At 43.4% G+C, this 72089-nt stretch overlaps 1 protein-coding gene across 1 annotated transcript; it reads right to left on the bottom strand.

The window, feature by feature from the left end:
• Nucleotides 1-24879: 24879 nt before the first annotated feature.
• LOC8024796 (probable cytochrome P450 6a19) lies at nt 24880-62071 on the bottom strand. The gene is made up of 5 exons (XM_029995807.4): nt 61999-62071; nt 47563-47654; nt 37113-37253; nt 25471-25633; nt 24880-24963 (listed from the first exon to the last, which is right to left on the bottom strand). Exons 1-5 carry the CDS (start codon nt 62056-62058, stop codon nt 24880-24882), a joined length of 540 nt encoding a protein of 179 aa, XP_029851667.4. The 5' UTR covers nt 62059-62071.
• Between the last annotated feature and the right edge of the window lie 10018 nt (nt 62072-72089).

Below are 72089 nucleotides of genomic sequence, written 5' to 3'. Positions count from 1 at the left end.
CCGCCATCACTGTGAACTCGGCTCAGCGCCTATTGGACTCGAACGCTGCATTAGCATTCGACGTGAACTGGGGCCGATTTGTGTGCTTTACGCCGAAAAAAAAAGGGTAATAGTTGTGTTGCTTGATGTGTTGCTATTGTGTCATACGTATAGAAAGTGTCCTGCTATATAACAATGCATCAACACATACGATTAAAGTATATGCTCAGAGGTGTGTTCAAGAGAAGTGGAATGAGTGTAGCCCAATGCAACAAGTCTGCAGTCTGGTATGTCCCACTAATTAATTTTGAAGGGTCAGAGATGGGGATTGTCCTCAAAAGGTCCAGCATGTGCAGTAAAAACACTTCTTGGAGTCTAGACTCTGAAGGCGTAGAGGCAAGAGTAAATACGTTTGTTTGGTTAGTGTATCAAATGTGTTTATTTCCACTGGATTACATAATTATTGATTCTTAGTTAATGGTTCCAGAACGAGTTCTTTCTGCGACAGCCTCCTGTCAGGCGTTCAGTCGTGATACCTGTGCTCCTTGTTTTTGGATGACGCTCCTGGCTCGTCGGTGTTCAGTTTGGTCGAATAGCAACTTTGACCGAGTGATGCCGTCTTGTAATCATACGCCATGAGCACCTACTGACATCTGATGCACTGAAGGTGCAGGGCTGGCTTCTAATTTTCTAGTTTTCTGCATCAATGCAGCAAGCTCGGGCATGTATTGGTTATGTGGCTGTGCCTTTTGCTGTACCGTTGACTTGATAGCTGGCAACAATGTTTGTTCGATATCCAAGCCATTTCACTTCCATTTCGTAATGGAGATTTATTCTGCATCCCACGACCACCGCAACTTGTGCAAGTCTTGTGTGGCAAAGTGAGGTCTCGTGATGCTTGCAGTCCACTTTTGAGAGCAACCAACCATTCTATTTCTTAAGGTCACTAAGCGGCATTCTCCCTCAAAGTTGGAAATTGTGTGCTTCGTGGCGTGGACACAGATAATTAGTGTCAGCAAATTATTAGGTATTGTCCTTGGACGACAACCGACACCAGATTAACTCTCCTTGCATTGCCGCTCACCTGCTTTGTCGTGCTTACCCGTCCAGATGAAGTAGATCACGAGCTTCGGGGTAATGTCGGCACCAGGGACAAAGACCGCCGAAGATAATCCTCAATCTTCCCCGGACGCTCGTCGAGACGTGGTCGAGGGTCGTTCGGCACGAACCCTTGCAGGCCAATTCATTGGTACGGACACCTCCAGTAGACATGGTCGGCCTCATGCAGTGGTAGCAGAGTGGTTTTCGGTCGGCCATTCGCAGTACCTCCTTTGTCCTCGGTGTACTTTGTTCAGCGCGGACCTACACTGGTTCTTCCCGATATCGGGAATGATTCAGCATTGGGGTATTTCGTTGAATTGACATTGAATAGTACCAGGTAGCCGGTGGTGGTCGTTGTGACTTTGTGGCATAAGTCGCCCTCGTTTCGTCAGATGCCGCATCGCTCGAAGAAGTCTCCAGTTGAAATGCCTGTCTAACTTCTTCTGAAACAATCTCGGCGATCAAAATAAAAGACGGACAACTGATGGCAGGAACTAGCTTCCCTATCTCCTCCCGGACACCGTTGTGAATGATGTCACGGATGCCTGGGGGGCTGGCGTCGAAGTTGCAGCTGGACGACTCGAGTGTCGCAACGCTGGGGAGTTGATGATAGTGACATGCTCGGGCCTGCAGTGTACATTCAATGTTGGAAGCTTCATTGATATGAACCCTTCGACTGTTGTCGTGGGGTTGCGGACAAGGCTGCTGAAGCTGTTGTCTCTCACATAGGGAACGTGCGATTCCTAGCTTCTTGTCTTCTGTAGCATCAGGGTTGGCGTGGGTGCTGGATCAGAAGCAAAACATCCTCCACGAAGGTGGTGACGCTTTTGTTGGGGCCGTGTCTTGGACAAAATCAGGAATTCCGCTCTCTCTCGTCAATGTTGACTGATAAACATGCACTTCAGCTCGATCTTGCAAACTTCCCACGACGTTAAGGAGGATTCGTGGTTCTCAAACCATTGCCTTGCAGTTTCTTCCACGAGAAGTATAGGTTCTGCAGGAGCTGGTTGCCCATCTACGCGCTGTGGCGGGCGACACGGTCATATTGTTCAATCCAGCCCTCGACGTCTTATGCACCCTGCGTGAAAGGGCATCAGTGTGCGAGGTGTGACGGGCATGCAAACGATGGTGGGAGCGGACGTGGTTGGCTGCTACAGGTTTGTCAGTGTTGGCTTAGTCAGCTTCGTTTTTTTCTGGCAAAAGACCTAATTCCGGTGGTTTTTGCTGGTAGCAGCGACTGGCTTGGATTTCAAGTTCTTCGTGGTGTATTTCCGAGTTTTGTCCTTGTGGTACTCGCTCGTCTTGCGGTTTTTCTGCCGGGCTCGGGATAGGACTTGGTTCACGGCTCGCCGGGGGTTTAAGACTCGGAGTAATGTGCCACCCGTGTCTTGTTATCGGGCAACTCGGCTGAGGAGCCACCAGGGTACACACAGAGTGAAGGGCTATGGGTAAAGTGCCCAGCACCTCCACCAGGACATACAATGACAGCTGAGCATGGCCTGGAACTTTCCAGAATAGTAAATATTGATAGAAAATAGGACTGGAGCAAGCATCGGTGACAATGTAATAAAACAGACAGAAAAGAATCTATCCTGACCACTAAAGAAGCTGCACTGCTTTAGTGGCATTCTGCCCAAATAAATCCTCTCCTTCGCGGTCTGGCAACTGCCGTGGACGAGCTGAACTGAAATCGATGTGAGCCCACTTTTCTGGTAATGAGCCGCTGCAGACTGCCGTCGCAAAGCGGCGTGAATTGGTGGACTGGGAAGGTAACACGCGCGATGAAATGTCCATACAGCTTGCAATTCGCGTTACGAGTGTTGATGAAACTTTGGTGTCGACGAAACGTGCGACAGACCAGCGGAATCAATACAAATTGCAACACCTGTGCTCCGTGAAGGTGCACGTCTACGCCAGAACAATTTAGTAGGCAGCACAGCATCACCTAAAGCACGGCACAGGAACTACCAGCTTGAAGGCAGCTCTTCGGCGCGCCGCACACCTGTGCTCCGTGAAAGTGCACGTCTACGCCGGAACAATTTGGGATGCAGCACAGTATCATTTAGCACGGCACTGGAACTACAAGCGGCAAGGCAACTCCCCGGTGCACCGCACAACCTAAGTGAGCCTTCGGGCATTTGAACGAAGCGGCACCACGATTGCACACTGCCAAGCACGACTCACGCAATTTCCGTCACTAAACTGTTTCCAAATATATTTCACACGCTTTACTGCAGATCTCGAAGGTTCCGATGGTCAACGAGAGCGCAAAAACGTCGCCTTTAAATTTATCCTAACGGTGTCCGAGTCAATCCGAGGTCCGAGCAACGTAGGGCCGATTGTCTCCTTCGTGGTAATATCCTCGTAGGTCACCAGCGAAATGCTCACCGTTCCTCCGTATTTTCACGTTATACCTACGTCAGACACCACGCTGAACTCTGAAGCCGCTTTCGACCATCCTAATACAACCCCATATGACGGCTTCCGCGTCTAAAATCAACTCACCGAGACGAACGACAACGAACAAAGCATCCGACAAGCTCCGGCCAATGCTCCGGCCCAGCTGGGGCCAGCCGCTGCATGGGCGCTGCCATCTTTCTTGTGACGTCACGTCTTTGGTTTGGTCATGTGACGAGTGGTCAAATTCGCGCACAATGGCAGCCGCCTTATGGGGGTCACTTTCGAGTGCAGACCGGAACCCCGGTTTATCGCTCTAAGCCCCTCTACCTCGTTGCTAGTGATGAAGTTTCTATAGACCTTTCCACACGGGCGCCGACATCTTGAATTGTCGTCACTTCCAGTATGGGCGAAAACATTGTCTTGCCGCCGCCACGCCAATGGAAGACATTTAGGATATAAGCGTAACCGTCACACATTCTCGTTTTGGCTCCCCTCTATTTTTTTACTGCTTACAGGTTGAAACGTTTTATTATTTTTTCGTTGCCCATACCGGATACGCTCATTTGGTGGCTGAGGACGAGAGTACACGAAAAAGGTCTATACTTAACCTACCGGAGGCCAGCGCGGGGCACACGATTGGACGCGAGTGCTTTGTAAGCCTTCGGCAGGCGCTCGTGTATTCACCGACTGACCGCGAGAAGGTCCCCTCACGCGCCCCAGCGTGTCTGTTCCCCGGCCCCTTTTGCCTCCTTCTCCTCCTTTCCTGTTTTTCATGCGCGGCGCCGCTATTCGCCGAATGGAGTCACGTGACCGACCGCAATTGATGGAGCACGGCTCCTGCACGCGCGAGGAGCTGCTTTCCCACATAGCTTAGGATTTCAAGATGGCTAAACGCTCAAATCTGACTTCACCTGGGATAGAGCTCCTGTACAGGAACTCTATCCCAGATAACCCAGCGCTGTGAATGCATCACGTCGCTTCTTCCTTTCCGAAGATCACGTGAAGCTCTGTCGTCCTGTGTTCAGGACGACAGAGCTTCACGTGATCGAGTTGTTTTCTTCATCCTCCGATGAACTGGATAAAAAGACAAACAATAGTGGCAAAACATGCGAATAAACACGGAATGAAGATGCATACTCCATATACCTTTTCCTTTAACTCCCGTCCCCAACTACCTGGTAGACATATTTGATATGGGCGACGAAAAAAAAACAAAAGAACATTTCAACCTGCAAATAGCAAACAAAAATATAGAGGGGAGACAAAACGAGAACGGGTGGTGCTTATGCTTATATCCTATGTGTATTCAGTGCGTTGCGCAAATTCGTCTGCCTCTTTTGTAGGGATTGTGGAGACGTCAGAACGCCGAGCTCTGATTTAAGGTATAGTGGGTTTACCTCAAAGCAGCTTGCTTTCAAGGTATATTTCAACAAAGTTTCAGATATACCCATCGTGTTCAGAAATAGGCTGAATAGGATCCACATTGTACGTGACAATCGCACGTTTGTGTTTTGAGCCTGATGGCTGTATTATTGTTATAAACGGCCCACTTTGGCAAGCGCTCGGAGAGCTGCCAGCGAAGAGCACGTCACATCCGACGGAATCGTTACATAGTTTGTCTCGCGATGAGCGAAGGTGCGGCGAGGCTGACGTCGTCAGGATTCCCTAGCCGTTCCAGCTACCGAAGCGATCGAAGCACGCCAGCGATGGGGCCATCGCAACTAACCGCAAATCTGCTTTTGTGTAAATTTTGAGTGACGGGTTAATTTTCTATAATCTTGTAGAGGGAGAATAGTGACGCCTGGGACACACAAAAGAGAGCCCTGCTGAGTGGGACGTTCCTCTTCTTTTGTGCTGGTCGTAGAGCTGTCGGGATGACGTCAGGTTCAAAGCATGTGTAGTTCTAGGCAACGTTACTGATTTACCTCGGTTGTGAAACTCCCGTAGAAGGGGGTACCCCCCTCACTCACTTCAGTCCGCCTCTCGTCGTTCGAAGCGCCACCTATAGACGTTCGTTCATGAAATATATGTTCTTTAGAGTACGGTGGAACACTATTTAGATGATGTGCTTCGAAAGGTGCGTATTCCAGAGAATACACTGCAGTTACCATTTGTTTTTTGTTTTTCGTTTTTTGCACATTCGATACGGTACGACGGGCCCACCGGTTCGTACTGCGCATGTTCGAGTCTTGCGGGGTTCGTACTGGAGGGCTCATCATACCGTATCATATGTGCAAAAGACGGTTCCCTAAAACTCTCGAATCACGCTTCGAAGGCTCCGGTTGTGCGGCACGCGGAACGCGGTAACGGTTTGCTAAACGTCCCGATTGAGCCTAACCGCAGCGTGCTCACCGTCACCAGGGTTGTAAAGTACCTAAGTACAAGTAACTGGAAATCGGTATCTAGGTACCTTTGTTGTACCTGAGGTACAAACCTAGGCACTTTCATTTCTCGGTATCTGTATCTGTGTCTTAGGTACATTTTCCAGTATCTTTGTGAAGTTACTTTTACAGCAACTTTTTTATTCACTTCATCAAAATGATAGAAACTATAAATCTTGAAGTATTAACACACTACCATGTGCCGTGATAAACGTTGAGTTGGGTACGACGTGTGAGACACTGACTTGATCGAACGACGTTGTAGCGAACAAAGCCCCGTCCATGATTTTTCATCGAACGACGCTTTAGCGAATGGCGGTGTCCATTTGAGCGAACGGTGGTTTAGCGATGCCATTCAAGCGACACCAATTTATCGAATCGCTTCGGAACTACGTTTAGGGAAAATAGCGACCTGCTTCCTTCATCTCAAACCAAAATCGACTTCATTGCATGTTTGAAGCTCCGCTGACAGCTATACAAGAGAAGAGATAACTTGAAAGATGTGCACAGTTTCTGTTGCCTGTATCTTGTCCTGATGGTGGCTCTCTTCTGTCACATATACAATATAAAATATAATCGAAAATGAAATGTTATAACAACCATAAAAAAATGTAACATCGCGGATATAATACAGTTTCTACTCAATAAATCAGACTCAAATTTGGCGGTTATCAAAACTGAAAAAGTTCCGAAAAAAAAAGAAGCTTATTTTTCTTCAAGCTAGCGAAAAAAGAAAAAAATAAACAAAAAACGAGGAAGCTTGAAGACTTTCGCATGATGTCGCAAAGGTAAGGTGCATGTGCTGTCGACTCATGCGTTTTTTCATGCGGCCGACGTATTCTGGGCCCTTCGACGTCAGCACCGGCTCATGTGCATACGGTTTTCCTTATTTCTCGCACTGACACCAATAAATCACACTTTTATCGAACTCGTTTCGTGTGTATTCTCAGTATAAAAAGCTTTACTTCGAATATAATTTGACAAATTTGTGGAAAATAAATGAAGTAAGTATCTTTAAAGTAACTGTAACTGTGCCTAGGTACTTTTGTAAGCTAGTACCTAAGTACGTACATGTACCTAGGTATATTTCATATGAGTAGCTGTAACTATCTTAGGTACATTTTTGAACTAACTTTTACAACCCTGGTCGTCACTGTGCATTTGCTAGCACTGGCTGTAGCAATCACGGACAGAAAAATTGCAGGATCATAAAACAATCACTGTGCTGATTGATTGATTGATTTCGGGCATGACATACGCAGAAATACAACGAGCGCCGTGACGATGCACTTGTGGTGCTTTTTGATTGGCTCCCTCGAATCGGGCCGTGGGCATGCAGTCGTCCTTAGGGTAAAACCGACTTATGTGGAGAGAAAGTCGTCTGGGCGGCTCCTTGCTCAGGAGTTACGGTGGCGTCAGAACGACGCCGAGCTCCGATTCGCTCTGACTGAAAGGATAGTGGGTAGACATCAACGCTAGATGCCTTGAGGGCTACCCCCTATATATATATATTTTTTTTTCAATAAGCAAATAAGAGCTCGTCATTCTGACATCTTCGATACCTCTGTGCAAGAAGCAGACGAACTTTCACTCCGCATAACTACGTCCCTACGAAATCATCCCACAGATTTACGCGGTTATTATGACATGGTACAAGCTTTTGGTCAGTCCCTTGCCAAAGAACGGCCATTGTTTCACGGGTTCAACGAGACTGTCAGTCGCCAGGGACGTTCTTTTCGTCAAAGACGTCTGTTGGTTCTGCGCGAAGCTACGTGCATTTTCCTCCACGCACGTTACATGTCAGTGGTGAGCGACGGGCTTGCTGACGCACAATGGGCTGGCTGAGAACCCCGGGGGCGACCCCCTTTGGGGAGGGAATCCAACAGCCGGGGCCACGTGGTAATTAGTACCTCAAAGAGCAACTCCGGTAAATATTTTTAAATTTGGGATTACGACTGTTGTCAGCCAAGTCCCTGAATTACCAAAGATAATTTCTTTTTCGATGTTGTGTATAGTTTTATAAATATCATGGGCTCAAAGTTCGGCTTCCGAAGTCTACGGCAAAAACGAAACTATCTCCTAGAGGGAGTGCAACACTGATCATCAGCCGCACGGCTGCGACGTGACGTCACACTGGTGCTGCGGTACGCGGTACAACCAATGAACCGCAGCTCCACCGCGAAGTTGCGTCACGAGGGTGCTGCGCCAGTGTTCTTTGACCAAAAGCTAACCCGCTTGCCGCCCTCTAAAGAGCAGCTGGTCGCGTCTTTAAAATCGTTTTTTGCGGAGTACACGGCTTCTCGTTGACGTAATATTTCGCCTGTGATCATATTTCGTGACACTAAAGCGATACCAGTCATTTAGTTTGGTCTCGTTTTCGACCGGTGTTGCACTTTAACGTCCGCAGGGAATGTTCGCTGAAGTAGCTAGTGAATATATCTGTATCCAATGCATCGTGACGACTTTTCATTACTCTTGCTTTAACACGAGAGCGTTGAGTAGCTCGTGTCGCAGAAAAGGCGGCGTCGGTAGCGTGACGAGAAAATCCTGATTGGTCATAGGATCATGAGGTCACAGCCACATGACCTCACGACGCTCACGTCAAACGTGCCGTCACGCGTGTAATAATAATAATAATAATAATAATAATAATAATATTTTATTTCAATCACACTCGATGGTGGCGTCAAGCTGCAAACACAGCTTGACGAGCCCTTGACCGCCTACAGTGCACGGCGACGGAACACAACAGGAAAAAAACAAAACAAAAAAAGAAACATATTTACACACAGAGGTTGCAACACGCAAAAATTCACCATGGCAGATAAAGCAATATAATCAAATACGAGAACAGTGATTTAACTAGTTATCATGACTACCCATAATATATAATGAACGCATTTCCCCTATTGACATTTTATTCCAGTCCAAGTTTTTCGATTCGTAAAGATTTAATAAATTAGGAATATTGTGCCTCAGCATTTGAGTGCCATAATTTGTTCTTGGCGTGACCACCCCCCAACATTCAGCGCCACGAGTAGGATAAGTAATAATATTTTTTGAGAGGCGGCCAAGGGTTACTAGAAAGTTTCTGTTCCTAATTAGCTCTATCTGAAGGCTTGTACTGAGCCTGTAGGCATACAAAGTGTGCACATTGATAATGCGGAACTTTTTGAATAGGTCGGATGTATGCGATTGAAATGGCACATCGGCTGTGGCTCTTATTGCTTTTTTTGTAACAAATGTATCCTTTCAAGATTCGTTGAAATGGTGGTACCCCAAACTAAATTACAATAATTTAAGTGCGAGTAGAACAAGGAATTATAAACTAGTAACTTGACGTGTATCGGTAAGGTATAACGATGGCGGTTTAACATGCCGACAGTTCTAGACAGTTTTGTAATAAGGTAGTTAACATGTTCATCCCACGACATATTATCCGAAAAAAATTACGCCTAGAATTTTGAAGGAATTTACAATCTCAATCTTGGTTGAGCCTGAACTAAGATCTCCCGTAGTGTTGATTATTTTATTTTTAGGGCGAAAGAGCACTGCTTTTGATTTTTCTGTGTTTATTTGAAGTGAATTTTATGTACTTCACAAATTTAACCCGGAGAGCATTCGGTTCGCCTTATCAAATAATAAGTCGGTATTTTCTGCAAAGAAAAATATACTTGTGTCGTCAGCATAATTTACAAATTTCGCTTCTGAATCTATATTGATTCTGTCATTTATGTATATATTAAAGAGAAAGGGACCCAGTATACTACCTTGTGGTACACCAGAGTGAATAAAATAGGCTTGGTAACACAGGAGATTCCATTGATAGAAACGTATTGCGATCGATGCTCCAGATATGACTTTATTAGCTGCAAGGCATGCCCTCCGAAACCGTGTCTAATTTCGCTAGAAGTATTTTATGATTAAGGCAGTCAAACGCCTTTGAGAAGTCGACAAACACACCGAGAACCAGTTTCCGTTCTTCGAAGTTTTGGAGAATAAATTCTTTTATAGATAATAAGGCAGCCTCGGTAGACCTATTTTTCATAAATCCAAACTGTGAGGTATTTATTAAGTTATGTTTGTTTGAAAACGTCATTTAACGAGTATAAATAATTTTTTCGAGAGCTTTAGAGAAAACTGGGAGTATAGAAACAGGCCGATAATTCCCCATTTCGTTTACGCTTCCTTTTTTATTAACACCTTAGCTATCTGCATTTTCTTCGGATATACGCTCGTGGATAAAGAGAGGTTAAAAACATGCGATAACGCCGGCGCTATCAAGTGAACAAAGTACTTGACGGGTCTTATCTGAATGCCATCCGCGTCACAGCTTCCACTATTGTTTAGTTGTAAAATTGTGGAAATTACTTCTGGTTCGACCACCGGCTCTAAAAATATGGAGTCATTGTTTCTTTTGTCGCTAAAAGCAGAAGAATGTATAGTGTCATAATTACTTGCAACATTGATAAAATGCTCGTTAAAGGCATTTGCTAAAGAACATTCGGTAAGTTCAGTACCGTTGAAAAAAATGTTGTCGATAGAGTTTGAGGGTCGTTTACGATTGAGAAGAGAATTTAACTCTTTCCACATGGCGTCCGTATGTCCTTGTGCTGCTTTAAACACATCCAAATAATAACGCTCTCTGGCGCGCCTTAATTCCTTGGCTAAATCATTGCGGTACTTCTTAAATTGCTTCAGATCATTCTGGTCTCTAGATTTGGCGAACCGACCATACAGAACATTTTTTGTACGAATCTTACCTAGCAAGTCTCGTGTTATCCAAGGCTTCCTTATCTGTTTTGATATTGTTAGGGACTTAAAAGGAAAATACGCGTTATACAGTTCATGAAATAACTCCATAAATACATTGTAAGCCCCGTCGGCAGTATTTTCTTGTAATACCCTATCCCAGTTTGCGCTCGAAACGGCGACTCGAAAACGGTCAAGTTCATCGGGAGTTATTTTTTGAATCATTGTTCGTTGCGATTTACTGGCTTTTCTTGGAACACTTTTTAGAGCGATAAATACTGGGAGGTGGTCACTCAAGGCACATCCAATGACACCAGCTTTTATACAGTCGGTCGAGTAATTCTAAATAAACAAATCTATGAGTGTCTCAGATCGGCATGTAACACGTGTAGGTCTAGTGATACCGTTTGTACAACCATTTGTGTTGATTAACAAGTCTAGCGTTCTTTTCGTATTTGTATCTATTGACATATCAATGTTAAAATCTCCGCCGCAAACAACTGTGCACTTTTCCTTATTAACAAACGACAAAAACAATTAAAAAAACTTAAAAAAACACTTCAAGGTCACCCTTAGGTGGTCGGTACATGACAGCATAAATATTTTGATTGCTACGTAGACATAGCGCTTCGTAATCAGGAGTGATACAGCTAAGATCGCTAACAAGTTCACACGCAGGGTCTTTTGTCAGGATAGACAAACCACCACCACGTTTAGTTGTACGATTAATGTAAAAGGATGAAGAGGATGTCTTAAGACATCCTCTTCATCCGTATACCAAGTCCCAGATAGCATTATAACCTCGAATGAAAAAATCAAATTGATTAAAAAGTAACTCAAGGTCGACAGCTTTATTTTTGGCTGACTGTACATTTAGGTGAAAGCATGTCATACTTGAGATATATTCTCTACCAAGGTGACCTCTCAGGTTTTGCGGGAGTACAAAAGCGTCATTAGCCATTGCAAAAAAAAAAAAAAAAAAAAATCAACGAACAGCTACAGATCTAATCTTATTTGATTTTGACAAGGTCAACGTCATGCTCGATTCGGATACTTGGGTCGCCTTCTTTCTTTCTTACGTATGAGAATCCCTCCTTGTTTCAAGCGAAATTGTAACCAAGATTTTTGGCCTTCGTCCTGGCATCATAGAACAACTTCCTGTTTGATGCGGTCATGTTCTCTTGCAAGTAAACGTTTTCTGCTCCTGCACCAGTTCTCAGCTTCTGCTTGTTTTCAAGCCACACGTTACGTTCGTTTCGGTTGATAAAGCGGACAATTACCACGGGCATCTTGTTTGATTTGGTAGGAAGACGGTGGACCGCCTCTACACTATCTCCAGTCAGTTTTGGCACTTCTATTCGATCAGCGATTTCATTGAGCTTGTCCAGCAGGTTTTCATTCAAGGTTTAAACGAGTCCGTGCACCTCAAGATTATTTGCTCGCCCGTATTGCTCCAGCTTATTAAGCTCTCTCTTAAAGACCGACGACCAGTTCGCGCTTTCCACTTTTCGCCCGCTTCCTCCTCTCCCTCGTACCCTTTCCACCCACGCCCGCCCCTCTTGGTCCCTTCTTTCCATCCTTCGCTTCCCTCACCCGAAGGCGCGGAGAGGAGGGTCTTCTGCCTTGCAGAATCTCGAGTCTGGTCGTCGGCCTTTAAGTTGGGCAGTTTCGTCATTTTTTTGCTCGTTTTCCAGTTCATTTACCCTCTTCTTTAGAATCTTGATTTCACTGTCGTGTTCTTTCATTTTTTTTAACACTTCGTCGTATTGGTCAGACATGTTTTGAACTGACTTTTCAATCTGCATCACCGCGTCTTTCATGGTTACCAGCTCATCAACCTGGACTTTCAGTGGTGCAAGCACCGTCAACATGCTCATTATATGAGCCAGTTGGCTTTACACGTCCTGTGATTCTTTACTCTGCTTATCTTCTTTAGACAGCTTATCGCCCGCGTTGCTCCGAATTTTCGGCTTTGCCCTCCGACATGTTTGGCACTTCCATGTTTCTACAAAGCCTGGCTTTTTCCCCCGAAGAGCGATCTCAGTCACACCAGCACAGGTTCCGAGGTGGTAACTAAGATGGCATTCATTACATTTCAGAGTATCGTCGTCCTCGGCGATAGTTGTTTTGCAGTGAAAGCACAGATCGCCGTCATTTATCGCTTTGGTCATCTCAATAAGCGCTAGGCAGCAGTCGGCGACATGGGACTCCGGTCTTCAAAGAAGGTTATGGTATTTTCCTACCTGCAAAGTGATGTGGTAGGCGTCCGACCTGCAGATAGCCCCGTCGCCGACTGCGCCTGTCGATGCCGCGCCTGGTTCTTTTGTAGCGTGTGGCGTGCTGGTGGCGTCTCAGTCGCTGCCGAGGCCGATACTGCTGACACTTGCTGATCGTGTTCTTGGCTTGCCCTCGATTGGTCGCCCAAGTTCAGCGCTGCCGGCCTTGATTACGCAGCTTCCGATGATGGGTGTCAGAATCTGCAAAGTGATGTGGTAAGCGTCCGACCTGCAGATAGCCCCGTCGCCGACTGCGCCTGTCGATGCCGCGCCTGGTTCTTTTGTAGCGTGTGGTGTGCTGGTGGCGTCTCAGTCGCTGCCGAGGCCGATACTGCTGACACCTGCTGATCGTGTTCTTGGCTTGCCCTTGATTGGTCGCCCAAGTTCAGCGCTGCCGGGCTTGATTACGCAGCTTCCGATGATTTGTGTCAGAATCTGCGAAGTGATGTGGTAAGCGTCCGACCTGCAGATAGCCCCGTCGCCGACTGCCTCAAATGAATGAAGGATATTAAAACATGTCTGGCAATGAGAATTCAATGTCGCCGCATGTCTCAAATGATTTCACTTTATGAAATGTTTTGTTTGCCTTAAAGAAAGATTTGAAGAGTTTTAGGTGAGATTCGAACTCGCGACCATTCGGCTGCGGGCCGGACACGCTACTGACTAGGTCACGAAAGGTGCGCTTGCACGACACATGAGAAGGCGATGTGAACGGGGCCCGAGAACGCTATCGCGTTTCACTCTTAAAGGCGAAGCTTAAGATTCCTCCGAGTTTTCTGCGACTTTTATACAAGCATGCACTAAGAATTCTGACTTTCAAACCACCGCCTGCTTCTGTCTTACGGCGATCGCTGTTATGGGCACTTCCCATACTCTAAATGATGATGCAGTGAGTCCATCGTCGATATCTTCACGTGACAGCGTGAGGTTATATCACGGCTCCTCAATACGTCACGATGTTGCGCAACGTCGTGTTACGTGACGTCCCACTGTCAAGCGATAACATGGTGTCGCATCACGTCATAATGTCTCCTGATTTCAAAATATAAGGCGAACACGCTTGTAGTCACGTGATATCTGTTTATATTGTTTTATACTTATCAATGAGCAGCGTGTCAATCTCCAAACAGACAATGTCGATGGTTCCTCCACCATCAGGTGCAAGACACATAAGTTCATGATACATAAGAATACATATGGTTCCGATAACTTGTTCCCGCTATCACTGCGATTGTTCTGGGGTTTCACAGGGGACTGATCTTTTTAGCAAATTGATAGGAAGTTAGAAAAAAAATTAAACTTGCATTGATCATTCTGATGAACTCGGGAAGCACAGAATAGATCGTGCGTGTATCACACGTTTGTTATGGTTTCCCATGCTTGGTTTCAGGAAGCTTTGGGTGGTTTCGTATGCGCTAATCACATGACATTCTTGTGAACTCCGGGTTCAACAGAGTGATCGCGACAATTTTAAATTCCTTCTTGTGTGTGTGTCACCAGCATGTTTTAATGGTAAGTTTCTTATGGGTGCTGCTTCCGCCCCTTGTCGTAGCTGAAGAAACCGTAAAGGGAGTTTTATCTCAACAAGGTGTGTAGTGGGGCTAGTTTGTTTGATCATGATGAAAAGGAATTGAAACAGCGCAAAAAAAAGCGACGATGGAGAAGTGGAAGGAGAACACAGACACATCGCTGAGATACAACTGAAAAATCTTCTTTTGTACGGTACAGGTAAACATAAGAAGAACCGGATAGACACGAGAACAATCAAACCGAAAACACACTCCTATCCCATCATGCCGACCCACACCTACACGTACCTGCCCGAGTTCGTAAAAACCAACTTCGTCACTCGCTAGGGCCATAGACGGAGCGCTCACACACTAAGCTCCTGTCATAGCTAGCAATAATGAAGGCCTCATCAATTGCACTGGCAGACTTTCTTCTGTGTCGCACTACAATCCCAACTTCACCAAATAGCGGTCAATTGCGAAGGTGTACACGTGCTTCGCTATTTGATGACATTATGATTTTAGAGTGACACAGAAGCAGGTCTGCCAGGGAAATTGACGAGGCCTTTGATATTGCTAGCAACGACACGTGCATATGTGTAAGCAATCCGTCCATAGCCCGAGCGAGTGACGAGATTGGTTCTATTAGGAAGTCAGGCAAGTACGTGTAGGTGTGTGACGACACGATGGGGGAGGGGTGCGTTATCGGGTTGACTGCTTTTTGTTTACCCGTTTTTTTAAATATTTACCTGCCGTACCTTGCACAAGTACATCTTCCAGTTCTAAATCTTACAGTCGTAAGTCAGCGCTGTGTGTGTGTTCTCCTTCCAGTGGTCCGTCGTCTTTTTTTTTTTGCTCTGTGGTAGTACCTTTTTGACATGAGGTTTATCACTCGCTTTACATTATCAATGTACTTGTGTCCGAAGTTTTGACGTCATACGCGCGCTGCGCTATCCCCTTGTACGTAATGGTTCACCCAGAGATGTCGCGAGCCCACGTGGGGAGCTGCGCTTCGGCTGCAACCAGCTGCGATGGTCGACGATCGCCTGGGGACTAAGTAAGCTGCAGACTATGTATCACTGGCTGCCGGCAGCCGCGTACGGTATACACTGCATTTCACTTTAAAAAGGCGATTCACACACTTGCTTTGGGTTCGGCCGAGTGCAACTGCAACCGGTTTTTAAGTCTCTTAGGACCGATTGTTCAGAATGGATGCTTGGGCATGTTGGTATGGCATGGTTATTAAAACGTACAGCGAAAAACACGGGACGGAATAAAGGAGACAAACAATCACTGAACTAACAACTAAAGTTTTAATCGTCAAGGCGCAGCCTATATACACGAGAAAAGAAAAGGAAGCAGACACAGACAATAACTCCCCTGTGAAACCCCCACTATCATCGGGCATGCTGTCGTCGTGAAAGGAAATCTAATTGTTTAGTTGATAGAAGAACCAACGGGGCGCTGACAAACTCTTTCCCCAAGCGCGCTATCGTCTCTGCCTCCATAATCTGTCTGGTCAGAGCATTGGCACTTCTTCCAATGGCAGTACATTTTTTTTTAAAATCCCGCATCACACCCACAGTTACGACAATAAATGCCCAAGTGCATGTCCTGATACTGCCCGGTTTATATTGTAACAATGCTCTCTTAACCTATCAATTAGTGTACCGAGAGGCCTCTGGGTGTACAAAAAAGCATCGTACTCAGTTTGTTGATTGTATAGAAAGAGTTATTTATTCCATTCACCTATCCTGTATTGAACAACGAGTAGGCCAGACGGGCAGATTTCTCAGTGATAGGTTAAAAGGACATTGATAGAATGTAAACATTGCAGTTATCAGCACACTTGGGCATTCATTGCCCTAAATGTGAATGTGATGCAGAATTAAGAAAAAAAAATCACAGTTATTGGAAGAAGTGCCAATGCCCTGATAAGAAAGATTATGGAGGCAGAGATAATAACGCGCTTGGGGGAACAGTGTGTTAGCGCCCCGTCGGTTCTTTTAGCGGCCGAAAAAATCGATTTTCTTTCATGAAGACAGCATGCGCGAGGACGGTACGAGTTTCAGTGGGGAGTCATCGGCTGTGAGTGCTTCCTTTTGTTCGGTCGTGTATATAGGCTGGGCCTCGACGATTAAAACTTTAGCTGTAAGTTCAGCGATTGTTTGTCCCCTTTCTTCCGTCCCGTATGTTTCGCTGTACGTTCTAAATAATCTTACGACCGCTCCGCGCAGCAGCAGTTACGGTTGTAAGCGGCTTAAAACTATGTTGCCATAGCAATATGTAAAAGCATTAACATTTGCAGTGGCATTCGGTCGAACTCAAAGCAAGTGTGTGAACTTGCCTAAAGGGCGATTCACACGCTTGAGTCAAGTCCGATCGAGTGCAACTGTACTGAAGCCGGTTTTTAAGCCTCTTTCAAATGTTGCGCGCCTCAGGAATGACGGTTGTAAGCGGGTTAAAACACATTTGCCATAGAAATCCGTAGCTCTAGCAATCTGACCTGCCGCTGGCGGCCTCTTGAGAACTGAGTATGACGAACTAACTATGACTCGCACCCAAGGTTCGCCATCGGTCTTAGTATGCTGGACTAAATTTGATTTAGCCCCTACCTTTCCCTACCAACTAATTCTCTTAGACTAAGTATGAGTCTCCTCTGACGGTTGCCTGCGAAAGTGCCCTGGATAAAGCTAAGATTGACAACCAACAGTTGCTTGTGGACTAAACATGCTAAACTAAGTGTGATTTCGTCGCCGACGATCTCCTGTACTCTGGGCTAAGTACTCTGGACTAATTATGAAACGCCACCGACGATTTCCTGCGGACTAATCATGCTGTTGTAAGTACGAGGTGGTGTATGAAAGTTCTCGGACTGCGCGTATAGAACGCTGTATTGTTACCATACATCGGTTTAGGCTTAAGGCCCATTCACACACTTGCAACCGAGTACGACCGAGAGACACAAGACCTGTTAAAACCTCTTAAAATGTTTGAGGACGAGAGAACACAGTGGCACGCTGGCGCCGTCTATAATACGACCATGGAATTGCATTTCACGAGAGCGAATGTTTTGTCGAATTTCCGAGGTAAAATGTGCGTAATAGTTATGAGAAAGGCTTGTTTATAACGTTGACAAAAGTATTTCGAGCCAAGAAAGAAAGGATAATGCGCGAGAAAAATACAGAATATGCCGGACCGGCCATTTTACACTGCTACCCAATAGGTGGCGCCAGTGTGTCCTCTCGTTGTACGAGATATTAAGGGGTTACAAGGCGGTCAGTTCTAAGAGGTCGCAAGTGTGTGAACGGGACTTTAGTGTCCTTTGAAGTAGTCTCCGCGGGACTGAATGCATTTGTCCCAGCGCGTTTGTTAGTGTTGGAACACGTTCTCGAAGTCATTTTTCGTGAAGCTATCCAGGGCCTTCTGCGCTCCTTGTTGAATGATGTGCACGTTGTCAAATCAAACAGTGCAGTGTGGGCTGTGTTCCAGGTAAACAAAATAAAACTAGTTCAAGATTTCCGCCGGTGTAGCTAGTGGTTCTCAGATAAAAGCGGGGCTCCAGTTCGGGGTTTTCTTGATTCCCCCCGATTTGTTTTTATAAAATCGGATCGGAGGTTAATTTTTGTGGTTTATGGGTATATACTGAAACCAGAAAAGAATAGCTATGAAGTAAAACGGAACACAGCCATATTCAGAGACGGAGGACCGTCTTCTGGAGAGGTTAATGCGTGAGTTTTACAAGTCGCTCCACTGTCGAAAAAAGGTTCCTTGGCAAGTTTCCTATACTTTGTTTCAGCTTCGGTCCGAGCGCGGCCGATGTTATGAGCCGAAGGGCCAATCAAACAGAGCAAAAAGCGCAGCGTCATGGCGTGCTCTGCGCTTGATAGGACAAGCCGGCGGAGGAGCAGACTGCGAATACCAGCTGGTCCTATCAACTGCACAGAGCACGCAATGACGTTGCGCCTCTTTCATTGTTTGATTGGCCATTCGGCTCATAACATCGGGCGCGCTCGGACCGAAGCTGAAACGAAGTATAGTAGTGGCCGCAACAGCCTGATTAGGAATACACTAAAAAGTCCTCGCTGTGATCACGGTAATTTTTTTTGCAGATTAATTTAGGGCGTGCTTGTGTACAATCAGCGAGCAGCATTCGACTGTAATGGTTTGACGTCACTTTGAGATGAATAGGCTTAAGTAACGTAACTAAAATCCAACAAGGCGTACTCGTTACGGGCGGTCCGAATCAGAGTGCATGTAAGATGGCGACCGCCTGAAGCCGGAAGTTTTTTTTTTCGTTTGGTATGACGTCACCAGTGATGTTTTACGGCTTCTGCTAACCGCATTCGGAGTTGAGTGCATTTGAGCTTTTGGGGACCAAGAACGTCCGGGCGTAAGCGGGTGAGAGAGGGCGCTCATCGCTTCTTTCTGATAGAACAACTAATGTGCAGTCCTGTGGCAATCTACGCTGAATATACAGGGAGGCACATGTGGATCTGTATACGAGAGAAAAAAATCGGCACCTGCACATAGCAGACGCAAACTTTCCCCGAAATTGTATTGAGCAGGTCAGTCTTGCCGCATGAAATTTGAAATTTCAAAGCATAGTGCTCTTTCTGTAATATATCTATATATCTATATCTATATATATATAGATAGATCAGATTCAGATGATTACTATTTTATGCATTCACTTATGAATCGATTTAAGGCAAATCATCCCAGTTTGTGTCTGGTTTGTGTTTAGTTTGTGTTTAATTTGTGTTTTATTTGTGTTTAATTTATGTCAAGACAGTCTCTTGTGAAAATATTTTCAGCTTGAATCTATATGTATGTCTTCTACACTGCTGCTGCGACTGGTGTAGCGCCGAAAAGGGGAATGGAGCCTCTTGAGGGTAGCTTCGGCAACCTTTTGCTCCTCCCTCCCTGACATTTCATATGCCAAATAAACTTCAATTCAATTCAATTCAATATATATATATATATATGGAGCCTCTTGAGAGTAGCTTCGGCAACCTTTTGCTCCTCCCTCCCCATTTCATATGCCAAATAAACTTCAATTCAATTCAATTCAATATATATATATATATATATCAAGAGAAACTTGTCAAAGTCAACGTTAGGGGCGTCAGCGGACGACCGAGTTATCGACGCTATTTATTTATGGCGCCATCTTCCGATAGACGCAGCCAGCAGACGACGCACTTTGTTCTCTGCTCGCTGCCTGTATCAGAAGAAAGAGAGAGAGAGAGAAAGGCAGAAAGAAGCAGAAATAATTTTTTTTGTTACGCGTGTATCGGGGGATGGCGTCACAAGTATATAGCGTCGCTAACTTGGTCGTCTGCTAGCGCGCCTAACGTTGACATTGGCAAGTTTCTTCCTTGGATGGAACAGCGCGGATATACAGTCACACTCACAGGCACACAAGAAAGAAACAGATTCGCAGCGCTAACAACTCAGTCCTATATTTCTTCTTCCTAGAATGGGCATCTTCTCCTTCGCCGTTTAAGAGAACATTTAAAATTTTTAAACACCAGAAACCAAATAGCCAATAAACTTTGATAAATAATAAAAAAATAAATAAATAAATAAATGGGAACAAAAACTAAATGCAAAATATGTAAAAAAATAAAAGAGAAACTGAAAAAATAAGAAAAATTAAAATAAAAATAAAAAATAAAAATTAAAAATATAATAAATAAAAAATTAACGAAACCTTCCCCATCGCTATTGGTGATTTGATGATATCTCTAGATAACCCTATTCTTTCCTTGATAAAGCTAAGGATGGAACACTGACGCATTGCTTGCCCAGCCTGGTCTTTTTTTCAGCTTCGATAATTTCTCGTGTCAGCTGATTACCACTTCTGTTAATAACAGCGCAGTTGCTCAAGTCCGCTGAGCACCCGCAGTCCCGGCATTGGATGCTTAGGTTACCTGAGATTACTTTGTTTATGTTATAGTAGTGTGGATCCACTAGGACCCGCAGTACTTTCAGCATTCACAACATCTGTAAACCATCTCCTCTGTCACGAATACAATCTGTTTATCAGTAGTGGAAATGCTGAACTTGATATATACAGTGTCACTAAGGTGTCCAGACACCAAGTGAAAGTGCTTGTTGCCGAACTTTAAATATTGCATGTTTTTGTCTTTGCGTTTGAAACCTGCAATTGTGTATTTTTTCAGTTCATATATATATATATATATATATATATATATATATATATATATGTTCCCCAAAGAGGAGATCTGCATGGTTGTTATTAGGCACGTAAAATGAAATGAATAAAAAATAAAATAAATAGTGATATTCTCGTAACTGGTCATTTAGACACCTCCCGGTTTGCCCGACATTCTGTGCAAGGCATGAGAGGGAATTGCATAAACCACCCTTTCAGAGCAAGGAACAAAACGGGCGTGATGCTTTTTTATACAATCTAATGTTCTATCGGAGGATGAATTGACTTTTTTACAGAAACTGGAGAGCTTGTATAGGGCAGAGAATATAATACTCTGTTTACGTTTACGCGGTTGCCTATCTTTTCAAGACCATGAGAAATATGGTGAATATGAGGCAGAACCGCTGGCCTTTGGTTTAGGACCCTTTTCTTACATTGGGTGAATTCGGAATTTTTAATTTTCTGATGGAGTTTTTCTGCGAAAGATATTAATAAGTTAACAGGGTACTTCACTGATCGTAGCCTAGCTATCTGCTTGTCTAAGCTAGTTTTACAGTATGCGGGCATGACTTTCTTTAGAATATAAAATAACTTAACATTTTAGAAGTTTAATTTTTTAAACCTAATTTTTTGTTGTTATTTATTTATGAATTATTTTTTATGAATGTATATTGGCCATTTGGTTTCTGGTGTTTAAAAACTTTAAATGTTCCCTTTAACGGCGAAGGAGAAGAAGATGACGATTTGACGAAGAAGAAATACATCACTGAGTTGTTAGTCAGAGCTGCGAGTCTCTTTCCTTCTTGCGTGCCTGTGAGTGTGACTGTATATCCGCGCTGTTCCCTACAACCATAAATTACCAACTAGCCCAAGCGTTCACAGTATCAAGTCTCTTCTTCTTATTTTTCAGAGGAAGATGGCTAGACCTTAAAATTTCAAACGGTAAGAGTTACATACTCAGTGCACATTCGGCGATTTTTCCGGCTCGATTTACAGCGGAAGATGTTTTCATGGCAACCCCTCTATAGAGTTACTCAACCCGGAAACCTTAAAAAAAGGAAGCCTTAAGGAGCAATTTGTTTTGTCTTTTTCGCCCTCCCCCCCCCCCCGCCCCCGCCCCCCTCTCCCCAAGGATTAGCCTGTCACTCAAAATGCCTATAAGAGGAGTATTCCCCTTTCCCACCCATGGTATCCATAGCGCTGCTCCAACTGGCTATTGTCAGCGCAAAGAATGACTCCTTTGAAAACATACATCATGATTGATAGATTTAAAGTATGGTCATATTGTGTACCGAATGTAGACAGTTAATACCGAACAGACTCACTGTAACAAAACTATGCTATATTAAGGTGAGTTAATACTAAATAATGAAATACTCAGGAATATTAAAAATATCAGTTTGTTTCATGCGTCCAGCATGAAACAAAAAGGTAGGATAGAAAGCCATTGTAAAAAAGAGGTAAGGACAATTTTCTTAGGCGACATATGGCACATTTACCTCATGATCGTCCTTCAAGGATCTTGCGAAAAATGTTTCAACTCAGCGTCTCGGCCTGCCTCAAGCGTTTCGAGACACACAGTGAAAGAGGGTGGCGATGTTAAGCCGGATGCTGAGCAAAAAGAATTCTAAATTTCGCCTTTATGAGCGAAAGGCGAAAAATTGTTTTTTTTTCTCTAATTGCGCAGTAGAGTAATATGCAAACCTGCGTTTCGGACAATTAAGAAATGTGTCGCAAATTGTCTGCAATTGTGTTGCTACGTGAAACATTATTGGTTTAGCGTTTGGGGTGCTAAACCTCCAGCGCTAAACCAAGTGTTCAGGATAGTTAGTGGTGAGTTAGAGTTAGATAGAGTTAACTAAAGATAGAGTTAGAGTCAGACTTACAATTATTTAGAGATATAGTTGGTTAGAGTTAGAGTTATTTAGAGTTAGAGTTAAAGTTGGAGTTAGAGTCAGAGTTGGAAATAGTTAAAGTTGGAGGTAGAGTTAGAGTTGGATTAGAGTTAGCTAGGATTAGAGCTGGTTTGTGTAAGTGTTAGTGGAGTTATTGAAACTCATTTAAATTTTCACGTATCAACTTTCCTGCTAAATTTAGCGGGCCAACTGTATTTATATCTAGATCACGTGACGTAAATTTTCTCGCTAAATCGAGAGAAGACTGAATTGGCGTACAGGTCACGTGACATTATGTCAAGGGACGGAAATTTTTTCGCTAAATTTAGCGGGGAAACTATATATTTGTATAGGTCACGTGACATGATCACGTGGAGTCATTTTCCCCGCAAACGTTGGCGGGGAAACTCGCGGTTACGGTTTTGAGAGAAGAGCAAGCCTATAAACGTTTCACGTTAAAAAAATAAAAAAAGAGAAAAAGAAAAGCGGTGGGCCTTTGGAGCACAAGTCTTACCAAGGTACTTGACGCGTATTTATTTTGCTCGCTTCATTTCCTCCTGCTGATGGTACAGCTGGTCTTCCAGTCAATCGAAGAGGCACTGAGAGTTCATCTTGGGGCCCTAATCTGGCCAGTTGGCGAAAAAGTCGGTGAGAAATCCTGCGGCTATGATTGGCCGGCGCCAAGGTCAAGTGCGGTGTTGGCCAATCACGGCCGCAGGATTTCTCGCCGTCTTTTTCGCCAAGTGTGCAGATTAGGGCCCCTGGAATTGTTGGCGGGTTTGCTGACGCAGACGAAGAACAGGAGGTGGTGAGCTTGTAATTCGTTTCACCCAAGGTCAGAGAGCAACCGACACCAGGAACCGATGGGGCGAATCAAAAAGTGGCAAAAGTGCAACGTCACGGGATAGGGGAATATCACCATCATCATCATCATCATCATCATTTATTAAACCTTGAAGGCCTTCATGGGCATTACACAAGGTGGGGGTATCCTGTTGAAGAAACATTATATAAAGGAACAAATAAAAAGTGGGTTACTTGCTGGAGAACATTGTCATATAAAGCAGCGAAAACGGGGAAAAAAAAAACACTCAAAATATTTTCACGGAAAAACAGCTGATTAAACAGAAAAATACACAAATAAAACATTTCTATAAACACGAATTCACTTTAATATTTGCGCAAATGCAGATGAATGGATATCTTATGTCTGCTATATTCATTTAAACTAAACAGCGCAGTGACCGCACCGTGACCTATCGTTTTGTAGTGCGTGTGTCTGTGTTTGTATTTTTTGGTATTCTAATGCGCTCCAACCGATGATGATACAAAGCAACGTTATCATCTTCCTTGGGGTCGCAAAGTCAATCAATCAATCAGCGTTTATTTCAGCTTGAAATACAAACTGAGGGTGGCAAGAAAAAAGCAGTGTCGTCCACTGCTTGACGGGCCTCGCCACCCTTACAAGTCAGCAGTGTAAACGCGGTAAAAAATAATATATATATACAAAATGAACAATACAGACAAAAATGAGAAGTACAGACAAATTATAGAAAAGCGTTCCTAAGGACAGAAGAAGACATACCATTCAAGTGATCACATAGAGGAGTATTCAAAAACTTAGGCAAGATATATCGCAACATTGTAAAGCCATAGTTCGTTCTACATCTAGGTAAAACAAAGCTGTCTTTTTCCCTGGTTGCATAAGGCGTATTGTGGGGCACAGTAGAAACAATACGTGAAAGAAAATTATCGTTTTTAGCTATACTATTTTTGTAAAAACACGCGAATCTATATTCAAATAAATTATATACAGGCACAATTTTAAACTGCGAGTAAGCCTGCCCGGTTGGGGAATTATATGGAGCTTTTGTAATAGCACGTAGCATTTTCTTTTGCAAGATCAGAAGCTTCTGAATATTGGATGTTGTGGTATTACCCCAGACAAGAAAACAATAGCTTAAATATGAATAAAAGAAAGCGTAATACAAAGTAAGTTTAGTTTTTTCAGGTAGAACGTACTTATTACGCGAGGTTATTCCTACAAGTCGGAGGTAAATCTAGAAGCGACGGGTATGGAAGCCGCGACCCAAATGGCTTTTGTGCCCAGTCGTATGCTGCACTGGTACCTTTTAGACATGACAAGAATTGTGATGTCACACATAAATTTGGGTGTCGGGGTCCAATCACCCAGTAAGCGTCCATATGTGTTAACATCGATTCCGCCAAAGGTCCCTGAGATGTATTTCGTTGCAGTTTCCGAGGCACACCAGCACATCTGGTGTATAGTGCGCTTGACACACATGCCAGGTGTAGAGCGCTATTCTTGTGTTGGCCATACACTCCAACGTTGTCGTTCACAGACGTCTGGAGCGGTGCGGTGCCAATGTTTTTCCGGGACGACTTCTATGCTTCGAGCTTCTGGAGTTTGATCCAAACTCCGTTCTTAGGTGCGGCAAGCATTGCGTACGTAACGTACTCCATATCAGGCTGAAATGGAAGAAAAAATATGATTAGAACATATCTGCGTTTTTTATTTAGGGATACCTGTTCTTGCCAGCCAAACAATAGATACGTTGGCGTCTTACATCCTCAGATAAATGTGCATTCTGAATCGCAAATTGATATATGGGGTTGTTAAATGGGGATGCATCTTTATATGATATAAAGATGCATCCCCATTTAACAACCCCAGGGCTTCAAGGTAGCACACACTGTTTCGTTATTTTTTGCATGTAAGCCCCAAAGGACTAGAAGTGCTTCACCACACCCCGGGTCATGCTGTGAGTGTGTCAGAATTCAGGTAAGTGGGTAGCCACAGGTTAGTATTTCTAAGTGATTTAGCCTCAAATGCATATATTTTCTTCCTTCCCACACAGAAGTAAGTTGCAAGAACTACGCAAACCACTTGTATTCACATTGTTATACTCCACTTGAGTTCGGTAAAGGTGAACTTCGTTGTAGGCTGCGTGAATTCGTTATAAGAGAACTGCTTACCTTCTGGCTTGGTCCCAGAGTGATACGGAATCGCCTGAGTAGCATAGCGGTGATGAAGGCGAGCTCAAGCTGTGCCAGTCTCTGTCCCAGGCAGTGTTTGGGTCCCACACCGAAAGGGAGAAATGCGTTGGCCGGAATGCTTGCCTTGTTCTCTGGGCTGAACCTGATATGGGGGCGACCAGAGGCACTTGTGAGAAATGGTGACACACACAAGCAGCATATATAGTAGTTATGCAATCCCAAACGCTACTCAGCGAGGAGTAAGTTTCATTGTATTTTCGGCGAGCCGTGGCGTCAGACATAAAAAGAAATCAACACACTGAGTATAAACGAGCACTAAGTAGTCTATTCCATTAACCTCTTGTGAAATCCCAAATTTGTGCCCGCGAAGTCATGTAAAGTTCTCCTTGCCCCTGTGACATGACACATAACATAGCGAGAGAAAGAGACGGATAATAGAGAGGAAAAGAAGGAAAAAAGAAACGTCAGACAGTGAGAGAGAGAGGTGACGCAGGAAACGAAGGGAAAGTTTCCGATCAAGATAGTTGACGTTTTAGGAGCAGTGCTTGTTGAATATTCTTACAGTAAGATTAGGGAATGTTACGAAGATTTGGTTTCAACAACTCCGATAACGATACCTTATATCTGATGACGACAAGGTGAATGCTGCGGAAAGGCGCCGGCGGTGTATCGGGTATTGTTATCTGAGTTAACGAGGGCTATCTACTATACTTCGTTTCACCTTCAGTCCGAGCGCAGTGGACGCCACGAGCCATCCCAGCCGATCCAGCGCCGGGAGAAAGTCGCGTGACCTGCCGGTGGGGCGGGGCGACGCAGGGAGCTCAAGGTCGCATGACACTCCCTCAACGCCGCATTGGCTGGGATGGCTCCTAGCGTCCGCTGTGCTCGGACGGAAGGTGAAACGGAGTATAGTATACCCTACCTGGTAGTTATAGTAGGGACAGCGGTCTACGAAAATTCAATACTAGAGAGTTTTCGTAGATCGCTCTTCTATCTCTACTACGCTGTCCGCAACCAAGACGTGGACATTGAGCAGGCGCGCCGCTAGACTTCCCTGCGGAGATCCAAACTTTGTTGCAGGTTTTGGAGAGCGTTGTGGGCAGGGTGTCGAACCGGAACCAAACCGAGCCGAAAACCGGAACGGAACCGTTATTTTTAGCCGAACCAGAACTGAACCGAACCGAAATCTTCGGCGCCATCTTGGAACTGAACCGGAAGTGAAGCGGAAAAAATATAACGGTGACCGGTTCAAAACGGTTCACGATTTGTTTTTGTTAGTATTACAAAATAAATATTTGAGAATAAAAAATTGGCAGCTGTGTTCCCATATATTGATCAAATCGACCTATGCAGAATTGCAATGTATGAAAAATTGTGGGTTCTCGTAGCGCTTTTGTTTTGGCAATATGATTAATCATGTGTCACGTGGACATTTTACGTGCATGGTGTCATGTATAATGAGTGGAACGCGTCTCCGACTGGTGTGTTTATCGCGTCCAAAGAAGTAGTCCCTCAATTTCTGCTTGATGACATCATAGGAGTGTCGTGCTGTCGATGGTCGCGATCCTGATGGTGCCCTAGCAGCGGTGGTTGATGTGGCAGACGCCTGTTCTGCGGCAGGTCGCTCTCCATTGCGGCAGTTCACGGTAGCTTCGACAGGCAGAAGTTGGAACGCCATGACGACCGCGACACTCGCGTTCCCTAGTACTTTCCGCCAGCGTTTTTACGACCAACCACCAGGATCTCGTCATCCGACAGCAGAATACTCCAGCTTTTTTGACGTCATTTCGTGACACTTTCGGAGTACTGTTGATGTTTGGGAGAGATGGGACACTAAACAAACCAGTCGGAAACGCGCTCCAGGCACCCTAGTGTCAAGACATATTGTCAAGTAATGTCACGTCACTTGGCCCAGTGACGTCATGTGACACACTACGTCAAATCGATTTAAATTTAGAACGTCACTAGATTTATTGGCGTTGTTGACACCGTGACGTCACATGACATCACGACTTCGCACCGCAAGTCATGTTGCACCCTAACATAGTCGCTTGTCATGAGCCGGAGTCGAGTGCTCGGGTTCATGGCAATCAGCATCGCCAAACATTCGCGTAATGGGTCGTGTTCCATTATTTTATTTATTTATTTATTTACAGATACTACTGCCTTCTCAAGGAGGGCGTTGTAGGACGGGCTTCTAAACAATACTGAAACGTACAATATGGAACAAGGCCAGTGCAACGAACATATTAAAGAGCAGAAACCGTGAAACCCGCAACCGAAATACTGCACAACAATGAAACGAAACAGTGAGCATCATTACACTTTGCCATGTACATTTTACCGTTTACGCTAGAAAGCGAACAAGACATTGAACGATGTTATATACACAAACGACCAACACAACTTAGTTCGAGATATATAGCTGCCAAACTATTTCAGGAGCAGTGCATTGAAAGATTGGCTAACAGACAGCAGTCACAACAAAATCAAAACAATAAGCAATAAGTAGCCTCGAGGTTATTTAAATAATGAAAAGAGCGAGGCTTTAAATGATTGGATGGAAGTCGTGTTTTCGATCTCAAAAGGCAGCTCATTCCATTCAGTAATGGTTTTAGGAAAAAAAGAAAATTTGAAGCAGTCGGTATGGCATTGATAGTCTGTAAGTGATAAGGCACGGTAGCTACGTGTGCTTCTCGCAGATTTTAGAGTGACATAGCGTGACCTGTCTATTCTAAAGCCATCGTTTATCAGTGTGTATAGGAAAGTGAGTCTGTTAATTTTCCTACGCGTTTGGAGGGGCTGGATACCGGCTATGCTGTATAGGGCACTCACAGAATCTAATCTTTTGTATTTGTTGTAAATGAATCTTGGTGCCCTCTTTTGTATTCTTTCGAGTTTATTTATGTTCAATAATGTGTGTGGATCCCAAATAATGTCAGCATATTCTAAAAGTGGCCTGATGAGAGATTTATAGGCTATTAATTTTGTTGCAGATGTAGAGTGTCTTAAGTTACGTTTCAGATGCCACAGTTTGAACATCGCCTTCTGACACAGCGAGTCAATGTGGGCATTCCATCTGAGATCATAAGATATAGTGACTCCAAGATATTTGAACGAAGAAACTTGTTGCAGAGCAGAGTTATTTAAACTGTATGAAAAGACCAACGGAGACTTTTTACGCGTTATTGTCATCGAAACACATTTTTCAAGGTTTAACTGCATTTGCCATGTCTGGCACCAGTCACTGATTTTTTTCAGGCTCAAATTGAGATTAGCTTGATCTGCGCCATTTTTAATTTCAGAAAATATAACCAGATCGTCGGCAAATAGGCGAAAATTTATGTTTATGTTATCTTTTACTACGTCGTTTATATAAACGAGGAAAAGGAGAGGGCCTAACACGGATCCCTGGGGAACACCTGAATGCACCGGCAGTAATGATGATCGTTCCTTCTTTACCTCAACGAGCTGTTTCCTATTGCATAGGTAGTCTTTAATCCACCGAAGCACTTTGCCATTTGGCAATAATTTAGATAGTTTTACAAGAAGTTTGGGGTGTGACACACGGTCGAAGGCCTTCGAAAAATCTAAAAATATTACATCCGTTTGCCCCCTTTTGTTAATAATTTCCGAAAAATAATGAACCGTTTCCGTAAGTTGCGTAGTCGTAGAGAGCTTACGCCTGAATTCATGTTGTTCAGAACAAATAACGTTGGTTGTTTCGAGAAAAGAAGAAATATGATTATGTACTATATGCTCAAGCAGTTTGTTGACCGTGCAGAGCAGAGAAATTGGTCTATAATTAGTAGTGTCATCGGTGCTCCCCGATTTGTGGATGGGAACGACTCTTGCGCATTTCCAATCATCTGGCACTGAACCTTCTCGTAGCGATTTTTCGAATAAACAGTATAAATATTTAGAACACCATTCCGCGTATCTCATTAAAAATTCATTCGGTATATCGTCGGGACCAGAACGTTTTTTAGTATCTAGACTGAGCAGAGAAGCGAACACTCCTTCCTCAGAGACGGCAATATCAGGCAGTGACTGTGCAAACTGGAAATCTGGCGAGCTCGGTTCGACACCGTTGTCTTGCGAAAACACACTGGAAAAGTACGGGTTAAAGGCGGTGGACATTTCTTTGCCCGCAGTTACGTCTACTCCGTCAACAATTATTTTATCTAGCTGTTTCTTCTTGGGAGAAATGTATCGCCAGAATTTCCTTGGGTCTGTTATTAAAAAGCGAGGCAGTGAGACGTTAAAAAAGTTATACTTGGATTTGCGTATAGAATTGTTTAACACCTGCTTTTGCTCCCTCATCTTGTCAGCATATTCTCCTAGCAGAAGATTGTGTTTATTTTTGCGCAGTCTATGAATTCTCCGTTTTAAGTGAATAATATTACGCGTTAACCATGGATTGTTATGATTTTTGGAGCGGAGAGTTCTTTTAGGCACATAAAGATTCAAACACCCATGAACTAGGTTTTTGAAATACAACCACATTTCGTTAACATTATTTTCTGGCGAAGAGTACAGACTAAGAAAAACGTCATGTTTAATTTCAAATTGGTCAATAACACTTTCGTCGAGCGCGTTCTTAATATCGTACACTCTGCGTGTGCTCCTACGAGCAGGACTAGCACAACCTACACTAGAGGGATTATATTCAAAAACAACAATGCGATGATCTGAGATGCCTTCCGAGACCTCACATGAAAAGGTGCGCTTCGCGACATCACTTGAAACAAACACGAGATCAAGAGTATTTGACGATGAACCTTGAACACGTGTGGCTGCAGTGACGGTTTGATACAGGTTTAGATTGAACGACATTTCAGTTAACAAAACAGAATCAGTACAGTTGTGGTTCAAAGGAGAAAGATTTTCCCAGCTAATATTGGGAAGGTTAAAGTCACCTGCAATAATAACGTGCTTATTTTTTTTTTACAATGGGCGTGAGGTGTGAGTATAAATTTTCTAAAAACGACAAGTCGGCATTAGGGGGACGATAAACACCACCAACAATAATGGGAGGAGAAAATGAGTTTATTCTAGCCCAACAAGACTCGGTTCCATCAACATCATTCATAACCGTAAAGTTCAGCGTATCTTTTAACATTATTGCGACCCCTCCACCTCGAGAGCACCGGTCTTTTCGAATGATTTTAAATCCGCTGGGAACAATTTCAGAGTCACTGATAGAGCTATGAAGCCATGTTTCAGTGATGACCAGTACATCGGGGTCATGCTCAGCTAACAAAATGTCAAGATCGTCAAGCTTGTTCAAAAGGCTACGAGCATTTACGTTAATCAGCTTAAAACTACTTGGCCCTGTAAGTTGACGTCAAGGTTGGGAAAATGAAGAAGCTGCATGCAGCCTTTCACGCTGAGCAGTATCACAGTTCCAAACATAGGCGTCACCGTTCATAAGGATCTTATCATAGACGAGTTTAACCTTTTGTTTGTTAGCTCTCTCGGCTTGGGAGCTCTCCCATAAGTTACGACGCAATGACTGTACACGAACAGAGTAATCTTCGCCAATAGCGATATTAGTACCTTTTAGCTTCGTAACATTTTTCAAGAGGGCCATCTTATCATTGTAGTCAAAAAACCGCACTATAACTGGTCGCACTTTGTTTCTTTGATTTTTCCCTAGCCTATGCATGCGTTCGATGGAAGTTACCGTGACGCCTAGCATGCTTTCGAAGATGTTCACACTTACATACTCTTTTAAACCGTAAAAGGTCTCTTGAGCTACCTCAGGAATACCATAAATTATTAGGTTGTTGCGTCGTGATCTGTTTTCAAGATCGTCCAGTTTTAGTTCAATATGCGATACGGAAGATGTTAGACCTGTTATTTTCTCCTCGCAATCTTGTATTTTCTTTACTTCCATGCTCAGGTTTTCAATCGTCCGTTCGATAGAATCTAAGCGATTATCAAGTTTTGCAAGCGCTTGATCGAATGACGATTTCCACGTTTTGATGTCCGCTACGCTAAAGATGAGAATAGTCGAACTCTAACAATGTCTGAAGATCAGCCTATACTTTATGCTTTGCCAACCCCAGTGCATGACTATAAGGAACACTGACGTGTATATATTAGCGTCAGCGTTCTAATTGTGAGTTGAGGGGGGGGGGGGAACTGTTTCTTTCCTTTATTTTTTCTGCGTCTAATGGGCATTGATATTTTTTCAAGTTATCGAAGGCAGGTATTAGCTCTTTACGGTATTTACAGAAAGTACAAATATTGTTGCACGAGCTATTTTACACGTAAACATAATTGAGGCACCCAAACATGTTTTCGTTGTTCCTGAACTGCCTCAGATAGTTGTCCCCGTGAAGCATCTAAGAAAGTAAGAAATTACAAATTAATGAATTCTACGTTACACAGAATTACAGCTCTGTACGGGAGGAATATCTTAAAAGAAAGATCCTAGTGGCCTAGGAGGGACAGTTTTCCTCGAGCTTCGACGACCTTCGAATTTTGTTTATTTCTGGGTGCAAAATAAGAGCAATAGAGAATTATCCTAATCAAGTGACACACATATAATTGTCGAATCAACACCTACAAACGGAGTAGGGAGTCCCTCAGGAAGAAAAAGTATTCTCTAAAGGAGGAACGAAAAAAGTAAGAAAAAAGAGGAGGGGGGAGGGGGGTACTTTTGAAAGCGTACTGCGTTCTAAAGGTTCCACTGCTCCGCATCTTCGGCAGACAAGAAAGCGTGGCCCCGGAAAGAACTATCTTTGCAAAAGATGCTCTAACCAGAAAGCGCGTTTTCGTGGCGCCAGACGCTCGCGCCGTTCCTCACGACGCTGCACCAAGCAAGGATAATTTACGTACCTCCAATACATGGCTTGCACTCAAAGTGAACCTTCTGTAGCGTGCAATTTGCATTACCTGTTTTTATTTACTGACTAAGAGCAAATCGGAATAGAGCCGTAAAATCCCTGGAGACCTCGCGGCAGTGGGAATTTTGGGGCTGCTCTGATATACGCTCGTGCCGGGTCGAACGCTTCGTTTATTTTAGAAGCGACGCGGTTCATTCTCTCTTATGATTAGGAACTCAGAACACCCAAAAAATGAAGCGAACACAAAAGGAGGGGATTACATATTCTGCTTTGTTTTCCTTATCCGATCTCTGTGCTCTAAAACCACGGAACATTAAACTGACGTCAACTTCGTCCTCACCTGCTGATTAATCTCACGTGCCGTACATCGGAACGTCACAATGCGTCAAACATACGATGGGGCGCCACATATTTCAGGAAAGGTCTATTACCACCAGCATAGTGCGATGACGTCACGTGCAAATCATGTTAAACAATTCAGTTTCCTCATGAAATGCGATGTCCGCAACACTAGCAAAAGTAGATTTCCGAATTGTGAATTTGTGCAGTATAGATAGCAGTCTAGTGATGATATTGTCAGGAAGAAAGAAGAAGCGGGGCTGAGACGGCAGTGCGCGTGCTGAGCTCTCTCGGATCTGCATCGAACGGTCACCGTGGACGCACCATCTTAATCAAGCTTCATTCATTGTATTAAACCCATCCATCCATCCAGAGCCTTACAGGTTGGTGGAGGTCAGCGGTTTCCTACCCCTCGCCACACCTCGCCACCCCCGAACCTGGAGCTACGCAGTGGACAGACCACCCAACGCCCGCCCATGGCTAACCAAGAAGTTAACGCAACCGGAACCCGCTCTACACCCGCTGTGACTATAAAACATCGACAGCGAGACCCTCAGATATTCACGGGCTCTCCTGACTTAGACGTGGATGACTGGCTGAAGAACTACGAGCGCGTCAGTCAACACAACGGATGGGACGACTCCTTCAAGCTCGCCAATGTGGTCTTCTTTCTCAAAGACACATCGCTCCGATGGTTTGACAACCACGAAGAAACCATCGATTCTTGGGACGGCTCAAAACCGCGTTTGCGGACACTTTTGGTCAACCCAAACACCGCAAAGAGAAGGCTCGAGACCAACTACAACACAGGTACCAGTCCACAGCAGAATCGTCAACTGCCTACATCGAAGATGTCCTCCGACTGTGTCGCCGAGTCGACCCCGAGATGAGCGAAGATGACAAGATCCGCCACCTATTCAAAGGGCTCTCACAGGAACTATTTTCCATCGTAGCCCCCAAGTCTCCGCCGACCGTAGCTCAACTGGTGTCTGAATGTCGGAAGTACGAAGAGCTCGACAACGCGCGAATACTCAAGAGGCCGTTCGAACGCCTTCCTGAGGTGTCTCTTGCTTCGCACACCGACACAAACCTCTCGAACCTAATACGTACAATCATCCGCGAAGAACTAAGATATTTTCTTGGGCAGCAGCGCACACCTTTGCCTGCATCCCAGCCATCCAATGAGCGCCACGACATCAATTCAGCTATCCGAGATGAACTTCGCTCTGCTTTAGAGCCCCTGACGCACAGCACTCCCCCCTACGCCCCCGCCGCACACCCGCCAACACCCCTGTGCGCATACCCATAACATCTGCGGCCGGTGGACCGGCCTTTTCCCCGAGGGACGTATACTGTCAGGAAGAAAGAAGAAGCGGGGCTGAGACGGCAGTGCGCGTGCTGAGCTCTCTCGGATCTGCATCGAACGGTCACCGTGGAGGCACCATCTTAATCAAACTTCATTCATTGTATTAAACCGATCCATCCATCCAGAGCCTTACAATATATAGCAGGCAAACAAAATGTTAGAGCGCATGACTGAAAGCACAAAGTCGTAAAGCGAGTGCCAAAAACAAGTGCACGTCAAAACCGAATGTAACATTAACCTCCCGAGGCGGTATTTTCTCAAGTTTAGATTTCATGCAAACTGATGGCCAAATGTGATTTAAGTTAGTGTTATTATGAGAATCTTCGTCTGTCCTTCAGGCTATCTCTGTGTTATTAGGAATTTCATTACATATCGAGAATTTTTATTTTGCGATAAAGCGGCGTGCATCAGATTATTTTTGAAGATTACCATTCATTATCGTTCTCTTTCTGCCCGTTTCGTGTATTTGACTTTAGATCTATCATACGAGCACAAAGTCCTTTTAGGCATATCCCGCGACCCGGTCTTTCACACTGCCAAACGGCGAAATAAAAAACAAATGTTTTCAGAGCCTTCGACAGCTGGTGTCTTCAAGTATTGTCCTTCCGTATCGGTCTCAAGCAGTTATGTGGCATGGTAAAAGAGTACCCCATAAAAGACGGGACAGAGAAAAAGTAAAACGCAGGACGAGCGCTAACTTGCAACTAAAAGGTTTATCACGTACTCTATGCGCTACTTTTTGATTATGTCTGTCAACAACTAACTAACCCGTCGATTCATTATTTTCAGTGATGTGAACTTAATACAGTCACAGTTATTGATGATAATAAAGCTATATTTAATCACTGACTGAAGGCTTCACAACATAAATGAAGGGTCGATCACCTTGAAGATATACATCATTAGTAAACCCACCCGCAAACTATCTGAAAGATGCTCTCCAAATCGTTTTCGGCATTTTTATCCTCGACAGGCCCAAAGTGTTTTGTAAGAGCGTTACTGTGTTCCTCACACATATATAACTTGTCGAACATATAGAAATCTGTTATGGCCTCCTTTATGTCGTAAACAGCAATTTTATGTGTCTTTAAATCCAAAGGGAAGCGTGACGGAACTATGACGATTACGCACGTAGACTGTCAGAGCTGTCATGTCGAGTAAAGCATGAAATACTATTTTGTTCTAAGAACCACTATGAGTTTTCTCTTCAGGTTATATTTGCTCAAACTAACATTTTCAAGTTGCCATTTTTTCCACTCACTATATCTAATTTGAACACACTGCCATATAAAGTTTTTGTCTCCCTGACTTTAATAAAGCACTAAATGATAACCCCATTATAGTTCCTGTCCCATTTTTGTATTCGAGCGTTGATTGTATTATCTACAGTCATTGCTATTCTCCTTACAGTTAGTTATGTAAAACGATAGTTGGAATATAAAAATGTGTCTTGTTTTTTTTTAATATATGTTTGCGTCTTTTGGATCGGTACGTTGATTGTTTATTCCGACAGTCATTGCTATTCTTCTTACTGTTAGTTATGTAAAACGATAGCTGAAATGTTGAAATTAAATGTTGAAATGTGTCCTTTTTCATTAATTGCACCCTTTGGGTATGTACCCCACACCTGCAAGGGTCTAATCAAGGCATGCAATATGTAATAAATAAATAAAATAAAATAGCAACTAGCAAGTGCGATGCTTATTTTCAAATGGAAATGACCGGCATCTTCGCAAGAACAAGCATCACATCCCCGGCTATCGTAGTTCATTTTGTATAAGAAAGTTTGTCATAAATATTTCAACTACTTTTAGCTCAGTTGCGTCGTCATCATATACAGGGTGCGGCTGTATGGACTAAAACATTTGGCACGCCTTGCGAAATTCGGAATAAAAACGTACATCCCCGAAATTGGGCATGCAAACGTAATTCCGTGAGAAGTTTTGAATTTTATTTTTTAGAGCTAAAGTCATATTTAGTAAAATATTAAAATATAGCAAGAACGTCGATCGTACATTTTCTATGCCCTAAACCGGATGTTGACCGTCATCACACTGATTTGTGGGCTTGCTCCCAGATGGGCATTGCTCATATATTTCGGTAAAAGTATTAATTATCGCGATTATCTTGCTCATTGCCAGCCTCTGCTAAAGAGTTTCCGCGTTTTCCCGTTCAGCAAGCTACCCGGGAGTGAGCTCAGAAACCAGCGTGCCGACGACAAACAGGCTGGTATAGGACACAGGAAATGCACGGTCTCCGATTCTGCTTTATTTTTAATACTTCACGAGCTGAAAATTGAGCAATAAAGAAACAAATTGGACACGAAACTTCTTGGGAAACTACGTGCGTGCGCCCAATTTCAGATATGTACGTTTGGAATTCGAATTTTGCTGGGCGTGAAAAATATTTTAGTCCTTACGGCCGCGCCCTGTATATTGAAAAACGAACTTGCAAAGTAAATTTCATGATATATACGGCGATGAGATACGCATTTCATGATTTTATGCACTGCAATTAATTCCCTAGTTCAAGAGCACAACTCCGATTCAGCTTTTAAAACTGCGATGCAAAGTTGTACCAATCACGGGTATTTTAGGTGACCTACCGGATTTGGTGACTACCTTTCGATTCTGGTAAAATACATATGACTGAGGTAAACAAATATGTGCTCAGACGTATGAACACATGGTTTTTTATGTAATCTAGGATTTATTTTACTGTTGCGTCAAAATAACGCAATTCCTTTTTTTTGTACCTGAAAATAAAATTGGATTGTACGAACGATAAACAACTCTACAGTCACTCGTTTCACGGCGGAAATAGTGTCCATTGCCGAAGAACTGCGGAAAATAAATTCTTAATTTAGTAGTTCAGACCGGTTTGAACCGTTATTTTTTTCTTTCCGGAGCTGAACCGGAACTGAACCGAAAGCCATGAACCTGAACCCGAACCGAACCGATAAATATTTCGGTTTGGCACTCTGGTTGTGGGACGATGGAAATGATCTACGCCAACTCTTCATTAAGCTGTCAAAGTCAAGAATACAAGGTGCGAGCACAAACCTCTCGGGGTCGAACTTGTCTGGTTCGGGCCACAGCGTCGGGTCGTGGTGGATCTGGTAGGTGGACGCTAGGACGGACGTGCCCTTCCGAATCACCAGGTCTCCGTACGCGTAGTCCTCAAGGGCTCGTCTGGTCGTGAAACTGCAATATAAGCACAACCCTCGAATCTAAGTGGTATGGCAACATACAGTGTGTTTTCTAAAACAATTTACAATGTTTACTTCTCCGCAAAAATTAACTAGCATCGCCCGATGCTCAGGTTCAGAGCGGAATGCAGCGCTGGATGTCCGGACCAGAAGCAAGAGTTTCAAATCATGACGTTTTTGTGATTCACATGTTATAAGCGATTTTTGAAACTTCATATTAAAAAAGATGGTAGCCGACACCGCCACTAATTCATACGAATAAAAGATCGCCTGCTAAAAAAAAAAAACGCTCTGCAATTTGTCATTAAAAAAAAAATCACGACGCTTTAATAAAAAAAAAGAGGAGAATTTAGAAACTTTAGCATGGGGTTTCAACCAAACAGCTAACACTACATTTGTAGGAAGACTGTGCCGCTAATGTTTTGAGTGGACCAGGTATTGAAAATAAACGAACGCCTTTTTTTTAGTAGAAACGCTTCAGATTTCTCAGTCAGATAAGTCTAAGTTTGCCGTGTTTCCAATTCTCTATTACTATTATGGTGTGGTCTCTATACTTTTGACGGCGCTTATTTTATTTATTTGATGTGGAAGCCAAGTAATGCTAATATTGCTTTTGCAAGCGGTTTATGCCCAAGTGAAAGGAGTCAAGGATTTGAGGCACATGAGCTGCTACAATTATTCAACCCATGAGCTCGTCTTTCTTTGGCAACATTTTATGTCGCCACAGAAGTTTCTCGTGTCTTAAAGGGCTACTCCACCGATTTTTTCATTGTCTCCGATTTGCTTGAAATTTTGCTAAACTAACCAACAAACATCGCGAAAATAGTATCCCAAATATTAGGTCAAAATATTGTTTTTTCGCGAAGTTATTGAATTTACAGTTTTGGTCCTCACCGTGTTTTTCAAGCTCGAAGTCTCTACTGGCAACAATGGAAAAGTGACGTCAGTGGAAGGCAGGGGTTCACTCTTTGGGCTGTAGATTTCGTTTTAAACTGATTCGAAGCAGTTTAATGGTGTCAAATGAATGCTTGGGAAGCTCGCTGCAGTACCCGCGCTCCAGCACGGAACAAATGATTGGCATATTCTATTTTTTGGCTGCTTGCTCGACTGGCAAGCCTGCCTGCCACTGACGTCACGGCCCTGAAAAGCGCGCGTATATTTGAATGTTGGTTTTTGCATCATTTTCTTTTGCCGATTTCGCAATAACTATTATGAATTTCGCGATTCTAAATAGCATACCGGAGAGAGTAAAGGCCGGGGAGTCAGAAAATATAGTTAGTTGAGGTAGCTAAAAAAATCGGTGGAGTACCCCTTTAAACGTAGGATACCTCAACTTCTATCTGCTGAAACCAAACTCGTGATAGGCGTTGTTTTAAGACTTCATGAATGATTCGTCTGAACAAGTCAGTACATCACGACATGACGTACAATACAAAATGGGAGACAGTAAGCTAAGCTAAAAAGGCGCATGTAGAGCACTTCTCGTTGTGAATACTGTATTGTTTGACAGGGAACAACACGAAATAAAAAAATACGTTGGTAATATTAAGGTTGCCGATTGGGTCAGTTAGTAAGGGTTGTAGTACATGATGGCGATAAACGGCTCAGTAAACAGATACGAAGAGAATACGCAACCAGAACCGAACACTGCTGCACACGTAACTCAAAATAAATAAAAAAACACAAAGAAAACGAGCCACGTAAGTGAAGGGATTAAAAACACAGACTCAGGCTCGCCAACCAACACCATGCCGTCATCCAGATAAGACCCCTACGCTACGAAATTTATTCCTAATCACAAGTACACAATCTTCATTTTGATGGAGTCAAATACGGTTCGCTGAATTACCCTTTCCCCAGGCTTGTACTAAAAAAAAGAATAAAACACCTCACTAACTTCCCTTGTTCTTCTTTTTATGCACGTCCAGAGTATAGTGACCCTGCAAAAATGAGGACTACATTCTGTTCTATTTGAGTATGGATTGAATTATAAAATGCGCGAGGCGGCGTGCTAAGAGATGAGCGCGGGCCTGCGATGTGCAAGACGATACGTGAACACGAGAGAATTAAAAAAAAAAAAAAAATCGGTTATGGGAGTTACGTGGGCTGCACCTCGTCTCGTCTTTTCGCCGTAACCCACTACACATTCCTTGCATATTCTTGCCGTGCGATGAAAGAAACCGGACAATCGTGGCCTGCAGTGAATAGGAGTGTTCCCTTCATCTGACATTCCTACACATCCCTGTCTGGCATAACGCCGGTAATATTTTTATTCGGTAAGTTACGCGTAGACGTTAAGATGTACCAACTGTAGCTGCGGAAGGAAGCCATATTTCGGGATACGACATAATTTCGTAATCTCATCGCATCAATTTGACACATACATTAAAAAAAAACAAAAAACAGTGTAGCTTCGAAATTAATTTGCTGCTTAGTCAGGGTCACAGGGAACATTCATCCGACACCAGCGCCAACCATCAATCGCATTCATTTTTAAAAGTTCTGTGAACATTCAAATATGCTCCGAATGTCTCTAATAGTTGTTGACAGGTTGAGAACTTAATCGGTGCTCCGCCTCAAGCACGCGCTCATTGCCTACCGCCGGGCTTTGGCTGCGCCAGCGACAAAGTGTTAACAAAGAATGCTCGCGCTCTAGTCAGCGCATAATTTGTCCTAGTCACCGGCTACAGGAATTCCGTATAACTTTATCCAATCTAAGAAACTAAAATACAGAGCTATGGTAATGCCGAAAAAAATATTTGACCCAGTTAGCGTATATGCAAACATAAACAGCGAACGCCCTTATTGAAGAGCTTTAAGGATATTCACCTTTATTTATTCAGCCATAGCAAAAGCTGTGGTTTCTAAGCTCTGCTGCCCTGCTGCCATAAGTTTTTCATTATAGTCCGTGTTTTATATTACACAAAATTGACGCTGTAATTTTGATTTACGTTTAATATAGTTAGAGGGAGTCGGCTGGGCCAAAGCCCATCGCAAAGGAAACGAATTTCTGCAGTAATTTATATTTCTATTCACTAAAAAAGAAATGGTTCGGTAGAGCACAGTTTCTCAAAACGAGGGCGGAGTTTGGACACCGTAACTCTCAGTTCCGGTTTGATGCTGGTCGTAGTTTCTTGTTGTCATCATGACCACAAAAGAGAAGCCAAGTATATATTTTTGTCAAATTCCCGAGTCACTTTGCGATCCCCCCTCCCATCCCCCCCTCCTCGACCCACAGTGTGGAAAACACTGACAGAGAGAATAACAATAGTGGCTTCTTCAGAAATTGTTATGTAAACAAGACATTTTTTTAATACCCTGACGGAAGAGCATAGGAAGATTGTTTTGTACATACTCAATCACAACAGAAGAAAAAAAGGTCGTATATAATGTATAGTTTTATGTGAACGCGGTTACACGTACGCAAAGAGGCGTCGCGCATAATGCAGAGTGGACAGTAATTTGACAATATTGATATGTGCCAGGACTTCTTCCGTCCTCATAACGTACGTTTGAATAAGTCATAAGGCAGTTCAAGATACAACTGCTAAAACGTTTGCCAGCGAACTATATGATACACTGGCGGCTGAAACTCCTCCCGGAATTTTCATGTTTGATTGCTGGGACGAAAACGATGCAGGATGAAAACTCGTCTTGACGACGATTCAAACAGTTTTAGCACTTTTTGTTTGCCTCAAGTGATAATAACTTAAAACCGTCTTACAGATATGTCTAGTTTAAGAACTTAGAACGAGAGCGTTCCCTTATGAATATGTAAACAGATCAGATCCGCTAGTAAATTAGGATATTCTTGAGTCTTCTATACTCAAGGCCCGGTGCACAGCAATAGAACCACAATACGAAAGCAAAAATTGCACATGAAACATCATTGTTGAATATCACGTTTTAGAGAGTTGTACAAACGCGCCGTTATGCCTTTTCTCGATGAACGTATCCATAATGTAAGTTTTATGAATATCATGATACTTTCTCGCAATGATCATTCTAGAAACAATGGCTTTCTTTATTTCTCACTCGCAACTTTGAGAAGAAGCCCGGCAACTATACAGGGTATTTAATTTTGATTTCGAACAGGCTATTTAAATAATTCCTTTAAAGATACACTTGTGTGGTTTGTTCAGGTGAGTTATACGGCGAGGGGGTAAGATATAGGCGGCTAATTTTCAGAATAACTTAAACAATTCACTAAATTATTTTACTTATCTTTTCAATTAGTGATAATAAACCTATGGGTCCAAATAAAATGAGCCGGACGTGATCTAAAACTACTAAATTTAGTTTTAAAAATACCTGCAGCATGCAGAAAGCCCGGGGGGAGGGATGAACTAAAGTTTTCACTCCTGCAGCAGGCACAAGGCTATCGGTTGAAAAACGCGAATGCTAATCGTAGCATCTGGGTTTTTGCACTGCTAGACTTGTGCTTGTTACAGGAGTGGTATCTTTGGCGCACACTGAGGTTTGCCACATGCGTCACGTATTTCTAAAATTAGAACATTTAGAAATATTCGATGACGCTCGGCAGGTTTCTATTTGGGAACTTAAGTTTATTATTACAAATTAAAAGATAATTATCGCATTTATTGAATTGTTTGACTTCTTGTGAAGGTTAGCCACCTATATTATGTCCCCCTGGCCGTATAACTCACATGAAAGGACCGCATTATGTGCCCTTCACGAGTTCCTTAAAAAAAAAATCTTCATTAAAAAAAAAAAAAAAAAAAAAATTTTTTTCCAGACAGTTTTGTTGGGACACGCGTGTCAAGAAATATATTTTGAGCGAAAAAAATATATTTAGAACAATATTAACGGCGAGAAATTTATTTGAAATTCTGGGCGCAAAGTCCATGATGTCACGGAATGGTCCTTCCTTTTTCGACCTCAACGAAACGGTCATAGACTCTCTCCACTTCAACGCGATGGCTGAGCCGATCCACCTCTCCTCCACGCGCCCGAAATGCCGTGAGAGCACAAAAGTGGAAAGGAGGTGACTAAGGACTAAATCGCCGTCTCGCGCTGTCAATATTGCTCTAAAAAAAAGTTTTGCCGCGTAAAATTAATTTTTTTACACGCGTGTCCCAACCACAGTGTTAAAAAAACATGTTTCTTCCTTTTTCAGGAGCCCTCTAAGAGTTAAACACCCCGTATAGTATAAGTGCGTTTGACCTTTAATAAAAAAAAAGAAACAAAAAAAATAGGTGTGAGAGTTAGACAAGGCTTGCCGTCACCATGTACTCGTGTTCATCGGACTCGGCGGACGTTAGATGAGGGGAAGATCGTCACTGTAATTAACTAAAATCTCTTCATTGAATTTGCAAACATTGGTTTTAGGGGTCATGCTGAACGTGCGGTATTTAAGACAATAACATTTAGAGGCCGGACCAATTAAAAACAATAGCGGAACGGTAATGTATTTTTTTTTAAAATACGAATCAAATAATTTTTTAGGACCGATTTAAAAATTGCGCTTAAAAATAGCGTCCCAAGCCCTGCGAGCAATACATTTCGTAAGAGTGACGTCGTCGTTTTAATCATGTCATCGTTATCTCGGCAGCGTGTCCTCGGTGGGCCCGTCAACGGTACAATTGACGACGTGGCAGGAACTACTGCGTCACTCTTCAGAACGTCAATGTGTGAAGGGTTTGATGCACTCTTTTTGCGTGCTAAATTTAAATCGGACAGAAAAAAAAACGCAAACATTCATCGACTAATTTCTAAAAAAAAAAAAAATAGTTTTTGGGAAATTAGTTGATTTAGTCGGGCCTCTGATAGTAATTTCCGTCAACACTGTAATATCAATACTACCCCTAAACTAAGAATTAAAAAGTTAATTGAAATGTTTAATTATTCAACTTAACATGACAATTATGCATTTATCTAACGTCTGCGGAGCCTGATAGATACATGGTGAGGACGGCATTCGTCTAACTCTCCCCAGTATGAAAATTGCTTTCGAATTCAATCGAGATACCTTGATCATATTCGTATACAGAACGGCCCTACAACTCTTCGGTAACAACGAGTCTTCGGCGCTTGATAGAAACTTACTTGAGCTTATTCGCGTATTACATTCGGTAATAATTTTCTTTTTGTAATTTGGAAGATCGGCGTGTGTTTTGGTCCAAACAAGCTTCGACCTTACTTTTTAAAGTGCAGCCGTACTTGTTAGCAGAGAACACATAGAGGTTTTCTAGTTTAGAAATAACAGTCACAAATTATGAGTCGCAGTGCCCAAACGCTGTATTTTGGGGACTGCGACTCATAATAACATCCCGATAACATTTCCGATATCAAAACTATAATGAGCACTACGTGAGAATTTGATTATATAGCGACAATCTGTTTATCAATTGAACACGTTGATTCTATTTACTCAAGTTTTGCAGCTGTCATCCCACCAAATGGTCAATAAATACAAATAAAAGTTAATACGAATACGACTTCTCACATAGATGTGTGTTTTAAAATAATATATTACCTGGATGCTAGTCAATGTGCAGTAGACTTAAGCTGGGATTTTTTCGGTGGTGCAAACCTCCCACATCTATGAAATGTGCGTACAACTGTTGTGTGTAGAAGCGTTGCCGCTATAACGCGGGTCTGTAAATCAGCGGTGATTTATTATGTCTGAAACCTTGAAAGAATCTTAATTGCACTTTATAGGCCACCAGGGGACGCTACGAACGACGTTTGAGCCAAAGCTTTTAATGAAAAGAGTTTGAGTTATGGCTAAATTAAGGGCTGTTGACGGTTAAAGAGCAAACTGCTGTAAACTTTTCTTAAGGCGTGCATTACGTATTTTTGTTTTATCATTATCTGGATGAGATGGCATCAGAAAGACAGGTTCCAATATTCAATTTTCTAGTTGAATAAAAACAACCTAGATGAACTAACACGCCAAACACACCAATATGTTTGGACAGAACGCTATTGTTCTCCTGAACGGTCTTGTTTTCGTAAGAAATTTAATTTAATAGTAATAATTTATTTAGGAAAATATGAAGTTTTAAATTAATTTTGTATAATAGTCGCGTCAAAAAGTTGGTATTTTATGACGTATTTTTCTGGTGTTTTCATTGGAAGTAGTATATTTATGGTTGATCATTTATTAGGTTTTGCCGGCACGTCTGGGCATAGCTGTGTTTGAATAATTGCATTTTTAATTTTGGTTTTAAATGGTGAAGAACCCACGAAAAGGTCACATATTCAATTTAGTTCTTCATCTATACGTCTTTGCCTTTGTAATTTTTTATAGAGCCCTTTACCTTTTGATTGTGCTTTTATGCTTTATGCTTTAGCATTTATATTTTACATATAGTGTCGTTCGTAGTTTAGAGTTTATATAGCAATGTGTGAATTGTTTTTAATAAATGAACCTGATTTTTTGTTGAAAACTTTTTTCGCTGTTTTTATGAGGTTTTCAAAAGTACAATCGAAATGTGAAGATAGAGATACAATGCATCTTCAAAAATTAAAATAAAAACAAAAAGCTTAATGGTTTTGGCGTATTGGTTTAGACTAGGGGTGTGCGAATACTGAAATTTTCGAATACGAATCGAATAAGAATAAGACAAAAAACGGGCTTCGAATATCGAATGGAATATCGAACATGTGTGTAGTAATAAAAAATTGCAAAGCAGGTGGTAACAACAGGTTTTATTGTCTTTTTAAAAATAAATCAGTGCAACTGAGTTTTACTGGGCTGCAGCAGGCTAATGATATTTCTAGTAATGCACTCATAACAAATTATTATGTAGAAAAATTAACTGCTCAACGCGTTCAGAAGGTAAGCACTGCCTACGCGCCGTGACAACATTTCCGCCAGTAGAAAGACCCTTTCACTCGGGAAACTTGCGAAATTTCACTTAAGTTCGAAGACATTCCACTTATGTACAGTGTTGCCCGGCTGCAACACGAATATTACAAATTTTGGGAAACAAATAATTTAGAAAGTACATTATTTTATATTTCATAAAATGGTTACCAATGTTTATATTAAACCATATAAAAGCGAAAATGTGCGTTTTTAACGCTTTCATTAGTTATTAATGAGAATCAGGGATGCCAATAAACCCAACAAATATTGCACCATTCCTCCGCCAGGTGAAATCAACTATTTTGTTTTTTATAATTTTCGCGCATGCGCACAAAAGTCGAACATCAGTCGAACCTCTGTCGAAAATAACGTTGAAGGTTTGAAAAAGTCGACCTTGGTCGAACTCGAACCTGGGCAGGTTCGTGACACCCTTAGTTTTGACTCTGCGGGAGTGGCATTAGTGGTTGTCAATGGCGATGTAATGTTCTGCTCGCACCTAGCCTTTTCCTTTTTTTTTTTTTACTTTTCAAGCATTTATATTAGATAGAACTCTCGAGATTTATTTTATATTTATATTTCAATCTCGAGGTTTATTTTATTGTATCAATTTATAGAACACGCAGTTAAATCACAATTTGCTGCAAAAGGGCCACACAACAAAGGGCTTGGTGAAAAAGAAACCGAAACTGATCCTGTCTTGCTGCCATTGGACAGATAGAAACGGAGCAGACCGATAACGCACACATCATACGCCTTCCTCAGTGAATAAACATATCCGTAGGGGAATGCGTGGCACGCGGATTGTTCGTTACTTGCTGAAATATTCGCAGTTTGTGCGAATATTCGCCGTGTTTTCCGAATATACGGCATTGGCCGAATATTCGGGAACTTCCGAATGTGCAATTTTCGAATCAAATACTTTTCGAATAAGGAAAATATTCGATTGGTATTCTAAATTTAGAATATTCGCACACCCTAGTTTAGACAGATTTATTATTGGTTAAGATGTAAGGGGGATTATCGGTACATTCTCACTACAAGTTGAAGCGTATTTAGCCCGACGTTTAAAGTATTTTTAAGCTGTAGGAGCTCCGTGAAGACGTCATTTAACTCAAGCATTCTTTTAAAGATAATTTGATCAATACTAAATATAAAAAAGTCCGCATACATTTTTAAATAAAAATCCGCCCTTGCCGATCACATAAAAAGTACTATACTCCGTGTCACATTGAGTCCAGACACAGCCGACGCTACGAGCTGGTCGGACCAATCAGACAGCATTAAAAAGCGCATCATCGTGGTGTTTGCTACGTTTCCGTACGTGTTCAGTCATCGCTGAACCAATCATTAACAGCGAGGGCCAATTGACCTGCGCTTTTAACGGTGCTTGATTAGTTCATTAGCTTGTAGCGTCTGGACGTAAGCTGAACTGAAGTATAGTTGTCTTCATAAGAGGTGAAATTTTTAGAAGACATTTCTTTTGCACCAGGGTGGATAATTAAAATTAAGTTAATTGAGGTTTGTACCTGAATCATGATTTTTAAAAATAAGTAATTGTTTAAGGCGCATAGAATTGACTATGATGATTTAAATAAAACACCGTTCTCTTATGCAGCGCCACAATATATTTATTTACCATATGTGAGATTATGCTGTTCATGTGGCATTCATTTTGTTTTTAAAGCAAATAATTACGAAACAAGAAAGATCTAGGTCATGGTATCATTTTTAAAAACTCATGTATCGACAAGAATTCCCTCTTTTCTAACTGGAGAGATTTAAATAATATAGACCTGAAAACATAAAATAACTTTTATGGAAGTCAAATAGTCGATATCATTTACATAAATAAAAGCTTTATTTTTTTACACCCCGCTTTACATTCTGCAGTCGACACTTCTTTGACAAGATCTCAGTTCATAAAAAGGCTAATTGCCGGTAAGGACGCGATATATTGAGGTTGTTAAGGACCGACAAGTTTATGACCTTAATTGCCGATCACGTGAATGGCGTACAACATGTGAGCATTATCATCGGTATTAGTACTTGACCCATTCTGAATGACTGTTAAAACAAAAGATTGCGTGCGGGATGGAATGCAAAGAAACAAGATCCCCTAACCCTGACAGGAGTGTAGCCGGTTCGCCAATTCTACACTTGAGAGAACCAGCATGAAGTAATGGTACAGTCGTAATTATAAGTAGGGTTCCGTGTTTTCCGATAAATCCGAAATTTTGTTTTTCGCATATCACAGCCTGTTTTGGGCGGCTTGAAGTGAATGTTAACAAAACAGACGAGGCTATAGTTTGAGCTACACACAATTTAAGCCATAAACGAAAGGGAACTGATAAGAATTAGGCACACGCAACGCGTCCCAAGTGTGTTATGTGCGTCCCTTTTTCGTCGTCCGTTCGCCTCCAGTTTAAATCATGTGTCTTGGCTGCCATCCTTTGTCGAGACAAGTACTCACGCGACAACGGCTGGGTGAAGGCGCATGGTCTCGTTGAGGACTTGTTGCGTGTAGACCAGACCAGTGATGTCCTCGTACGCCAGGGGCCCATTCTATGGAAGAATTAAAGTAGATCATTCAGACACTAAAAGCACTCGTAAAGTCTAAAAGACTCGAGCCTTCACAGAGGTATCGGCGAAATAAGCATCATGATCTTCCAAAGAAATGATTCTCGGAACTTCTAAAATAACGCGCTGTTTACAAACAAGTGGGCGGTCGCCCACACCAGCACTGCACGTGCGCAGAAACCAGGTTCGCCTAAAGAGAATCGTCGCTACACACGCGTCGCGACACACGCGCGTCACCACACGCGCGTCACCACACGCGCGTCACCACACGCGCGTCACCACACGCGCGTCACCACACGCGCGTCACCACACGCGCGTCACCACACGCGTGTCCCCACACGCGCGTCCCCACACGCGCATCGCCATACGCGCGTCGCCATACGCGCTTCGCCGACGGCAGCGTTACCGTAGCAGCGTGAAGTCAGTGCCGCCTGTCGTTGTATAGCCCCACGGCTATGAACAAGGTGCGACTCGGTCGTACGCTTGGTAGCGCGGCTGGTGGCAATGCAGGGCAACATTTCGCTTGTACATGCAACCGAACTATGGGATGCAAGCGTCGAGTAAGAGTGCGGTCTTACACTCGGAAGTTTGAGGCATCTAACGCATTTTGTCTAATTCATCTGCAGATTTTATCACAACCGCACGGTCGCTTACTTTACGTCTGACGAGAATGTTTCCATTTGCATTTCACAAAAACTGATAAGACTCTTAATTTGCCCACGCCTCTGTCGACCAGAGTAGAGCACTGTTTTTTTTTGTCACATTCTCAAGCAAGTGAACTGCCCCCAATCGATTAATTGTTGTTCTGTTGTTCAGCCAGAGATTACGGGTGGCTTGCTTTGAAAACATTACAATGACAACAGGTACTATGCCTGGTTTAGGGGGTAGTCTGCGTGCGGCCTCAACCTCACCCCCGTAAGTGGCTGTACGTCTAGCCTTAGGGCTACATTATTTATCTTGGCCGAAATATAATTTATAATTTTCTTTTCGTTCATTGTATATGAAATCGAAATACTTCTGCCTTAATTTCCCTCTAAAGTAATAATGCTGGACGATTCCTAGTGCGGACGACCTGTAAGATTGGAAAGGACGCCTGTTCCTTTTTATCACGAACTTAAAACCGGAGATGACGGACAAATGAAAAGGACCGGACGCAGCATGCCTTAATTAGTAAAAAAGTTGTAAATTTGAAGCTTTAACCTTAAGCCAGCTCTCCTGTTTGCCGCTTACTTAGTCTCTGCAATGCTTTACATGCTGTTTCTTTCTTTTTAACTATATTCGTTGCGAAATAAAGCACTTTAAATTAAGCTTCACGTTTGGTTCTCCTTCATAAGCGTGAAGAGTGCGGAAAGCATAAATACAGTTATTTGCGCGGCTAAAAATAATCAATCAATCAAGCAAGCAAGCAAGCATGCAAGCAAGCAAGCAAACAGAGGAACAAAAAAAGATGATTTGACATTGCCGAGAAAAATAAATAACGTCCGTTTTCAACTTCTTCAGGCTCTAAACAGGGTCCTTTTTTCAACTCTAAGAGAGGTATAGAAAAGCTCAGGTGAGTTGAACGACAGGAACTATAAAAAAATACGCTGCCGACCAGCCCCTTCTCTATGTACTCCTCAGGTTTAGGTTTTTATAAATGCGAATTGTGACCAGCGACCTATTTCGCGAAGTATAATTAGGCACGAAACTCTTATTTCAAAACGAACCGCTTTGAAATTGAGACATATACTCTTCGATTTTCCAGACATCAGCGTCTTTTGTGTTTGATCATAGGGGCCCCGAGTTTGAAAGATTCCTTTTTTTCGAAAGGGATCTTTCAAAGGACGGCAGCGTATGGTTGACGTTTCATTTATTTTTACTACGAAACTCCTCTAAAAACGCGAAGGGATAAAAGGGCGACCTAAGGCTTATACATCGCCTCTTCCTACGAAGCCTTTCGTAAAGCATGTTGTGTATGAAAGAGCTGAAAGGTCGGAATAGGAATATCAAACATGATCTCTCTTCGTTTGAAGCGTTTAGGTTACAAAACGCAATAGTGTCCAGGGAAAAACAACAAAAAACGTGTTTATATATATATGTTTGTCTTTATGGACGGTTAGTAAGGCTTGTTCCGAAGTATTAGACCAAGACTACGAAACATCTCAATCTCGTGGACCCAATGAGACCGCTCTTTCTATATTTCTAAGCTTTCTTATAAGTCTCCATACATCTTGGCAAACAGCAAAGACTACAGTTCCACTGAGCCAAGCAGCGCGTTGGAATCGGACTCGTGACTACATTCTATCTCACTACAGCTGTGCACGCATTGGTGCCAAAACCACGGACGGGAGAGGCAAAAGTCACCTTTGAACAAATATTGCGTGGGAGGCTAATCTCCGATGGGGAGAAAAGTGACGTCTGGAACACACGAAAGGATGCACGAGAAAGAGGAATGTTCCGCCTTCCTCTCTCCTCTTCTCCAACCGTTTGGGTTGCGCTCTTGGGCCTATACCCTTGTGTAACGGCTGTCACGTGCTTCGTGTCCGTCCCTCTGATTGGCTCGAGGGACCGTAGCGTTCGGTCTTTGCCAAGTTACAGTGAAAGGAAGGATAGGAGAAGCTCGGGACAGTTTCTGAGACCTTGTCAAACAGAAACAAGAAAAACGCAAAAACGAAAGCCGACAAAAAAAGAAGGGAAGTACGCAGACAGATGCAGCAAGACGTCCCGGCTCCTACCCCTTCGGCGTCTCTTACAAGATACACCGCTTTTTTGTTAAAAAAGAAGTTTGAAATGGGTTTATAGTCGTGGCAGTGACTTGACATAAGGGGAATTCGTTTCGTCGTAAGCGATTTGCGGAGCATCATTTTTCGTTTTATATGGTTTACTCTGTTCTGTGTCCTCTCTGTTCTAAGACCGAAAAATAAATATATCATTAGAAAGACGGCATTTCTTCGGTCATCCTCTTCTGTTTTCTGAATGCTCCAGTAAATAATAGAAGAAACCTCTATGTTATATGCACATAAAAAGAACTGGAGCAATGCATTAAGTTGAGCCAGTTGGAACATGTTTTGAACGAATTGCAAAACAGCGCTGTTACGGTCAGCCTCTTGTGTGTGTACTTTTTACCTTTTTGTCAGTTGTCGAGTTTAGGGCTGTTGTTTTTATTTTAAAATACGAAAAAAGTCACTGGGTGATTTTCCTTGTTTTTTTTAGCAGTGTACTTTCTGCTCCTAGCTATAATACAAATATATAATAAAATAATAAAAAAAAACAGTGGAATAAGTCTGCAACTAAATTAAAAATAAAACTACCCCGAAGGTGGATTCCCGTAGAGCAGTGCTCCCTCTTTCTTTTTCTCTTCCTTGCTTTGTATCGCCTCTATTTCTATATATATATATATATATGTCAACAAAACCAGGCTTTCGCAAGATTATTAATGGTCCCGCATTTTCCGAGAAACTTTTCCGTGTGGTTGCATGCACTCATTCTCGAGCGAGAAAACTCCGTACTACGAGCCCACTTTCCCTACCCCGTTTGTCCTCATGATGGCCAACTGCGGACGCAACGAGCCATCTCAGCCAACCCAGCGCTGGGTCCGTACACGTGACCACCAACTTCACGCGTCCCTGAGCCCCCTCCCACAGGTCACGTGACGCTCTCATGGCATGGGACTGGCCGCGATGCATCGATAGCAGCTGCGACAGTAAACCGTGAAGGGAAACGGAGCATTATGGAAGCCGGGAATCTGCCGCCTGACGTTAAAACCCGCTGTTCGGGAAGCGTGCACCGGTGTGGGGCGTTTGACCTCTGAGGGGCTCCACCTGATCTGTCATTTGTTACGCACTGTCTCTGTCCTGAAAGGTTATAGGGTAACGACGCGCGGTATAGATCGTTTTACTGAAAGAAGGCGAGAGAGAAGAGAGGAAACGGCGGCGCATTCTAACACCTCCTAAAAGAGAAGGGCGTAGCGCTCTCCTCGTGACGTCGCGAAGGAAGGCCATCGGGGGCGCGTGTCGAAGCGAAGGCATCGCGCGTGGATCGACCTTCGTAACGCGCTTTTAGTCACATAGGCGCGTCTCATTAGCTAAAATGAAAGTTGCACGTAGCAGCGGGTCTAAGAAACACTTTATTACACGGGCAAAATATTACGCCGCTAAATAATCGGTATGAAATGGTACGAGGTCGGTGTATAAGAGAAAACATTGAGTCACGCAATTATTGCTGTAGGAATGCATATTTTACACAGAAATAGTTCAACAAAATGGCGAGACACGCAGTGATTGGACACAACAAAACAGATCACAGGTAAAAATCAGGTAGACGTAGTCAACGCGGACACGGCTAGACAAGTGCCACTTTCGATTATGTAAGCGATGTTATCGCGTGCAGTCACTGAATGCTTGCATCATACCCCGGCCACATGGCAGAAGTAATGTAATTTCGATCGAATGACATTAAGGGGTCGACAAATCAGCTTGCGACAAAACTTTTGTTGGGGCTAGTTGGTTCATATCGATTAAAAGGTTAAAAGGCGCGAACAAACAGGGCGAAAAAAGAGACACGTACGACACGGACAGGCGCCAACTTCCAAGAGCTTGCGACGCTCGTATAATCACTCAAGACCACGAGCTGATTAAGTCCCATACCATTTAATGAAAATATATTAACCTTTCCGTGTGGCAGGGGTACTAAACTAACTATTTACAGTCAACTAATTTACTTCTACCTATGGGCTCGAGCTGCATTAAAACAAAATATTTTATTTTGTATGCAATAATACTATTACCTTAATACAGTTAAGAGTCTAGTATAAAGGTGGTAAAGGCAATAACATAACATTAGTATAAAGAAACACATAACCACAAACAACGCACTTTCTATAATCACAGAAACTTGTTATTCACCTTCCAGTGAAAACTAGATTACCACGCATATTTACAAATGTCGACGCAACTGCACACGGATAATGACAAACTAGACGCTATTCTATCACGAAAAAAAAAAAAAACCCCGACTGCAGAATTTTACTTGCGTCCCACATGACCAAGAAAGCCGGTAAATAAGTTGTTTCTCACCTGTCGATCGTATCCATACGTCCCCCAATATCCGTGACGAAAACATTTGAACACGAACTTAAAGTCTCTCTCTGTCGAAACAGAGGTCTATCGATTATAGACCAGTGTCATCGTTGGCTAGTTGCCACACATGTCACTCAAACCGTAGAAGGGCTTGTTCCGCGAATCCAAGTAAATGCCGTAGTATCAAGCGAACACAAAAAAACTACCCGACACTGCGGTGACGACCAAGAAAAGACGGGAAAGATCAAAAGAACCACACACACACATACAAACAAGAGTGGCGGCAGCAGTGTGGGAGGCTTAACGTCGTCGATCCATCTCTTGCTCGCGTGCGCTTCCTGCGGCGATGACTGGATTTTTTTTTTTTTCGGTTCCCTTCCCTTCTGAAAGTCTCAGCGTTCTTTTTCAGACAGTCGGCAGCTCACACACAATGTAAATTTACCAGAATCGGAGCCCGTACGAGGGAAGAAAACGTCGAAGCGGACCGGTTCATTCGAAAAGTGTGGGGATCTGCGGGATTGCACGTAGTCACGCGGTTACGGGGATAATCATAAATATAAAATTGGTACTTTTAATCTTGGTAGCGCGTTGTGTATGTACTATGTTTATATTATATATATATATATATATATATATATATATATATAATAAATTGTACAATACTGCACTTTTAAAACATATGTTAATGTCAGATAAACGCTCACGAACACCCCGCGCCGCTCGATAAGAAGCGTTTTTTTTTTTTTTTACGTCGATGCCAGAACATGTTTTTCACGTAGTTGCGCTATGGACTTCCGTCTCCGACATTGTGACGTAACCACCCGGACCGCTACGGCCTTCTCTTCTAGGATGCGTTGCGCATTCCCGCTTGCTGGAGCGTTAGAAGGAGGGAAAGTTCCGGGTGAAAGGCTTCGCCGGTGTTGGGTGTATGCATTGCCCGAATTTCGTTCGCGCTTTCTTTTCTGTTTAAAACTCCGAAACTTAATTAGTTAGAGCCACGGGCTTGGATGGCGAGAGTCCCCCCGGTCATCGGGACAGCATTGCTCGGTTATATAGGGTGCGCGAATAAGGACAGAATGCGTCGAATACTGTCTGAGGATCTATGTATAGCTTGCACGGAATCCAGCAACTGCAGCTGCAATGTCTTTAAGCTTCATCGCTTTCCACATGACCCCGATCTCCGGCTGCAGCGGTTTGCAATCGGAAAATCGAAAAGTCTTTTTATCAAAGCCATTCTTTCGGCTGTGCTCGGAATATTTTGTGAATGGAGCGCGCACCGAACGCTGCGCCGCCGATGAGCATTGGGTACGTTCACAAGGTGCGTGCAAGAGTTTTCGTGACAATTGCTGCTTAAGCATGTAACGTTTTGTAACTAAATTTATCTTAATATTGTAATATTTGAACTGGTGACACTGACTCAATTTTATCGTCTAAAACACTTAGCTAAAGGCCCATATGCGCCGGATGTGTCTGGAAATTGTCAAAAAGTTAATTTTATCTGTTTTCCTAAATCTCGATCTCCAGCGCGATACCAGAGAGCCGCCCATCTGTGTAGACTGTCACAACGCGACTAGTTTCTTCTTATTTTCAAAATTAGTTCATAATGTAGCTGGAAGGAAGCCTTCAGTTTCTGTTACTGAAAGTTAAAACATGCGCAAACATCGGTTTCAGATTCTTGAATCATTGATCGACCCGCTCCAACAATACTCTTAAGAAAAAAAAAAGAAAGTGCGTTCACGGTTTTGCACAACACTCAGAGAGCCAATCACCGCAACTTAGGGAGGCAGCTCAGCGAATGACGATGCCGAAACAAATGTTTAGACCAAAAAACGCAGTCTGAGTGGTGACTTTAAGCAATGCAAGTGTGACGTTTTGCGTTGCCAAATGTCACAACTGAGACTGCGTTTTTTGGTCTAGACATATGCTTCGGCATCGTCACTCGCTGAGCTCCCTTCGTAAATTCCGCTGATTGGCGCTCCGAGTGTTGTGCGAAAAAGCAGACGCAGGGGCTTTTTTTAGAGTGTAGGCTCATCTCTGGTTTTGCTGTTTTCAGTTCTCGACATAATGCACACTCGTCGACGCGGGATCCTCAAATAAAAAGTTTATAAACGCCTTCAAGCCGGAGTGAGCTGCCCTCGCCATCTAGCGAGCGTCAGGTACCGCGGCCATGCTGAGTGGTTACAAACGTTGCCGAAAGCGCTCTTCTGGGCGCTGCTCCCGCGTTGCGGGTGCTAGTTGGGTGCTCCAAAGTGCTGGGTATCTGACATAGGGCACGTCTTGTGTTCTTGTGCGCCGCGGATGGCGTTTTTTAACTCATTGAGACGTTGTTTACTCCGCAATATGGCGTCCGCCAGTGCGGAGACGCCAGAAGTGCGGCACTGAAAGAGCCACCGATAGAAGTCGGAAGCTTGTACAACAAGCATTGTATCATATGACAGCGATTGAATTTCACTTCAAGTTTTTTTTGTCGTTTTAGATGCAGTACACCAAGAAGTTTTTTAGTGTTTCGTATCGTCGACAACAATGAAATATAATGTGAACAAAAAGCGCGAAATAAGAATATTGCAGGCAGCGATGAAAGGCATTTCACTCCGGCTTGAAGGAGTTCATAAACGTTTTATTTGAGGATCCCGTGTCGACGAGTGTGCCTTTTGTTGAGAACTGAAAACAGCAAAGTCGACATGGGCCTATTGCCGGAGCAGGTCGATCAATGATTCAACGGTTCGAAATCGATGCATGAGCATGTTTCAACTTTCAGCAACAGAAACTGAAGGTTTGTTTCCAGCTTAATTATGTACTAATAAAAAAAAGAAACAATCAAGAATTTAGTCGCGTTGTGACGGTCAACATAGGTTCACGGCTCTCTGGTATCGCGCAGGAGATCGCGATTGAGAATACCCGATAGAAGAAACTTTTCAACTATTTCCAACCACGCCAGGCGGCGGAATTGAGCCTTCAACTAAGTGGTGTGGATAATAAAATCAAGTGAGTGTCACCAATAAAATATATCAATACTAAAGATAAATTCAGTTACAAAAGGTTACAAGGTGAGACAGCAACTATCATGAGAAATCTTGCAGGCACCTTGCGAGCGTATCCCATGCTCATCGACGGTACAGCAATCGGTGCGCCCTCCATTCATAAAATGCTCCGAGCACAATCGACAGGATGGCGCTGGGGAAATGTCTTTTCTGTTTACGGACGCAACCCACTGCAGCCTGAGATCGGGGTCATATGGAAAGCGATGGAGCTTAAAGACATTGAAGCAGCAGTCGCCGGATTCCGTGCAAGCAACATAAGTCCTCGAGCAGTATACGACACTTTCTGTTGTTATTCCTTCATCCTATGTCCGAGCAATGGTCTCCCGACGACCGGGGGACTGTCGCCATTCAGGCACGTGGCTCTAATTAAGTTTGCGAGTTTAAAACAGAAAAGAAAGCGCGAACGAAGTTCGGGCAATGCATACACCCAACACCGGCGAACCCTCTCATCCGGAACTTTCACCCATTCTAACGCACCAGCAAGGAAAAAAACGCCGGTCCCCCTTTCCCCTCTTCTATCTCAGTCTCAGAATAATGCTACAGAAGAAAAACGGCCTATAGGCTTAGGAGTTCCGCCGTGGTGCTGATAGGTCAGACCAAAAGCCGCCATGCTGACGGGTCAGACCGAAAGCCGCCGTCATACCTCGGCAAACCTCACTCATGAGGGCCCTCACTCACCCTCACTCACCCTCATCTTCACAGGTGAGGTGAGGGTGAGTGAGTTTCTGAACCAGGAAAATTCATGAGTGTGAGGGTGAGTGAGGGCCGTGAGAGCTGTGAGGGCTGTGAGGGCGGTGAGGGCGGTGAGGGCCGTGAGGGCCGTGAGGGCGGTGAGGGCCGTGAGGGCCGTGAGGGCCGCGAGGGCCGTGAGGGCGGTGAGGGCGGTGAGGGCCGTGAGGGCGGTGAGGGCCGTGAGGGCTGTGAGGGCTGTGAGGGCCGTGAGGGTGGTGAGGGCCGTGAGGGCCGTGAGGGCCGTGAGGGCGGTGAGGGCCGTGAGGGCCGTGAGGGCGGTGAGGGCCGTGAGGGCCATGAGGGCGGTGAGGGCGGTAAGGGGTATGAGGACCATGAGTGCGTGAGGGGAGTGAGGGCGGTGAGTGGCGTGAGGGCCATGAGTGCGTGAGTGGTGTGAGGGCGGTGAGTGCATGAGGGGTGTGAGGGCCATGAGAGGCGTGAGGGCAGTGACATGAGAGGCGTGAGGGCTGTGAGGGTCGTGAGGGCGGTGAGTGAATGAAGTGTGTGAGGGCCATGAGTGCGTGAGGGCGGTGAGTGCGTAAAGCGCCCTTCAGATCGAGCATCTTTCTCAGCAATTTTGGTGTTAATGGCGGGTTGTTCTCTAGCTTTCCCTAGATCGACACGAATTGCTGAAATCGGGTCCGGCTCGAAATAAGCAAGCAACTCAGAGCAATTCGAATACGTTTGAAGCGGCTGCATCCAATCAGGGACGCAAAAATTTCACGTGATACCTCGTGCCGGTGATAATGACACCGAAAGACTTGGTTCTGGTTTGAAATCGATCGTTTTTTTTTGGAAATAAACCGTTTCAGAAAGGTGCATTAGTATTCTTAACCAGATTTAAATGCATAAAAACACGTTTATAACGCGTAATTGTGTCTAACTAGTGCAAGAAAAATAAAATTTTATGATGACGATGGCAAATTGCAGCAATTGGTTGCTGCGTGTGATCGCGGGCGGCCCGTGTTGCTGGTGTTGCGACGTAAAGTTTTTGGGCGAAATTGCCCCATCTGAAGCTGGCCTGAGTGGCGTGAGGGCCATGAGTGCGTGAGGGGCGTGAGGGGTGTGAGGGACTCAAGGGCGGTGAGGGGCGTGAGGGCGGTGAGTGGCGTGAGGGCGGTGAGTAGCGTGAGGGCGGTGAGTGGCGTGAGGGCGGTGAGGGCCGTGATAGCGGTGAGGGCGGTGAGTGGCGTGAGGGCTATGAGTGCGTGAGGGCCGTGAGGGCCGTGAGTGGCGTGAGGGCGGTGAGTGGCGTGAGGGCGGTGAGTGGCGTGAGGGCCATGAGTGAGTGAGGGGCGTGAGGGCCGTGAGGGCGGTGAGGGCCGTGAGGGCGGTGAGTGCGTGAGGGCCGTGAGGTTCAGTGACGGTGAGTGAAGGGCTGAAGGTGAGTGTGACTCTGAGGGTGAGGATGAGTGAGGGGCTGAAGGTGAGTGTAGCTGTGAGGGTGAGGGTGAGTGAGGGGCTGAGGTGAGTGTGGCTGTGAGGGTGAGGGTGAGTGAGGGCGACCTAAAGTACCGACCTCTGGCCGCCGTGCTGGGGGGTCAGACACAAAGCTGCCGTGCTGAGGGGTGAGACTAAAAACCGCCGCGGGTGATGACGTCTGTAGTGCATCCTTGACCCACCAAAATCGGCAAAAACGTTGAGGCTATATATACGAGTCGATGCAAGGTGCCACACGCGTACGTCCTGACGTCAGCGCGTGCTAGCATCACGCTTGTTTTGAGACGCTTCGAGACGCTATGGTGGAGATGATGACTCAAGCTAGGCTACGCTGCGTTGATCCACTAGGGACGACGTTCGAAGGGGAAAAACACGGGGATTCTTTTCTAGTTGGTATTGGCCAGAACGCTAGCAGACTCCCGCTCAATGATCCGGACGGTTCGGGTGAAGTTGCCACAGAATGGTTGCTGATGGTCGCGAACTCTGTCAAAGTGATTAAGTGTAACTTCGCGTTCTACCCATAATCTAAAGCTTGGTCTATACTCTAATCTAAACGCTGATGTTTCCTAACCAGCTCGCCTGCATTCTTTCGCTCCTTTCAATAGAGGTTATCGGTGTTTGTCTCATCTAAGGTTCGGTGGTTTCGAAAGTGCTTCTCAACTGTTTAAGCCAGTCTTGACACGTATGGTGTATTGTATAGTATACCGCAGTATAGTAAAGTAACGAAGGATATAGCAACGTAGTACAGTAAATTCTAGCATAGTATAGCACAATATATTGTGATATAGTATAACATAGTATAACATGGTATAATATAGTTCAGTTCATTATAGTATGGTATAAAATAGTGCAGTATAATAGAGTAAACTATAGTATAATACAGCATAAGATTACATGATACAGTATAAATAAAATATACCCACCGGTTTTAATGTAAAGGTCTTCAGTTTCGGCGCGACGTCATCTGTTTCCAAACAAAACCCTGCCCTAAGTGCACCAGCTTAACTAAGAGTGTCGCCCACCCAAGGCACTGAAAGACTAAGCCTGCGTTCAAAATCTCACCCAATTGTATCCGAGTTACTCCGGCGGGTTGTCTCACGTGACAACTCAGAATGAAAAAAGGTGGACGCGGGTAGGTTTTGGAAAGCCAAGGTAAAACACTCTTACCCTGGAGTAAGATCGAGTAAATTTTAGAACACGGCCCGAGGGTCATCCAGCCTCAACACCACCCGAAATAAGATGACCACCCACCCTAAGAAGTAGACTTGTGCGTATCTTAATTATTCTACTCAAATCTTAATTGCCTTTCACACTATCTTGTACTCAATATCTCGAATACATTTTTCAACCTTCGAAAATATCGGTCGCCGGTACGATATAAAGATCTAGGGATCGTCTAACCCCAGGGCAAAACTGAACCGATTGCAGACTCTGAGGCAAGGAATCAAACACAGGACAGGAAACAAGGCACGAGAAAAATGCAGTCCCCGAATGCAAACAAACTACCGAATAGATTGCCCCAAGTACGACCCAATTTATGCGTCCTCTTGTCCGCTTTTTTATTTTTCCAAGTTGTCTTCGAATTGCAACTTACGCTTGGAGGTAGCGAAGTGTTGGTGACGTCATCCAGATTTTCCACCTTTTGCCTGAAGGTGTAGTGGTTCCGTTAGCGGAAGGTTGTAACGCCGACGTTCTATACTGTCACATGAAACAATTTTCGGAAACGCTGGTTTAAGGGTTTTCTTCTGAAAATGCGCGAGCACGTTTTTATGTGAGTGCGAACAAGCCCTCGGCCAAAGAAGCCAGATCCTGCTGGCTTTATTGAGCTGCAGTGACCTAGATTGGGCTTCCCTAAAGCCCCTTGTGTGCACATTGTGGGTTAACGTCTGCTCTCAAGCTCGTGCAAAAGGGTTTCGTTAATCTCCTTACGAATTTGCTCATTTTTTTTTCATTCTCCGAATCTTCCAACTACGTTTTCCGCCAGGTGGAGCCAGGGATTGAACTCGGTTTCGTGGACACAAGCTTGTGTTGCTCGTGTTTCCCTTTTGGCCTTCCTAATATTTGTTTGGCATTTCGAAGGTACAACTGGTCCCCCTCGCCCTTGTCTCGCGAAAGAAAGTGCACGTTCTTAGTTGTTGACCAGCGACAAAGGCTGAAAGTGCGGGGAGAGCTACGTGCCTTCCGGACCAATGAGCCGCCTCTCTCTTATTGCATGAGCCGGCTCTCTGCACGTGGCTATGAGCGACAACGTGATGACGCGGCGAACAAAAGGCGTATGATGGTTCCGCCGAGGATGTAGCTTCTGGCGGTGTATCAGCTTAGGGGTGAACGGAGAATGGACGATGTTTCTCTTGAGCGTGTACGTTTATCGTTCGCTCCTTTATTCATCATCAAGTCTGGCTGCCTGATCAAAGTTTTAGTCCGGTTGTCAGGGATTTGCCATGCCGGACTATGTCTTAACTCCGCCGAATCGCGTCAAGGCATATTACAACCTTATTGCGAAATGCGTCATTAGCCGAGCGTCGCCCAACTGAAGCACGCCAGTTGCCATGCCTACCATACGTGAGTTTCTTTTTTTTTTCTTTACCCATTATTTTCTATATCCCGAATTATTTAAAAGTAAACTGCGATTGCAGCAAATTCATAAAGATCACAGCAGAATGCGATTTTCAGCAAAGTCATCTTAAGTAGAGCACCACCTTGTGACTTTTTTATTCTTACATTACCAGCTCGCAACCTACTTGCCGAGTGTCTTCGATTGCAATACAATTACTTTTTCAGAGTATCTGCACTCTGCTCAAGTAAAAGTAGCTTAAATACTACTCTAAATACATTTGAAGATAGATATTAAGTATCTTTTTATTACTAATAAAAAGATACTTAATATCTATCTTCAAATGTATTTAGAGTAGTATTTAAGCTACTTTTACTTGAGCAGAGTGCAGATACTCTGAAACAAATTCAACAAAAAAATTGAATTTTTTTGTTGAATATTTGGCACAACGCTGCTAGAAAAACCGTATTTGAACGCGTTTAGCGAAATGACGAAACATGTAGCCAGCTTTTATGTTGTTCAGTTTCCCTCTCTCTGGGGCGGGGGAAACTGCGTGTCTCAGCGCAAGAAAAATATTAATTTTTATAAAAAAGGTATGGCAAAACACCAGATTGGAGCTATAAATGTTTCCAGCGCTCATTATCCAGGCGAAAAATGCTGAGTCACTGGGGTGTGGACGCACGCGCGACGTCTTAAATTTCGTGGAAGCGGACTACTACTGCACACGCACGGTCTTCCACTAGCTCAGCAAACGATGGTTCCAGCGAGCAAAAGGGGATTATTGGAATGAGCAAGACTTCGTTTCGTCTTCAGTACCGACGCAGACGACGCTACTGGCTGAACGGACCAATCCGTCGGCGTCAAAAGCCTACCATCATGATGCTCGTCATGTTTCAGTACCTGTTCTATCATCGTTGAACCAAATCATGAACAAAACAAAAAGGCCCAGTGACTTGCGCTTTTGACGGTACTTGATTGGTCCCATTAGCTCGTGAAATCGTCTGCGTGTGGACTTAAGTTTAAACTAAGCATAGGTGTATATTAGATATTAGAAATTAATGAATATAAACCTTCGTTTTAGTTGCATATGGTGGTTCTCAATTGCCCACCTTATGCTACAAAGCTGCTAAAATTGGTCATATCAATATTTTATTCCGAAATACAAACTTCTGTGGAGAGCAAGTCGTCTGCTTCTTGAGCAGGGGTTACGATGACGTCAGAACGACGAAGAGTTCCGCTTCGCTTTGATTGGAAGGATAGTGGGTAGACCTCAATGTATCTAGCATTGAGGTCTACCCACTATTTTTTTCAATCAGCCAATAAGAGCTCGGCATTCTGATATCATCGTGACCGCCATGCATGAAGCAGACGAACTTGCGCTCCGCATTACAAATTGGTGCGACGATGAATTTATTTCACGCAATTTCTCGAAATTTTGTTTTGTCGTCGCATAACGCATGGTGTTACGTCGTTCTCGCGGGAATATGTCATGCGTGGTGTCTCACCTGAGCAGCCTGCATCACTTCGGTCCTCATCTTCTCTTGAACGTCCGGGTGCTTGCCCATCAAAAAGGCCCAGTAGGACAAAGTCAGCCTTGTTGTGTCGTATCTGTGAACGCCAAAACCAAATATGATAAAGTTATAAAAAAAAAAGAATGGGCGATTGAAATTAACGGTAGCCTTGAGAATTCTGTGTTTACTTCTTACGAAAAGAGTCACTGCCAAAGTTTATAATCAATAATATATAAAGTGTGCTTAACCAACGACCAAGAATAATTCTTAAAAAAGAAGTTTGCAATAATGAAATGAGTCCTTTGGATTAACGTTGTCGTCATGTCGGTACAACGTTGCGGAAAGTTAATAAAAGCTGGACACAAGTGCAGGAACGAAAAGTGACACTAATTGGAAACCGGATTAGCGTATTTTCCACGCTATATTCAGCGGACTATACATGTTTAAAAGTTGAAATTTTAGGCTGGCGGACCATCTACGCGTGCCGACTATACAATATTTTTGTTTTTCAAGATCATTCATTACGACGAGATGTGACGGATTTTGTGAATTAATGAGTACGGGAATGCTGACATTTTTAGAATACAAGGTTTTTTATAAACTAATAAAGTAGGCATTTATCAAGGTGCGCCTGTATGAGAAGATTTTCGTGTCGACTGTGCACACGTTTGGGGATTATGCACGGCGTGCGGACAATGCACCGGGTGCGGTCTATCAAAGCCGAAACTTTTATTTTTGGCCCCCAAACCTTTCCCAGCGCACCATACACCTGCTGCGGACTATATCCCAGAAAATACGGTATTTAAAAAAAACTGAAAAAATTCTTAAACAAAAAAAAAAAAGCAAAAAAAAAACAACAAAAAAACAACGAGGTAGAGGTGAATTTTAGCGCATTTTCGACCAGTGAATTTGGTTTCCAGAAGCATTTGGTCCGAAAGTATCCATAGACGCGAGAAAAAAACGAAAAACCAAGCGCTGGGTGAAACTGCATACTCAGAAATTTCAACTGCTTTGCGTGTGGCGCTTGTGAGGGAACGCCTGCAACTCCTTTGCCTGCTCGGGTAAGGCTTGCGGAAAGGGCGGAAATATTGAGATATGCGTATAATACGTCATGGTTCCTTTGTCCAACCGAACGCGACGGGAAGGAGGGGCTTCGACGCTATTTTTGGAAGCTCTATTGTGGCTGCTTGGCGCATCAATTCGAAATATTATTTCCATATTCGTGATCCTTGAGGCACAATAAAAACGATTTAAGTGTGTTTCCTCCTATAGAGATCCGCTTTATTTTCCCTTTGAAAATCACTTAATAACTTTCTTAACATTTTTTTAGGGGGCACATTACCAATAAATATTTCATGCCCGCCCTACAAACACTCTATGGCAGTTAGAAATCAAATACAGAAAATCAAAACATGTTTTTATTAAGCTAAAATATACATCCTTACTTGCCGCATGGCATCAGTTAGAAAATTAAATTAGTCGCCGGAGTGTTCAGTGGCAAAATAAATAATGTCTAGAATATAAAAAAAAAGTGCGAAAAGCACAGTTGATTTTACAGCCGACTGTGATTCGCCCCTTTCCATGATCCTAAGATAATGTGACGCTGTCAAGAACCATGTGACCTTTCCACGTGACCCTTAGTAACGGGACAGTCAAAAACTGCGCAGGCTGACGTCGCCTTCGGGTGTGTTTGCCACCTCTTTATTGCGTACACATAAATAATTACGAGCAAGCAAACTTTTATATTTAAAAGCGCAGCTCTTAGGCGCCCGTTTCCGTCTTGAGCGGCGTCGGCGGCGGCGTCGCCGTCGGCGAACCACGCGGTGCATTATGGGGCGTTTCCTATGATAACGTCACACGTGACGTCACGTGTGACATCGCGAGGGTCACCAGTGGCGTCAACACGCGTTGCACTATGGGTCAATCTCTCCGCTAATTATATCAGAAAAATCGCTAAATTTAGCGGAAAAAATTCTTCGCTAAATTTAGCGGAAAACCTTTCCCGCAAAATTGAGCGAAAAATTCCCCGCTAATTTTAGCAAAAAACTTTCCCCGGAAATTCAGCACGAAAATTTCCCCGTTAAATTTAGCGGAAAATGTTTCCGCTAAATTTAGTGGGACATTTAGCTAAAATTTTCCTCAAAATGGGAGTCGAGCAGGAGAGAAGGAGGGCAGGGCACGTATGAGGAGGAGGGGCATGCGCTTCTCCTTCGTACCTTCCGCCCTCCTGCTCAAGAGCTGCGCTCTAATTCGGCGTTACAGGGGATTGTAAACATTTTTCATATTGTTTAAAATTTATGCTGATTTTAAGGGCTAGTTGAATGAGAGGCTTGTTATTTCTTAGCAGTTAACTTTCCCTACTTCTTGCTCCTGCAATTTGTTCATATATGAATTCATGTGCATTTTATGTATTTCAGCAAGTTCTGCATTCCATTACTTTATGCACAAAGAGTTGTTATTTAGGGGTAGAAAAATAGAGAAATGACAATGATACTTCCGGAGTTGAAAATTTTCTCGCGGCTTAACTTTGTCAGACGACACCGCAGAGCAGAATTTAGTTGTCGGAATGCTGGCACAGACGTGAATTATTTCGACGACGGGAAACAACTCTCTAATTGGAATATTCCAGGTAAGGCAAATTTTTAAACAGGTAGTGGATCTGAGTTAATGAATTTGCTATGTATCACTTTACATTCTCTACCTGCCGTCCACCGGGGTCGATGAAGTTTTCCCGAAGGACACATCTCTCTAGTTTTCGTGCCCTAAAAATAACTTAATGGTGAAACACTTTGCGTAAGAGAAAATGATGGAGTGTACGACGTATTGCTGGCCACCCAGTAACGGGGCAGGCTCTTTATCCTGCTGAGACTTGGAGGACCAAAAAAGGTTAAAGTTATGACGTGATGGAGGGGATGAAATTGCGCAGCAACTATCCACCCGTACTGTTCACCCCTCAGCGGACAGTCCGGGGGAAGCTATGTGCTTGTTGGACCAATCATACGGCCAGCGTTGTTCACGTGGTCACGCTCCCGTCCGCACCCACGCGCCGAAAGCGGGGTCATCGGACGAAATTGAGGAGGACGATTGGTTTCGTGGCACGCGTAGCTCCCGCCGTACTGTCACCGTAGAGGTGAACGGAGTACAGAGCTACGGTCAGGGATGTGACGGAAACGTTAAGCCCCGTAACGTCAGATCTCTCCCGGGAGTTCGCTTCAAAGGTTTAGGAAGTTGTCTTCCGGGAGACCGTTGGGAAGAGTGGGTCACTTGAAGCAACCGGAAAGTGCCGTCTGCACGCTCTCTCTCTCTCTCCTCTTCCTTACTTCTGGCGTTGGACCGCAAGCACTGGCATCGGAAGGCCTTCGTTGTGCCGATTCGGCTTACGTTGGGCGAATGTGCACGTGAAACTACAAGACCGAGTTTGAGTTCCCGTTTAAACGCTTACGAGCTGGTCTTGCTGCAGGTATAGTCACGTTATAGTCGGTGACAGGTTAGAAGTTCAAGGGAAACTACTTCCCCATCTTTCCAGTTTAGCAAAACGAACGCCGGAGAGGTGACGACATCCTCTCCAGCGCTTCCTCTGATAAAGTGGAAAGGCCAGAGTAATCTGCATAAGTTTCAATAAAAAAAAGAAAAAAAAACCCGCGTAAATAAGCTAATGAATGAAATATAATTATTTTTAGAAAGGTGTTTTTACGTGGCGCACCTATCATCCTAGAAGAAAGAGAGTATCGTTTTTTTAATATACAACAAAAAACTTTTTTATGCACAGAGAAAACAAATCAATCTTCTGGTGAACAGTACTGCTAAGGACGCAAATCGGCGCAAGTTTACACCATGAGTGCGCCACTGCCTATCATTCCCCTGCCTAGTTCTGATGCTGTTTGTCTATCTTTCTGCAGCAGACAACATTCAGGGTACATGATCACTGTTTTCAGGAACTTTTAATTTCAGACATTTTCGTGGAAACCTTCGAATGATGGTAGCAGAAAGGAGACAAGACAAATAGCAACAAGAATATGTCAAGAAGCAGAAAACATCCCAAGAGCTCCAAAGTGGAGGGTAGCGAGATTGCTTGGAAAAGAAATATACCAATAGCAGGGTATTTTTTTTATTAAAGAAGACTGTGTTTTGTTATGTTTAGGCATCAGAATTCGACATGTTATTTTTTTTTTGTAGTTTGGCTTACTAAATTCACAATCAGGACAAAGTATTCAAACTCACTACACTATAGCCTTCATTGCGATAGTAATTTGTGAGCAATTTCAAGCTTTTCCAATCTCCTACACCGAGGTCGTGAATGCCTGCTGCGTGGCCCGCAGCTGTGATAAAAAAGAAAATTAAATAGCTATGAAGAAACAAGGAGGCGTATGACACGCAATTGATCTTCATCGTTGAAGCGGTACTAAAAAAAGAAGAAAAAAAAAAAAAAGAAAGAAGAAATCTCTGGAGGGATGTAAGCAGCCGCCACATCCTTTTTCTCGGGCTGGTTGTTCATACAAATTAGGTTCCTGCGGGAGGAACACTCTTAAAAAAGCTCGTGCGCTTCATTTCCAGCACAACACTCGTATGGCAAATCACTGCAGCGTACGGAGACAGCTGAGCGAATGACGATGCCGAAACCTATGTTTAGACCAAAAGACGCGGTCTGAGTTGTGACATTCAGCAAAATTCAAGCGTGACGTTTCGCATTGCTTAATGTCAAAACTCAGACTTTGTTTTTTGGTATAAACATATGTTTCGGCATCATAATTCGCTGAGCTCTTTCCGTAAGATGCGATCATCGGCACTCCGATTGTTGTGCGGGAAAGTAGACGCACGGACGTTTTTTAGAGTGACTGTTAGCGTGCCCCTGCGCCCTTCCGCCGTGCGCTGGCGCTACGGTGGCAGTCTCGTACACGTTACGCAAAAAACGCAATTCATTACAATTGCAATTACTCTTGGTTAAAAAGTTATGAATTAGATCGCTCAATTACTCAAAAAAAGAAGTAATTTACCGTTATTTCAAAAGGTAACCTTTACTTCCCCGATAATTTAAAATATTCAAAGCGGCAAATTTTTCTGCCGGTTCGAAGACGGGTCTTTCGTCCAACACATTGTGGGATTATAATTACCGAATTATAATAAACACTTACGTCATTATTCTGCCAATCTTGGTCATCTGAATTTCGCAAAACAAGGCTGCAGAAACGTTGAACAGGACGCTACGAACTCCAAAACACTATTTATTCATCGATATCTCAAACGGAGGGCCGTATTTGTGGTAAAGAAGGGCGCGATCAAATGAGAACCACGACGTCAAAATTCTCTTCGAACAGTTGAGAATGAGGGGAAGCGGCCTCGTTTCACTTCTCCTCGCCTAGGTTCACGACGGGATGTGGCGAGGAGGAAAGGGAATGAGAATCGTGACGTCACATGTCTTGTCGGCCTCGTCAGCCGTGTTCAATCGCCCACTTCTTATCCAAAAAAATACGCCCATCCGTTAAAGATATCGCTGTATGAGTGATATTTTTTGGGTTTCGCAGCGTCCCGCCTATCGCTCACGCTTCGCTTTGTGAGCTGAAAAGTTTGGTCAGCGTCCCTTTAAGAAGGGCGCCATTAGGAAGGAAAGGAAAATACTCTTGTGATTACTTCCTAAGAAAGGTATATAAATGATTACAAAATTACTCCGAAAAATGAATCGATTGAACGTAATTTGATTACTAGTGATGAAACACCTTACAATTCTGACAGCATTGAACACGGGCACGATGAAACCGAGCGCCGCGAGTCAGTTTCTATAGCAACTTGGGCGGACGCTGTGACGTGATGGTGTGTCATTGGTACACGTCACTGCGTCCGCGGCCGTTGCCAGGGTAAATTGCTGCGCGGCGCCCGTTTTCATCGGTCATGTGTTTCCTGCGCAAAAGCGTCACGTGTTGTCAGGTGATGCACGTCCCGCAGAGAAGTCCGAAGGATTTCTCTTCGAATTCCGTGTGAATTGCGCTTTAAAGGAAAAGGGGTCGCGGATGATATTTCGTGCGTCGCTTTATTATCGATGCATTTGTGTTCAGGCTTCATAGGTGTTTATGTCTCTGAGTGCTTGTTTTGGTATCGCCCATAATCTTTGACGACGGTACGTTCAGCATAATTGGACTCACCCAGCGAGAAATATTAGAGAGCTGTTGGACGCCACTTCGTCGGCTGCCATGTGCTTCTGAACTTTGATCAGAGACGGAACGGCTGGCGAAGAACCTATAAACAAACATCATTAGAAAAGTGCTTACTACCGCAGGGGACACGGATAAACTTTCGGCGTAAGAAAGTATCTGTTTTGATGGTTCATTCTAACGAAAACAAAAGACCTTCGTTATGCCCGTGGTGAAGAGCTCACAGCAAAGAATTTACAATACAAAAAGATACCTGTAGACAGGTAGGAATTTCAAACAAGTATTAATACTAGAAAAAAAAAGATTTTTAGAAAGTTTCATGTTACGGATGCTGTGCTTCCGTAGCTAAAAATGCAGTGTACGCCGATATTGTTTGTACAGCTATCGTGTTACCTGATTATATTGTTCTAGCTATTATCTGTATCACATGGAACCTGAGCTTAGCTTTGGTCCCTGGAAGGGTAGTAACGCACCATAAGATAAAGACTAAAATATAATAGCAGCTGAAATAAGATTGAGCTCACAAGCGAAGTAACAAAAAAAAATATGGGCGGTTGCTTCCGTGTATTTCTAGAAGGCTACTAATTATTCAAAAATACACGATAATATAGTGATGCAACATTGATCCTACATCGGTTCTTTAGCTCAGAAGCAAGCAAATTGGCTTAATATATATTTGAATGTCAACATGCCTCTTTACAATGTATGTTAGTTTTGGGCCTCGACAGAAAAACTACTATTTTGAAGCATTGCTTTCTGTACCATACAGTGGAGCTTACTTTAAGGTGCAGCAAGTCGGCATACAGTTTAGAAAAGAAAAAAATGCATTAAAGCTTTCTTACATTTAAACTATTGACAAAATGCTTAATCCTTTGCCTACGAATAAGGAGTGTCACTCGTGCCACCCCTTACGAACTCTAAAGCCCGATTACCAGAGTGGCTCGCGTTTCGTTTTCGGCGCTTGTTTTTACGCGCTCTCCGACAGATGGCAAAACCACCCTCCGTTGTTCTATTTGCCTAGGGTAGTCTGCTCGTTTGTTTTGCTGTTTGACAGAAAGAGAACGGTTCATTTAGCCAAGAAATTAAGAAGAAAAAGCAGTCGCTTGTTAGCGTTCACGCTAAAACAACATGACTTTGAGGTGGAGAAGGTCCGCTTTAGCTGGCAAAAAGATACAGAACCTCCATTTGTAATGGGATTAATGCTCAGGCATGCGTGACTACGAATCCTCTGACTCTTACGATTTTTAAGAATCAAACAGGAGTTTTGAAAGCGTTGTGAAACCTGCAAGCATTTCATCACTTTCGGCGTCTGCACATCAGTGGGGATTAAGACCAGAAGTCCTGATTTAGAGCAAAATACGACACATGGAAGTCGAGGAAATATTTTTTGGCTTATTTTAATGCAAATGCCTGTTTAAAATAAGATTTGCTGTACGTTTCTTGAAGAAGACATTTAGTAGGCAAGGTGTTACATGCCTGGAAAAGACATTGGTGCGCAAAAATCAGTCCCCAAAACAATTTCAGCACAATATATATATGGGTGTTTTCATCTCAAATCGGGCAGGCTAAAAGGGTCTAATTTTTAATTTTCGCGAAAAAAATATATGTTTTGGGGGCATTTCTCAAATGAAGTAGGGCGCAAACTGCATGTTTCCCAGATTTTTTGTTCTCGAGTTACGAGCCGTAGAAGCCGCACTGGCAGAAACTAGTGTTTTTGCCTGCCGTCACAGGTCGCGTGTTTGACACCCTCTGCTGGCGCTAGTATTTTTTCTACACCCTTTTAACTTCTTTTGCCTCATTTAATAGGTATTAGAAAGATACCTTGACGTATTCAAATATTTTTAGGAATTCTATTGTTTCCTAAAATACGTGTAAAACTCGTCACTCCGGTCGCTTTTTTTTCAAATTTGACAGGTCATTACTTTGTCTGTACTTAAGGTAAAGTTTCTCTCTTTGGCTCTACAGAAAGCCAAAATCAAGCCCATTATAGATATAATAATATTATTATGATCTGTCGACTAGCCGCTCCGCTACCTTCACGTAAACGTTGTAAGAAATAACAAATGTTGAAAGTTTGAAATCGATTTTCTCAAAAACCCCATTTTGTAAATTTTTATTTTTTAAATTCTTTTAGAAATTTTAGTCAAATACAAGAAAAAACAATCCATAAATGTAATATTTTGGTTGTATGGCCTCTATTTGAGCCGCAATCGCGTGAAATGTGTGAACATTTGTTATTTTTTACAACGTTTACGTGAAGGTAGTGGAGAGGCTACTTAGCAAATCAGAACGATATTACTATATCTATGCTAGGCATGCTTAGGGCTTTCTATAGAGCCCAAGAAATAAACTGTACCGTAAGTACAGACAAAGTAATAACCTGTCAAAGTTGACCAAAAATCGACCTGAGTGACGCGTTTGACATTTTCCTTAGAAAACAATCAAACTATTAGAAATATTTGAACGCGTGAAGGCATTTTTATAGTACCTATTAAACGAGGAGGAAAAGTTAAAATGGTATAGAAAAAACACTAGCGCCAGCAGAGGGTGTCAAACACGCGACCTGCGACGGGAGGCAAGAACACTAGTTTCTGCCACCGCGGCTTCTACGCTTCGTAACTCGAGAACAAAAAATCTGGAAAACATGCGGTTTGCGCTTTCATTGATTTGAGAAAAGCCCCTAAAACATATATTTTTTTCGTGAAAATTAAAAACTGGACGCTTTCAGCCTGTCCGACATGGGAGGTTTCATTTCAAATCGGGCAGACTAAAAAAGTCTGATTTTTAATTTTCACGCAAAAAATATATCTTTTGGGGGCATTTCTGAAATGAAGGAGGGCGCAAACCGCATGTTCCTTAGATTTTTTGTTCTTCAGTTACGAAGCGTAGAAGCCGCAGTGGCAGAAACAAGTGTTTTTGCCTGCCTTCGGAGGTCGCGTGTTTGACACCCTCTGCCGGCGCTATTGTTTTCTCTACACCCTTTTAGCTTTTACACCTCATTTAATAGGTATTATAAAGATACCTTGATTTATTAAAATAGTTTTAGGAATTTGATTGTTTTCTAAAAAACATGTCAAACTCGTCACTCCGGTCGCTTTTCGGTCAAATTTGACAGGTCATTACTTTGTCTGTACTTAAGGTAAATTTTCTTTCTTTGGCTCTACGGAAAGCCCAAAGCAAGCCCATTATAGATATAATAATATCATTATTACCCGCCAAGTAGCCGCTCCGCTACCTTCAAGTAAACGTTGTGAAAAATAACAAATGTTCACACATTTCACGCGATTGCGGCTCAAACAGAGGACATTCAACCAAAATATTACATTTCTAGATTGTTTTCTCTTGTAGTCGACCAATATGTCTAAAAGAATTTAAAAAATGAAAATTTACAAAAATTGGGTTTTTGACAAAATCGACCTCAAACTTTCAACATTTGTTATTTCTTACAACGTTTACGTGAAGGTAGCGTAGCGGCTGGTCAACAGATTATAATGATATTATTATATCTATAATGGGCTTGATTTAGGATTTCTGTAGAGCCAAAGAAAGAAAATTTACCTTAAGTGCAGACAAAGTAATGACCTGTCAAATTTGACCAAAAAGCGACCGGAAGTGACGAGTTTGACATGTGTTTTAAAAAACAATCAAATTCCTAAAAATATTTGAATACATCAAGGTATCTTTATAATGCATATTAAATGAGGGGGGAAAGTTAAAAAGGTGTAGAGAAAACAATAGCGTCAGCAGAGGGTGTCAAACACGCGACCTGCGGCGGCAGGCAAAAACACTAGTTTCTGTCACTGCGGCTTCTACGGCTCGTACCTCGAGAACAAGAAATCGGGAGAACATGCGGTTTCCGCCCTCCTTCGTTTGAAAAATGCTCCCAAAACGTATATTTCTTTCGGGAAAATTAAAAATTAGACCCTTTTAGCCTGCCCG

Source organism: Ixodes scapularis, unplaced genomic scaffold (genome assembly GCF_016920785.2).
Source record: "Ixodes scapularis isolate PalLabHiFi unplaced genomic scaffold, ASM1692078v2 PGA_scaffold6__148_contigs__length_123643588, whole genome shotgun sequence".
Classification (NCBI taxonomy): Eukaryota; Metazoa; Arthropoda; class Arachnida; order Ixodida; family Ixodidae; genus Ixodes; species Ixodes scapularis.
The sequence above is the reverse complement of the archived record's forward strand: the minus strand, read 5'-3'. Positions and strand labels throughout refer to the sequence as shown.

Excerpts from the sequence above, each read along its gene's own strand:
- LOC8024796 (XM_029995807.4), bottom strand. The coding sequence starts at position 62,058 with ATGGGCAAGCACCCGGACGTTCAAGAGAAGATGAGGACCGAAGTGATG. Across the intron at positions 37,254-47,562 it reads CTTCACCCAGCCGTTGTCGC|TTTCACGACCAGACGAGCCC; the intron begins GTGAGTACTTGT and ends CTTATATTGCAG. Across the intron at positions 24,964-25,470 it reads CTCTGGGACCAAGCCAGAAG|CCTGATATGGAGTACGTTAC; the intron begins GTAAGCAGTTCT and ends CTTCCATTTCAG.